Source organism: Gossypium arboreum, chromosome 5 (assembly GCF_025698485.1).
Source record: "Gossypium arboreum isolate Shixiya-1 chromosome 5, ASM2569848v2, whole genome shotgun sequence".
NCBI classification, from domain to species: Eukaryota; Viridiplantae; Streptophyta; class Magnoliopsida; order Malvales; family Malvaceae; genus Gossypium; species Gossypium arboreum.
In genome coordinates, this window is record NC_069074.1 from 14,303,234 (window position 1) to 14,372,107 (window position 68,874).

At 32.6% G+C, this 68,874-nt stretch overlaps 7 protein-coding genes, 3 long non-coding RNA genes and 1 pseudogene across 13 annotated transcripts; 8 read left to right on the plus strand and 3 right to left on the minus strand.

Moving 5' to 3' along the window:
• Positions 1 to 3,189: 3,189 nt before the first annotated feature.
• On the plus strand, positions 3,190 to 5,895 carry LOC108450462 (uncharacterized). 3 transcript variants are annotated; one of them, XM_053027977.1, is made up of 7 exons: positions 3,190 to 3,367; positions 3,879 to 4,169; positions 4,360 to 4,539; positions 4,812 to 4,893; positions 4,976 to 5,083; positions 5,181 to 5,339; positions 5,524 to 5,895. In XM_053027977.1, exons 1-7 carry the CDS (start codon positions 3,365 to 3,367, stop codon positions 5,718 to 5,720), a joined length of 1,020 nt encoding a protein of 339 aa, XP_052883937.1. In that variant the 5' UTR covers positions 3,190 to 3,364; the 3' UTR covers positions 5,721 to 5,895. The 3 variants fall into 3 exon arrangements, with proteins under 3 accessions (XP_052883937.1, XP_052883938.1, XP_017603591.1); XM_053027978.1 differs by having other exon boundaries at positions 3,349 to 3,478; XM_017748102.2 differs by lacking the exon at positions 3,190 to 3,367 and adding an exon at positions 3,540 to 3,805.
• Positions 5,896 to 6,030: 135 nt separating this feature from the next.
• LOC108450098 (uncharacterized) lies at positions 6,031 to 7,911 on the plus strand. Its single transcript, XM_017747559.2, has 6 exons — positions 6,031 to 6,435; positions 6,538 to 6,717; positions 6,812 to 6,893; positions 6,993 to 7,100; positions 7,185 to 7,343; positions 7,443 to 7,911. Exons 1-6 carry the CDS (start codon positions 6,184 to 6,186, stop codon positions 7,637 to 7,639), a joined length of 978 nt encoding a protein of 325 aa, XP_017603048.1. The 5' UTR covers positions 6,031 to 6,183; the 3' UTR covers positions 7,640 to 7,911.
• Positions 7,912 to 8,380: 469 nt separating this feature from the next.
• On the plus strand, positions 8,381 to 10,194 carry LOC108450099 (uncharacterized). The gene is made up of 4 exons (XM_017747560.2): positions 8,381 to 8,644; positions 8,763 to 8,885; positions 8,981 to 9,271; positions 9,985 to 10,194. The coding sequence occupies exons 1-4, from the start codon at positions 8,381 to 8,383 to the stop codon at positions 10,192 to 10,194; spliced, it is 888 nt and encodes a 295-aa protein (XP_017603049.1).
• A 5-nt stretch (positions 10,195 to 10,199) lies between these two features.
• Positions 10,200 to 15,468, plus strand: LOC108450972 (ADP-ribosylation factor GTPase-activating protein AGD5-like; annotated as a pseudogene).
• A 7,620-nt stretch (positions 15,469 to 23,088) lies between these two features.
• Positions 23,089 to 24,821, plus strand: LOC108449947 (uncharacterized). 2 transcript variants are annotated; one of them, XM_017747344.2, is made up of 2 exons: positions 23,089 to 23,846; positions 24,167 to 24,821. In XM_017747344.2, exons 1-2 carry the CDS (start codon positions 23,249 to 23,251, stop codon positions 24,571 to 24,573), a joined length of 1,005 nt encoding a protein of 334 aa, XP_017602833.1. In that variant the 5' UTR covers positions 23,089 to 23,248; the 3' UTR covers positions 24,574 to 24,821. The 2 variants fall into 2 exon arrangements, with proteins under 2 accessions (XP_017602833.1, XP_017602834.1); XM_017747345.2 differs by having other exon boundaries at positions 24,176 to 24,821.
• Positions 24,822 to 26,117: 1,296 nt separating this feature from the next.
• LOC108453130 (uncharacterized) lies at positions 26,118 to 30,901 on the minus strand. Its single transcript, XM_017751066.2, has 5 exons — positions 29,078 to 30,901; positions 28,644 to 28,828; positions 28,117 to 28,287; positions 27,096 to 27,548; positions 26,118 to 26,716 (listed from the first exon to the last, which is right to left on the minus strand). The coding sequence occupies exons 1-5, from the start codon at positions 30,570 to 30,572 to the stop codon at positions 26,273 to 26,275; spliced, it is 2,748 nt and encodes a 915-aa protein (XP_017606555.1). The 5' UTR covers positions 30,573 to 30,901; the 3' UTR covers positions 26,118 to 26,272.
• A 1,505-nt stretch (positions 30,902 to 32,406) lies between these two features.
• LOC128292960 (uncharacterized) lies at positions 32,407 to 37,543 on the plus strand. Its single transcript, XR_008282959.1, has 3 exons — positions 32,407 to 32,541; positions 33,014 to 33,099; positions 37,274 to 37,543. It is a non-coding gene; the product is annotated as an uncharacterized LOC128292960 (long non-coding RNA).
• A 2,107-nt stretch (positions 37,544 to 39,650) lies between these two features.
• On the plus strand, positions 39,651 to 41,376 carry LOC108453060 (vacuolar protein sorting-associated protein 28 homolog 1-like). Its single transcript, XM_017750955.2, has 2 exons — positions 39,651 to 40,143; positions 40,462 to 41,376. Exon 2 carries the CDS (start codon positions 40,575 to 40,577, stop codon positions 41,070 to 41,072), a length of 498 nt encoding a protein of 165 aa, XP_017606444.1. The 5' UTR covers positions 39,651 to 40,143; positions 40,462 to 40,574; the 3' UTR covers positions 41,073 to 41,376.
• Positions 41,377 to 41,412: 36 nt separating this feature from the next.
• On the minus strand, positions 41,413 to 48,288 carry LOC108453059 (B3 domain-containing protein Os07g0563300-like). The gene is made up of 14 exons (XM_017750954.2): positions 47,659 to 48,288; positions 47,285 to 47,366; positions 47,042 to 47,140; positions 46,427 to 46,766; positions 45,904 to 46,237; positions 45,507 to 45,603; positions 44,996 to 45,170; positions 44,552 to 44,631; positions 44,323 to 44,367; positions 43,960 to 44,223; positions 43,403 to 43,452; positions 43,085 to 43,198; positions 42,791 to 42,861; positions 41,413 to 42,640 (listed from the first exon to the last, which is right to left on the minus strand). The coding sequence occupies exons 1-14, from the start codon at positions 47,793 to 47,795 to the stop codon at positions 41,871 to 41,873; spliced, it is 2,658 nt and encodes an 885-aa protein (XP_017606443.1). The 5' UTR covers positions 47,796 to 48,288; the 3' UTR covers positions 41,413 to 41,870.
• On the plus strand, positions 42,444 to 43,341 carry LOC128292961 (uncharacterized). The gene is made up of 2 exons (XR_008282960.1): positions 42,444 to 42,675; positions 43,004 to 43,341. It is a non-coding gene; the product is annotated as an uncharacterized LOC128292961 (long non-coding RNA).
• Positions 48,289 to 60,794: 12,506 nt separating the features above from the next.
• On the minus strand, positions 60,795 to 61,715 carry LOC128292962 (uncharacterized). Its single transcript, XR_008282961.1, has 2 exons — positions 61,585 to 61,715; positions 60,795 to 61,052 (listed from the first exon to the last, which is right to left on the minus strand). It is a non-coding gene; the product is annotated as an uncharacterized LOC128292962 (long non-coding RNA).
• Between the last annotated feature and the right edge of the window lie 7,159 nt (positions 61,716 to 68,874).

A 68,874-nucleotide genomic window follows, 5' to 3' on the forward strand; every position in this document is an offset into this window, starting at 1 on the left:
AATTGCAGAAATACCAAGATTTAGGGGCATATTGGTAATTTACCATTTTCCCAAATTTCACCCAATCTTAAATTGATAATTTCATTTAATTTATTAATTTAGATAATAAAACAATTTATTCCCTTCAATTTAGTCATTTTTGACATTTTTACAAAATTGCCCCCTAAAATTTTACTTTTATTCAATTTAGTCCATGAGCTTAAAACATGCAAATTAGCCATGCTAACTGAATATTCATATATATATTTTTCCTCCTCCTCCTCTCCATTCCACATCCTTAATGTATATAACATTCTTGTAAGTACGATTTCACAATTTACTTATTAATGCTCACATCAATCTGTTCACACGAGTCATAGTCACTCAATTATTTATAATTCGAGCTACAGAGCTCGAAATTAAGATCCGTAAATTTTACCTAAAACTAGACTCACATATCATTCCACCATAAAATTTTGAGAATTTTTGGTTTAGCCAAATAGTACAGTTTATTCATTTAAGTTTCCCCTATTTCACTATCTAACAGTTCTGACCTCTCTTCACTAAAAATTAATTATATCATAGTAAAAAACTTGGATAATGTTCCCATTGATTTATATTGAAAATAGACTCATTAATGATTCTAAGCATATAAATTTGAGACTCTAATTAATTTTCTCCAATTTTTGGTGATTTTCCAAAGTCAAAACAGGGGAACCCGAATTCATTCTAACATTGTCTCACAAAATTCATTATATCTCATAATTTACAAATCTATTGTTTACACCGTTTCTTCTATGAAAAACTAGACTCAATAAGCTTTAATTTTATATTTTATTAATCTTCTAATTCGATTTTTACAATTTATGGTGATTTTTCAAAGTTAGTCTACTTCTACTGTCCAATATTGTTTTAGTTCAAGATGTTTATTACCATTTTTCCTCTAAATTTCAAAGGTCATATAATTCAGTCCTTGCTCAATTAGCCCATCTATTAAGCTAATTTTTCTCAATTAACATTTTATTCCATCATTATAAACTATTACACAACCTTTGAAAATCATCATTTTAACACTAAACCTTAATTCACAACTTTTTCACAATTAGGTCCTAAAATCAATTTCTATTGAAATTACTTGATAAAATCATCAAACAACAAAATCAAAGCTTCAAATTCATTTTATTTCATCATAAACAGCCAAAACTTATCATTGATATCTTTTAATTTTGTTCATAAAATAAAAAACTAATGAATTAAATACTTGGACCTAATTGTAAAAGTCACAAAAGCATAAAAATCTCAAAGAAAAGGGTAAGAATTGAACTCACATATATCAAAGTAAGAAAAACCAGCAGCTTTCAGACCTCCCATGGCGTTTTGCTGAAGAAAATGATGATATCTCTAGATTTTTCAAATTTGTCTTGTTTTATATGTTTAATTTGCAAAATTTCCCATTTTGCCCTTGTTTCTCCTTGTCTTTTTGCTGATTTTCTTGCCCAACCGTCCAGCCCATACAATTTGGGTCCAATTCCTTTTAAATCCTCCTTTTAATCACTTAAACTATTTAATCACAATTTAATAAATTTCGCACTATTTTCAATTTAGTTCTTTTAATTAATTGAATAACCAAACGTTAAAATTTTCTAACGAAACTTTAATACTAACTTAATAACACTCCATAAGTATTTATAAAAATATTTATGTCTCGGTTTATGAATCCGAAGTCTCGATACCTCGTTTTCAACCAAATTTACCTGATTAATTCTTTTAAAATCGCAAAATTCACTAATTAAAAACAATTCTTTTAAGTTTGCACTTGGCTATAATTATTATTTGTTAAAATTTCTAAACATACTCGTCGAATTTAGTGATCTCGAATCACTGTTTCCGACACCACTGAAAAATTTGGCTGTTACAGTAAATATGATCGAGCATATGTGTACATTCAACTTTTAAATATTTAATACTTGAATGCTTATAATGAAAATACTCTAAAAATTAAATGAAAAATTGTAAGAATTTTTAATGACTAAAATAAAAACACATTAAAAACTAGGTGACTAAATAAAAAGTTTACCCTTAATATATTGTTGGAAATATGACTGAATGAGTTTGATTATTATTTTAAAGTAGTATTTATATTTAGTAACATTTAATTTGACTTCTAGTATATTTGATAAAATTTATAATTAATTAATTATACTAAATTTAAAAACAAACTAATAATATAAAATTATGATACGTGGGTAAAAAATATAATTATTTAATAAATATATTTATGAAAATTAATATTAAAAACAAATAATACTTTAGTTAATATGACCAAAAAAAATATAAGCTCGTCACTTGTATATTTTTTCTATTTTTATATTACAGATAAAAAGATAAAAATAAATAATATTTTAGTGATTATCATTATTGTGTATATCTAGTTGTTTTCATTCACCGCAATCTCAGTAGCTTTTTCTAAGGCTTAGTTTGGATAAGCAGTGTGTTATCTCCAGTGAGATTAAAAATAACGGTGGCGGTGAGATTAGTTAATGTAGTTGTGAGATTGGATATTGTAATAGTGAGATTCAAAACAACGATGGGGTGTATGTTTGGATTTAAAAGCAGCTGTAACGATGAGGTTAGAATAGAAAATGACTATTAAGGACATTAGATTAGAAATAATATATAATAGAAGTTTTTAAATTATTTTACTTTAATGAAATTACTAAAAATATGTGAATTTATAAATTCATTTAATAAAATATTAAAATGTATGTTCCGATATTTTATTATATAAAATAAAAAATTAACATTTTAAATCAAAATAATTAAAATTTAAAATTTAAAATAAATAATTTAAAAGTAGTTAATTCAAAGAATGGTAAATTAATTTTTTATAATAACCTATATTAATTTGTTATAAAATAATGGGGAAAATGTTTATTATTTTAAATTAATAAAATTATCTCACAAATGAAAATACAAAATTATTGAAGTAGAAGGTAAAATAAAGAAAAAAACAAAAAAAGTAAAATGGAGAAAAAAATAAGAGAAAAGGTGTAAAAAGAAAAATGACCATTAATGAGATGTTAGAACATTTGATTAGAGCATAAAATTCCAGTAGAAAAATTGGTGTCCAAGTGTGTTGAGTGATATTTCAATCGTTTTATTTAAATAAATTGATACGGTACGATTCAGCTAAAAAATACTCCGAACGCATTAAAATGAGATTAAACGGGCAAGCAAAAGAAGCCTAAGCCTTCCTTGCTCTGGGTGTAGGGTGTTGACTCGACTTACAGGTGCACCTACCATATTGAAACTCTGTTTAGCACTCCATAGAGGTCACTGACCAAAGGAAGATATATCCACTGAAAGTTTGGTTGACTCTGAGCAAATGGTACTGATGATTCTGATTCTCCCCAAAAATTGGCAGCTTTCTTGAGTTAGGACTGCGAAAACAATAAAATGGAAGATAGGATTTTTCTTTTTCCTTTTAATAAAAGTAGAGGTATCAATTCTCTGCTAAAACTTGAATACAAAATAATCCATTTTCACAATACTGAAGATTGAAATGATATAATTACGAAATTGATATGAAAAACATAATCTTTGTTAATGTAAAATATAAGGCTAGTAATAAAATGAAAATTTTATTGTGTGCTTAGTGCTTACTAATCACGACAATTTTGGAATAGAGGAATGGTTTTGGTCTCGCTTTTTTTTTTTTTCAATTCAAAACAATTCGATAAAAACAAGTAATCAATGCCGTGAGTAACTTCGACACCACTTTTTGGGATTTTTCAAATGAAGTGATGATCGAGGAACTTTTATTACCGTAAGGAGGACGTATTTCTGAATCATATTATTCATTTTTATCCAAAGGATATAATCTGTTTTTGCTTTATCAGACTGCAGACTGTAGAGCCAAAAGATATAAACAAAGAAAAATGAAGGCAATAGTTATAACTACAGGAGGAGGCCCAGAGGTGTTGCAATTGCAACAAGTAGAAGACCCAGAACTCAAAGATGATGACGTTCTCATCAAGGTAGAAGCTACCGCTCTAAACCGGGCCGATACTCTACAGAGAAAAGGTTCCTACCCTCCTCCAAAGGGTGCTAGCCCTTACCCTGGTCTTGAATGTTCCGGTACTATCCAAGCCGTTGGCAAGAATGTTCTGGGCTGGAGAGTTGGTGATCAGGTAATTCATAATTCATATGGGTATGATTGAAAATGTTTGATCTTTTTTGTCTTATGGATGATCCATTAGTTTTCATAATCTCAGGTCTAAAGATCAGATTTTTTCTCTTTTTTTTAGGGTTTTGGAACGTGGGTATTGCTGTATATGGGGCTGCAACTTGAATGAGTAGATTGTTTCTCTGTTTATGTAGGTGTGTGCTCTTCTTAGTGGAGGTGGATATGCTGAGAAAGTGGCAGTCCCAGCTGGTCAAGTTCTTCCAATCCCACTTGGGGTTTCCCTCAAAGAAGCTGCTGGTTTACCTGAAGTTGCTTGTACTGTTTGGTCCACTGTTTTTATGATGAGTCGATTATCTGCTGGGGAGACATTCTTGGTATCTTCTACATCCACTATGTTTTCTACATATCTTTCAATTTTGTTTTGGCCTAGTTTGATGCTGCATAATCTTTGGGTTACTAGGGTAACTCAGTTTAGCAGAAATGATTGATGGGTTAGCTTTAGTTTGAAGTTTCTTGATCATGTTAGGACAAAATAGATCAAGCTTTTTGTGCCAATTTCCTCCTCTAATATCTACTAGTTTGTTGGTTGCTCTTTTGATGGGAGGCTAACATGGCTAACATAACTAACATTATATTAAAATTTCAGGTCCATGGTGGTTCAAGTGGGATTGGCACTTTTGCAATTCAGATAGCTAAGAGCAAAGGAGCAACAGTGTTTGTTACAGCAGGTCTACCTGTAACAATGATTGTACTGTGAATTCCGTGTTTTCATTTGTTCTTATATTTAGACGTAGTAGTGTTGATCTCCAGGGAATGAAGAAAAGTTAGCTTTCTGCAAGAGACTTGGAGCTGATTTGTGCATCAATTATAAGACAGAGGACTTTGTTGCGCACGTTAAGGAAGAAACTGGAGGGAAGGGTATGCTCTGTAGTTTTGAATCATTGCTTTTGTATTAGTACCCACAGTTTCTCAGCAATCAAACAACCATTCTAAATTCACAAATTTTTAATGGCAGGAGTCGATGTGATTCTGGATTGCATCGGGGCAGCGTACCTTCAGCGAAACCTGGACAGTTTAAATTTTGATGGAAGGCTTTGTATCATTGGCTTGCAGGGTGGAGCTGTCACCGAAATTAAACTTAATACTTTATTTCCAAAGCGCCTCACAGTGCAAGGTAGTAGCCACATACATCTCCACAGATGCACCCACTTCTCACCTAGCCTTTGCTTTCCCTAAATTGAAACGTTTACATATCTTGAAAACTGCTGCTAAAAATGCTTACAGCTTTAGTGGGTGTAGCGGAAATCATAGATCGATATAGGATTATAATTTGATAATTTTTCTTCTTTTGTATTTAGGGGCTGCGTTGCGACCAAGAAATCCAGAAAACAAAGCAATGGTTGTTAATGAAGTGGAGAAGAATGTCTGGCCAGAAATCGTGGCGGGCAAGGTGAAGCCTATCATCTACAAATCATTTCCCTTATCTGAGGCTGTGGAGGCTCATAAGCTAATGGAAAGTAATGAACATATTGGGAAGATACTGCTTGTTCCATGATGCTGCTAATGGTTTTATCTTATATTGTGACAATGGTGTGTCTTTTGATTATACAATGGAGCCACTTGTTACCGTGTACCGATTTGAAATCATGCAGAACTGATGTGAAAGATTTCTAATACTTGCCAATGGCATTGTCTGATAAATCTAATAAGAACAAGTTGATTACCACCAACAGCTTAATACTTGCTAATGGCATTGGATATTTTGTTTAAAAGGCCTAAGGCTTATATATCAGAATCAGGCAAGTTAATAAAATATGAGACCAGACTCACCAGAAATTGTACAAATATTATAATATATAATGTTTAAGCAGCTATTCTTTTGGAAGCGCATGGTAGGAGAATCATCTTGAACAATCATAAGAACAAAAACCATATAAAATTTAGATGTTCAAATATCCACAATCAGTAAGTTGCAACACAGGCAAGTGGTAGCTGTTCGAAAGACTTGAAATCCAGTGATGAAGGCTGTAGTGATAACAAGTCCAGGTGATCCAGAAGTATTGCAGCTACAAGAAGTAGAAGAACCCGAAATCAAAGATGATGAAGTCCTCATCAAAACTGAGGCAGCAGCCCTGAACCGTGGTGACATCTATCAAAGACAAGGCTTTTACCCTCCACCTGAAGGTGCTAGCACCTTTCCAGGTCTTGAATGCTCAGGCATCATTGAAGCTGTTGGAGAGAATGTTTCTCGATGGAAAGTAGGAGATAAGGTGAATTCTGAATTCATCTGTAGGAGACATAAAAGTCAACTGTCCTAAAATGAGCTTGTCTTAAATGGTTTTTTGTTTTAATTTTCTGTTGCTTTGTTAAAGGTGTGTGCTCTCCTAAGTGGAGGAGGATATGCGGAGAAAGTGGCTGTTCCAGCAGGACAAGTTCTGCCTGTTCCATCAGGAGTTTCATTGTCGGATGCTGCCTCTCTTCCAGAGGTTGCCTGCACAGTCTGGTCCACTGTTTTTACGACGAGTCGGCTATGTCCTGGTGAAACGCTTTTGGTAACAAATTATCCTTAGTTCACTTTATTTTTATTTTCTTTTTCATGATGTATGATAATCTATACTGATAATTCTAATCATTGATTGGATATAGATCCACGGGGGCTCTAGTGGAATTGGGACATTTGCCATTCAGATTGCAAAGTTCAAAGGAGCAAAAGTTTTTGTCACAGTAGGTTAATTACTTACACCAATAATCTTTCAACAGATAAAATTTTACTTTCAATGGTCATCCATTAATCTACGTCTTGGAACTCTTTGAGTCTTACTACCAGGGGATGAGCGAAAATTAGCCTTTTGCAATGATCTTGGAGCCGATCTCTGCATCAATTACAAGACCGAGGACTTTGTAGTACGTGTCAAAGAGGAAACAGAAGGCAAAGGTATAAACTTTTATGATATCAACTTTGTTAGAGCTCTTTAGCATTGAAAATAAGTGAACTTTTGTTTTCCACCATTAATGGCAGGAGTTGATGTTATTCTGGATTGCGTTGGAGCAGCCTACCTCCAAAGAAACCTTGACTGCTTAAACGTCGATGGCAGACTTTTCATCATTGGCTCCATAAGTGGATTTGTCGCAGAACTAAACATCGCAGCTATGTTCGCAAAACGACTTTCAATCCAAGGTATTAATCATGTTCTAAACAACAGCAGACCAGACCCTTTACTGTAAAATAATATGTTGCAAGAGAATTGAAAGTGGGAAGCTTTAAATATGAATGCAGCGGCTGCCTTGCGGACAAGAAGTGTAGAAGAAAAGGCATCAATTGTAAAGGAAGTGGAGAATAATGTTTGGCCTGCAATTATGTCGGGTAAGGTGAAGCCAGTGGTTCACCAACGATTCCCACTTAGAGAAGCAGCCGAAGCTCACCGGCTTATGGAAAGTGGCAACCATATCGGGAAAATACTTCTTATTGCATAATATTTTGCAATTATATTGTGAGAATAATTTAGAACCATCATAAGCTTTATTTAATGTGTTATTATTTACCTCATTCATATCTGTAGAGAGAATTTCCATTGAAAAGCTTTCACTTCTCGTTTTGTTTTGTAGCTCATTGTTTAGCGAGTTTTTACCTCATTGATCATGATTTCCGATTATAACCATCGATAATTTTGTATTCCACAATGCTGTTAATTACTTATTTACTGAATTACTACCTTTTATCTTTAAAGAAAATTAAATCAACTAAATTTGTATATTTTAAAAACGATCGATATCGGATCCGCCGAGGATAAATAATCAAAGTCAAAGTAACCTGCTCCACGCTTACGTGGCAAAATCAGAACCCTTCATCTGTTATTCACGTTGGAGGTAAATAAATAAATAAATAATAAGAAAGCTTGGCATTTTATTAATATATCTCTGTCAAGATCAGCGAACAGCGGATTCATTCAACCTCTATCCCAGACTTCTTGTACTTCTACTGCATCTTTAGACTTCGAAATTGCTATTTCTCAACTTCCCCTCAGAGATTTCACTCATCAGGTTCATTCTCAGGATCTTTGCCTTCAATCTCTGTTATTGCGAACTGGGTAGCTCTTAAAATTTGTTTGACGTTTGATGAATTTGCTGTTCATCTAAATTTGTTGATCATATTCGGTGTTGTTCAATCTTTTGCAGATTTGTGCTTGGGGTTTTCCTCATCTCTTAGTTAAAACCATGGATTTTAGCCATTTAAATCGTGGGCAGATGACTCTGATGGGATCTGCGTTTTGTGTGGTGCTTTCGTTGCATTTCACACTGCAGCTTGTGTCACAGCATCTTTTTTACTGGAAAAACCCCAAGGAGCAGAAAGCTATACTTATTATTATTCTTATGGCTCCTATATATGCTGCTGTCTCCTTTGTGGGTTTATTGGATATTAGAGGAAGCAAAGCCTTCTTCATGTTTCTGGAATCTGTCAAGGAATGTTACGAGGCTTTTGTGAGTGCCCCTTTTGCTCAATCTTTGGATTTGGCTTTGGCTCTGCTGCATTCGTTTTTTTTTTTTTTTGTTAAAATTATTATTATTCACTGCTGCTTTTTGATGTTATTGGTTCTAGGTGATCGCTAAGTTCATGGCTTTGATGTATAGTTACTTGAATATATCTATTAGTAAAAATATTGTACCTGATGAAATTAAAGGTAGAGAGATTCACCATTCATTTCCTATGACTCTTTTTCAGGTATGCTACTTTAAATTAATATATATCACTTAAATAAGTTAGAAGTTACACTCTTAATCAGATCTCTTGACACATTGCTGTTGCTCAAACTACAGCCTCGAACAGTTAGGCTGAACCACCATACACTAAAGCTTCTCAAGTATTGGACATGGCAATTCGTTGTCATCCGCCCAGTGTGTTCTGTCTTGATGATAACCCTGCAACTTCTTCAGTTTTATCCATCTTGGTTGAGCTGGACATTCACAATCATCCTCAATGTGTCTGTTTCATTAGCATTATACTCTTTGGTAGCCTTTTACCATGTCTTTGCCAAAGAGTTGGAACCTCATAAGCCACTTGCGAAGTTCTTGTGCATCAAGGGAATTGTTTTCTTCTGCTTTTGGCAGGTAAATAGAACTTTTTTCTTTAGTCTTTTTTTGGAGGGCTCATTAGTTTTTACACTTATTAGAAGCATGAAGAATAGACATTTGTTTTCTCTAAACCCCTAATGATAAATAGTGAAGGTCCAGAGTAAAACTAACCAAGCCTTATTTCATAGGCTCTTAACTCATGTGAAGGTTGGCTAACAGATACTGACGTTCATAACTTGTAACTAGAAAATCATTGTGCCCCCTTCAAGGGAAATATTGCTCTCTCTGGATATGAGGAGATATTTTATGATTGAACCTAATCTTAGGTAATTCAGCATACAATCAAATGCTTATACGTCAATCAGGTTGGAACTCAATAATAGTAAATTATAGCTTATCTGATGATTATTCAAACTTAACAAATCATATAATTTCATCTGAATTTTCTGCCCTCTGCTGCCTGGTTATCTTTTGTTTCTTCCTTCTAAGAAGTTTGCTGGATTACTGTTTCAGAGTGGAACTTTCTGCTCTGAGCACTATGAAATTTTCAATGATTTTTTCTGTGGTTAATGCATGGAGTTTAGACTGTTTTGGTGTATTAGATATGAATGTGTTGCAAGTTGCGGCTCACATCCTCCAGTACTACCAACTTTATGCTTTCTTGTCCTTGTTTTGTCAGTGGTTTGTTCTTGAACCATATAATATTTTGCTTTTATCTTGTGTTAATGACATCAATTGACCACGTGCAGGGAGTGGTGCTTGACATACTTGTTGCTGTGGGCATCATTCGAGCAAATCATTTCTGGTTGGATGTGGAGCACCTTGAGGAAGCTCTTCAGAACGTATTGGTGTGTCTAGAGATGGTTGTATTTGCTGTTCTCCAGCAGTATGCATACCATGTTTATCCATATAGTGGAGAAACTGAAGCTAAGTTGAAGCTAGGCAAGAAACTTGAATGATTTTGGGATTCCGGAGCTCTAATTTAGAAAAGAGAAATACCTGTTTCTGTGGGATTTGAACATAATTTTTATGAATGCTTGTGATCTGTTTTGTAATTGCCTTCGTATATCAAACATAAAATATATTTATTAAAATATATTTATTTATGCGCAAGAACGACATTTACGCGATACTAAACTACACAGAGAAGATTCAATATTTTGCAATATATATTGAACTTATAAACAAATCTGATGAAATAAAGAATCCTGATTAACTGAAAATGCAGGTGACTTAAACATGATATCTTATTAATAAGTGCCTTCGAATATGGATAAACTAGCAGCTAGAATTGGAGTTTCTTCCATGTTGGATTACCTTTTTCGAAACCATTGATTACCCCATAATCACATTGAGATTCTAAAACAGAATTTATTCCATCTATTGTAATCAGAAATTTAAGACGACGAAATAAGATATGATAATCTCTTAATCCGAGTTTAAAAGAATTTCATTATAATCGAAAGTTTATAAATGGAACTCTTCAAATTATCAAATTTAATGGATAAGAGGATCAAGCTTATACTTTTATGTAGATGGTAGGCCAGCACAGACTACATGGGCAATCCAAAGCAAGAAGGCAAAGGTGGCATGCTATAGAAGTAAGTTCTAAAATAATAGGCCCAGCAAAAGCTGGATCCCCACTTTGACTATTGTGCGTACACACGCCAGCTTCCAACCAAAGGTAACCATTCAATTTGTAAAAGAGAGAAAGAAAGTCGGGCCAAACAAGAAAGCAAGAACCAAAGAGACACCCACTTTGCCATTTTTAATTTACTTTCTCATTCTCCTTTCTCCTTCTCCCTTGTTTCTTTCTTTGTTTCATATTTTGGGTTTTCCTCTGTTTTTTTGGTACAAAGAAGATAAAGCTTTTTGCCCAGAAAGAGAGAAAAAAAAAACCGAGACTGAGGGTGCTATCTTTTCGAGCAAAGGAAGAGATATTTTGGAGTCATCATGAACAAGAAGGCTAACGTTTCTCAAGAACTTAACGCTAAACACATAAAGGTTTTCCCTTTATATTTTCATTTCTTTGTTTCTTTGTTTATCACTCATTTAAGCTTTAGTGTTTGTTATGTTCAAGACTCTTTCTTTTTTCTAGGCGCTGATGTTTGAATTTGATATGTTTGATGAAAATTTACATTTTAGCTCTATTTAAACGGTTACGTATATATATATATTATCCTTTATGTTGATGAACTTTCTACAGCAAAGCTATAGTAACGAATCTTATTTCTTGATTGTTCTGAACTTGCTGTAATTTTGTAATAGCTTTTCTCCCGGACTAAAATTATGCTATCCACCAATTTGGGTTGCCGTATTTTTTTTTTGTTGTTGAATTACTCGTGAACTTCACTGATCAATTTGGAATAGTTTCCAGTTGTTTTCCAATACAGTGAGTTGCATTGCCCTTTATATTTTAGCTGTCAACTATGGTTGCTGATCCCAAGGTGTCTTAAACTAAGGCTCACGTAGATACATTTGTATATAGCTAATCAAGAAGCTGGTGCAGCCACTATGAGGTTTCTTTACTATTTGATGTTGCAATATTTTGTCTTTAAAATGTTCCAATTCGTTTGTCTTAGGCAATGTACTATCCAATCAGTAAGTTTTATTTGGATCAAATAAAACAGGCAAGACAACCATGCGGTTTTTTTATCATCCGTTAGTGCTGTTTTTATGTGATTCAAGTTGTCTGCTATATAGTTTCTGCTCCATCCTCAGGCACGTTCGTATGTGTGTCTGGAATAATAATGTTGTCTCAGTTAGAGATAAAGATATAGCTTGCAATTTCACCTTCATCTGAACTTTCTTTGACAGCCAATTTCCAACGGTATCTTGTATTGAATGAATATAGCTAATCACTTGATCTATATTATGTATGATAATACCTTTCTGGTTCCATCTTCTGCAGATATTGGATGGCCTTCTTAAGTTACCCGAGAATAGAGAGTGTGCAGACTGCAAAAGCAAGTAGGTATCCGTTATCAATTTAGCTCTTATTAATACTTCACCATGCGTCTTTATGTAGTAAGGTTGCCAGCAAAATGGAAATTTTAAACTAGGTGCCTGAGTTACTGTAAAGGACTTGGACTCCAATTTATAATGGCTTGTTTTCAATGCAGGGGACCAAGATGGGCTAGTGTCAGTCTAGGAATATTCATTTGCATTCAATGTTCAGGGATTCACCGAAGTCTTGGAGTGCACATATCAAAGGTTTGTTTTTGTTTTTCGTTTCATTATAATTTATGTTTCTCTTTTCCCTTGATTCTGAATAACAGTACAAGTCATTCAATGTTCAGAGATTATGTTTTTATCTCCTGCAGGTGAGATCTGCAACTTTAGATACATGGCTTCCGGAACAGGTTTCTTTTATTCAATGTAAGGATGTCTTCGATTACCATCCCAAATGAGATGAGGTGGTGATAGTAATCTGTTTTATTGTTGTTTTTGCAGTCATGGGGAATGAGAAATCGAACAATTAGTGGGAAGCAGAGTTGCCTCCTAATTATAACAGGGCTGGCATCGAGAATTTCATTTGTGCTAAGTATAACTTCATAAAACTATCCATCTAAAACTTTTATTTTGATTTCTGATTTTCTTCTATTGCTGTATGAAACTAGTTTTAATACCAAACATTTTGCTTAAGGATGCTTATTTTCTTCATTAGGTATAAAGAAAAGAGATGGATTCCACGAGAGGGAAAGGCTAGATCACCAACAAGTGTGAGCGATCACTTCATAAACTAGGAGCCAAAGATGGTGGGTATAAGTATATGAATAGTGCAAATCATGGTTTTGAGGAGAAAAAAACTTCTTGTCCGCCTTTTACGAATAACAGCACTCCAACTCCTAAAAATTGCCTGCAAGTGCATTTAAATGTTCCTCAGAAGGTAAGAACAGCCGTTCTTTGGTCTTAAAGACTGATTTTTTGTAAAAGGATTTCCTGCTCATGCAGCGAGAACCTGTATGGTTTGCTTTATCTTCCATGCATTGAAATGTTGAATATCAAAGTTCTAAAGCAGTGTAGCAATGATTCTTTGATCCGATGTTGTTGGAAGTTATTACATATAAAGTAATAAATGCACTTAATCCATAGGTTGAGCATGATATTAGACCGCAAGAACCTCTACAGAATTCTGAACCATCAGTTTCAAATGCTGATACCGTAAATCAGGAGGTTACTAATACTCCATCAGTCTCGAATGTTGAATCAATAAAGCAGGACGTCAATACTACTGCATCAGTAGCACTGGCCAAAGTCGATTATGCTACTGAACTTTTCAATTTGCTCTTCATGGAAGATTCTAGAGAAAATCACTCTGATATTTCTGCTCATGAGAATTCCTGGACTGGTTTTTCATGTGTGCTTCTTGCCATTATAATCTTGTCAATAAAACTATTAGTTCTACTTTTAATGCTTTTTTTTTTTCTTTCTATTGCTTATCACTTCATTAATTTCTCACTGAGTGTTGCTAGATATAGTACTTTAAATTTGGTAATCACTTTTATTGCTCGACATATCAATTTGCAGCTGCTGAAGCTAAATCCTTGAGGGATGGAAGTGATTCATCAAACTTAAGTCAAACCAAGGTGCAACCTAAGAATGAAAGCGATGATCTATTTAGAGATTCAACATCAGTGAAGCAAACATTTTCAGAGACAGCAGAGGACGATGCTAAGACTATGAAACTCTTTGAGAAGGTAAATGCCCTTGTTCAGTGGGTGCTTACAATAGAATAGCTTCATTTCTCTTACAAGGATGATTATTAATTGTAACAATTATCTGGAATTCAGCTTGATATCTTCATTTCTTGAGCACCTAAGTTAATGTTCATCACCCTGGTAGTTTGAAAGTAGAGATTTAAAATTTTAATTATTTATTTGTCTTTGCTATGAGTAGCATGAACATGAAGTTTGATATTCTTTGCTTCGGTTTTTTTCCCTAAATTTCTGTTTTCACCTTTTAGTAGTGAATTGTCTGCAGCCAAATACAGTGATGACATCTCCATTTTCTCTCCATCAACAACAATTTGTTACAACTGCAAAGCCTAATGGTGGATCCCAAGCCTTTCCTGTTAATTCCCATCAGTTCAACTCCAATGGCTTGCACTTTCCTGCTCTGAGTTCTGGAAGTGTTGGCCATCAAGTTCCTCGAATGGCAATGCCAGTCACTGGTCAACATATGCAGGTTTGCATGCATCATTCTTCCACGATTCTTCTTTTTCCAGATTGTAACTTCATTTCTCATCCTAAATCATGATGTTATTATCTTCCTCTACCAGAACAGAAGCAACCAACGGATGCACCCGGCAGGGAGTTCGGTTAATTTTCCAATTTCCAGGTTCATGCATGAAGTATTTCATTTTGAACCAACTGAAAGCTGCATATATCTAAATTTATGCAGCTGATCAGTTTTATACTTTTACTTGATTTAGTTTATAAGAATTTATGAATCTAAAAGTTCACTCGTCCTTCTAGTTAGAAGGAAACTAAGTCTGGTGACCAGATTCATTGTTTATCAAGGCTGGATATATTTCAGAATACTGAATCTGCTATTCTGTTAATTTGGTATAGGCATTAGAAATGAGGGTTCATTGAAAAGTTTATAAAATTTGGTGGACCAATACATTACCTTCATCGACCGTAGTATGAACTTTGAAGAGTTGTATGTGAAATCAGTAGTTATCAGATTAGCTTAACACAAGCAGACAGAGTCATAAATGCTAGACCGGGGTGTGGAAGCATGCGGATCGATAGACGACGATTAAGTTTCACAGTCACTTATTTGATTAACGTGCAATCACTTTCCATATACCCCATTCCTCAAATATTTACTACTAATTTGATTGCCCTTGCAGCTTGTACACACCAGGGCAGGTAGTTTGACCAACCATTGGCATGAAAAGCATTGGAGGTCTGCCGATCTCAGCATCTCCAATTTGTTTGACGACACCAATTCAATGGGAAAAAGATTACGATTTCTCATCGTTAACATAAGGGATGTTTACAAAGCGGTAACTCATTGGCAGAAATCATGGGTCAACAGAGTGATTTCCATTGCATTACTCTTAATAATACAAAAAAAAAAAGTATATTCTTAAAAGAAAATGAAATTGCATTCTCTTTTTAGATTTGTAAATCCATTTCTTCATATTGAAAATGATTCAATCATTTTAGATTTATTGGACACTTATTTCATCTCCATAATAACAAGTTCTATCTTATTTTCTATAACATGGTGAATGCATGTTTTGTCTGGGTTATTCATTCTCTCTTCTCAAACGTTATAATACAATGTGTTCGTACATATACGCGTATGTATATATACATTATAGTATTGGTGTAAAACTAAAGTTACAAAACAGGCATATATTTCAAATTAGTACATCGGTTACTTGTTAGGCTAACTTTTGCCTTAAGTTTGACTAGATTTAGCAGACGAATCAATTAAAATCGGTTGTAATTTTTGTCAATGATAGTTCAATAAACCTAAATCCTTTCATATCCTAACTATTTACAAGATGCACGCAAAGTATAAAATAAAATATGCATATAGCCACCAACCTAGACACGACGCAAAAGCTGATTAGTTACTAAGCTTAATTTTCAATGACAATATCCATTTAGGCAACCTAACGTGAACATTAAAATCACAGTTAAAGTTAACTAATCCATATAGTAAGAACCGCATTAAGAAGCAAGACTGTTGATATACTTCCAATATGGAAACTGTGTATAGATTTCTACGAGTTTAGAAATGTTTGTAAAAACAAAACATGTTAGGGAAAATTGAAGATTCTAAGTAAATAAATACTTGAGTAAACACACATACATAGTGCATGTATAAAGACATGGCTGGTGTTGGATGCTTGGATAAATATGAAACCATCAAATGTTTTTTAACATAGAATAGTCCAACTTGATGAGGTATAAAGGTGAGTCCAGAACAAACAACCTCGGACATTTTCCAATGAAGGAATGAAACCTGTCATCCATCCAACAAAAGGACGGCACCAGAACAGTAAATAGACTTGAAAAAGTGCGTCATCTTTTCTTTAGTCTTGACCAGTTAATTCAAGTTGCTCTTAAACAAAACATTCTACGGTTAAGTTAAATACTGGCTCTACTTCGACCCAACCAATCAGGAAATTTCCAACTTGTTTGACTTATCCAAATCCCACCACCGCCCACATTTTTCAACCGTTAAAACGGTTATCCAGAATTACAGATAAAAAGGAAACCTTATCATTTAAAGCTGTAAAACATTACCAGGATGTTTTGGCGATTTAGGGTTCAGACAAACCCTACGTCTCAACCTGGGTTTCTGTTTCGTTTCCAGTCAAATCCATTGCACTTTTTTTTTTTTTTGGACCAAAACTAAACAAGATAGCGTGAAACAACTCCTCAAGCAATCACACGACAGAACGGTGGTTAGCTTAAATGAGAAAGGTTAACTTCTGATATTAGTTTATGGACATTGTGGGACATATATATTTATTTTGTATAATATGTATTTTGTAATATTATAAATATCCATAATATTATCTTGTTATCACCAACCCAACCATGGACAATTTAATATGCTTACTTTTGAGACTTTAGGTTTCATTGTTTTACCTAGAATGATGTTTCCAGAGTAGTTATTTTTTATTTTTTTATTTTTTTTTGGGGGGGTGAATTAATAAGCAAAAAAAATAAAGTAACATCTGTCATCACTTACATTAATAGAGTACTGATTTGCTTCCCCTCATATTAGAGGTATAATTAGTTGGAGAAATATCGATCATAATATAACTAATAAGTGAAGTGAAAAAAAAAAAGCCTCGGAATCTGAGCATATAATAACAAAAGCATCCCTCCAAAGTGAACAAAGACATAGAGCAATGTTCATAAACCATATAGATCATGCCACGATCTCCTTCTGCTCTTTTAACAAATGGGTAATCAATCAAATTTGGTACCTAAATATATTAATCTACATATAAATATTGATACCTAAATAAGGGGATTTATGGTAACTATTCTCTCTTGTTCTTTTATTTAAAAAGAAAAAAGAAAAAACCCTAACTACTACCATAATTTGTGATGCATACGCATACCACATGTGCAGCATACTTGTTTATTATCCACAATAATACATAGTCAAAATAATCTTTCTTTAGTGACGTCGTCAATAATTTTGCAATTTTTTAAGTAAAATTTTAAAATGCAACTTCCATGCACTTTCTTCGTCTTCTTCTATCTCTAGACTTTGATTGATGGACTAAGCTCTATCTTCGACTTGTTGTCTTAATCCTAAAACGTTTTGAATACAAGTTGGATCGACATTTTTGTCCCCTTCTCCGACACATGTTTTACCCGATCGAAAGCAATCGTTTTTTTCTGTCTTCATTTTTACTCGCTTAGCAACAACATTAATCCAAAATATATATGTTATTATATATGCACTATAAGTATATAATTTTAGGGTAAACTATTAAAATAATTATTTTTGTTTCTTTCAGATTACATTTTAGTCATTTATGTTTGAAATTTTATGTTTTAGTCACTTACGTTAACATGTTGTAACATTTTAGTCACTAAGCAGTTAATTACCGTTAACAATGTAACGGTAAGTTGACATGTCATGTTAAATAATCATTTTAAACAAAAATTTTAGGTTAAATTATACAATTAGTCTCTATTTTTTAAGCAATTTTTTTCTTTTATGTTCTTTTAACTTTCTTTTTATTCTTTATTTAAAATCCACTTTTCTTTTGCCTCTATTTTATTCCCTTCTCTATTTCTTTTAATGTAAAATAAAAAATTAAATTACTCAAAATGAAAAAATAGGGACTAATTGTATAATTTAACCTAAAATTTTCGTTTGAAATGATGATTTAACGTGCCATGTCAACTTATTATTACATCATTAATGGCATTTAATGCTCAATGACTAAAATATTACAACACAATAACGTAAATGAATAAATATAACATTTCAAACATAAATGACTAAAATGTAAATTAAAGGAAACAAAAGTGACTATTTTGATCATTGACCCATAAATTTATATACTTGCCACATTTTAAAAATAATTATTACATTCATATTTAGTGATTTTAAAAATAACTTATTTTATTATTAATGATATATAAGTCATAATATGATTTATGCGCGAGGTATAAATTACTACATTAACAATGCATCAAGTCCAAAATTACTAATTACATCCGAAAAAGACCAAAGATTTTTCCATGTACTTATCTCTAAACTGCAAATTGCATGCAAATAGATGGCAGGAGACACGTACGGCCAAAAGGCAAAGGGCAGCCTCCTCAAGTCTCAACAACTCTAATCTCTTAATTATTAACACCTTGAAAATAACGCGTGGGGCAAGAATTACTTTTAACTATTTTATTAATTTAATTTAATTAAAATAATCTTAATTAAATTTTTATTCAATTAGTATTGTTATTTTTATAGTAATTAGAAGGATACGAATTGAAGTGATTAGGAAAAATGTATGGATAAATGTAAATAAGCATGGTATAAAAAAAATTAATTAACGCGTTACTAGTCATGTAGTAATATTTGCATGTGAAAGAGTAATTTACGTGGGGCCACATGCAATCTCGCCCGTAAAAATTCAACAAAGAAAAATTACGCAATTAAATAGTATTTTCGTCGTTGACTTTCAAAATTCTGGACCAATGAGACTTGTCCACCTAGATCGTTATAGTAGAGAAATCAAAAGAAAATGGGATATCTAAGATTGTACTTTTGTGATCTGCCCTTTTATATTTGAAATCCATCTCGCATTATGCATATTCGTCAATAAGTGTAAGACAAGTTTGATGCATAAAATTCATATAATATAAAACTAATGATACATGTAAAATGGTTTAAATACATGAGTTGGGGATTCTTCTATTATTATAATTTAAGATTCAAGAATAATGGTTGTTTAATTATTTTAAAATAGGAAAAATCGAATTCCAGAAAATTTTAAAATGATACGATTCTCATAATATATACATACACCGTCGAATCATTATATTCATGCATTTTGCATAAAGGGTGTCTTGTAGCCAACAAACAAAATTATGGATAAAACGTCATGAAAAATGAAATAATTAAACAAATTAATTATATATATATATATATTATGGTGTTGAAAACTACCTACTGAACCAAGTGCTTAAAGCTCCCATAGACCAAACCGGCAGGTGGAAAGAGAGATTCATCACGTTTCAATTCTATGTTTCTTATTTATGTTATTGATCATAATGTACAATTATGTATGGTGTCTAATGCTGCCTTCATACACGGTTTCGACCATATTATAAATTATTCGTCCATAATAGATCAAGAGTCTTCCTTAATTTCAATTACTTCATTTAGATGCATGATAAGAATTGTTTCCATCATATCATAATTACGTTTTAATGTCAAATCTAACATTAAAATTATATTGCCACAACAAAGCACATACATTTATTATCATTCGTCAATTATTAATTTATTGCTGAAGAGTGAAAAACATAAATTATGTAAGGTGAAAAAATGATGGTTTGAGTGAGTGGAAAATAATATTTATATATACTTCATCATAGTTCTATATCCATATGAGTGGAGTCCAGTGACACACTTGCTCGAAACTTTTGTGCTTATTGAGATTGATCTTATTTGATTCGTAAATTTTTATTATTGTTCGTTAAATATTGAAAAAAAAATAATTATTTTCACAATAATATTATGTTTTTTTAATGTTTTTAATTATTAAATAAATAAATCCGACCTGATCAGATAAACCTAAACTAAACAAACTTTGTGCGACACTTGGACATAGCCTGTTTTTAAAAAATACTCTGAAATGTTTAGTCATGTCTCTATCTTATCCCATAAAGATGCGAAAGATTCACGAACTTGTATTATTGTTCTCCCCCACCCTAAAAGCATCGGTGGCTCGGACCAAGTATGTGCAATTTTGATCTTTCATATAGTATAGCTTAATTTATATTTTTTTTCATGTTATATAAAATAAATTAATTTGAATTTAAAAAAGTTATTAATAATTTAGTGTGAAATAAATTATGAAGACAGCAGTTGCAAATAAACTTTCTGCATACTTTTTCATTACACTTTATGTTTTATATATTTTGGTTGTCAAATCTAGACTTTTTACTATTAAAACAGTAATTTATTTTATTAACATATGGCACTATTATTCTATGTGAATTAAATAAAGGATATATACTAATAATAAAGAAAAGAGAAAGATAATAGCATGATGGGTTATTATATGTTTTGGGGTCCAATACAGTTCATATAAGCTTTAGGATCCAAACCCTTTTAATAACTGGAAATTGATAGGACATAATGCCATTAGCCATTTAATTACTTTCTAACTTTTTCAGAAAAAATAAAATAAAAACTGCTGCTCTTTTACATAAAATTCATCAATTGTTTCATTTGTGCAAATTTTATTTTTAATTTAACTTATTATTTAATAATAACATTTTATAAAAAATAAATAAAATGAATTTATTCGAATTGAATTTGAATGAAGATGTTGGTCAGTGCCAGTGATGCACCACTAAGTTGTAAGGGCTCAAACCCAAAGGTTGAACCACTCCGTCCTCCGCACCCACTGAATCAACGCTTCGGGAGCTCGCAATAAACTTGTGTAACGGTCAATAATATGGCCGTTGCGTTGGAAATATGCTTCTATTCCCATTTAAATAACGCCAAAAGTGAAAGTTCCTAAACTGCATTTTTGTAATTTCCTAATTCAGAAAGAAATTTAATTTATATATTTTTAAAACACAAAATAAAAATTAATTTATAAAATTATTTTCTTGGAAAAAATTATTACATATGTTTTTAAATAATATTTTTAGAATATGTATTTAATATTAAACTTCTTGAAACCTCTGTCACCATTATTACTTGTTTGGCCCTACACTTTTAATTAATTAGCTCCCATAAAGAGAATTAAATTGTTGAGGAAATGTTAAACTTCTTGAAAGTTGAAACCTCTGCCTCTGTAATCCGTACTAAAATTTTGTCTAAAAAGGAAAGGAAATATTTCATATTAATCAAATAAATACTATACAAATTAAAGGTCTTAAAAGAAATGGGATTGTTGAGGGGAATCGTGTTTTATTTTTTATGGAAAGGAGTTTATTCAAATGTTGAACCTCAGAGTATTTATATTTGATTTTAGTCTTAAGGTTTTGTTTTTCAACTTTGAAGAGAGTTTAAAGGAGTTCATAAAATTTATCAAAAATATCTAGGGTCTACAATAGAAATGTTTTATCATTTTAGCCTTGATAGAGTTCTATCCAAGCCCTTAATGGGTCTTAAAGAGTAAGAACACTACCACTTGGTGGACACTAGACGCTCTTAATAAATTTCATGAATCACTTTAAACTCTCCTTAAAATTAAGAGATAAAATATCAGGACTAAAACTAAACATAAATATTTCAAAAATAATACCCAACTGTTTAAGATCAAATTGATTGCTCGAAAATAATATTTTAAAAATTTATCGTAATAAAATATCATATTCATGAACAAAATAATTTTTTTTTAGTTTAAATAATCGAAAAAAGCGAAAAGAACATAAATTTGTAAAATTATTTAAGAAAAAGGACATGATTGATTGAAAACATAACTTAAATTGTCTGAAAACATTATTATGATGGCAAAGTTCCGGATGCATCAACTGTTTTCTTGTCGACTTACACCGAAACAAAGAAGGCTTCATTTTAACCTTATCACCTCATCTTTTAACAATTTTAAAAAAAAAAAAAAGAAAAGAAAAAAACTTTTTTATCTAAGGATACAAGTAGAACCCGAATTATTACAAATAAAATTATGCATTACAAACACAACTCCAATATAACTTATATCGGATCAGAATTGATATTTAATAAAAAAAGTTTATTATAATTAGCTTTCACATAATTGTCGAGTCTATTTCTTAGTCGGTCTAACTAAATTCGAGAACTCAAACTTACTATTAATTTAATGTTAAAAATTTAAAAAAATTCTTATCAACATTTATATATTTTATCAATTTAAATAAAATATTTCAATCAATGGTAAATTTGATCAATCAACTCAAGATTAATTTCTCTTCTTTAGTTTCAAATCAAATCAAGTAGTTGAACTCTTAAACAAATTTATTAAAGAGTTTTCATTGCATTATCAAAAGAATGAATTTTTAAAAAATATTTTTTAAAGTCTTATATTATATATAGAAGTTTTGATTGAATCGATATTATTTATAATCAAATTTTAACACAATTATTAAATTATTAAATGATTATTATTTTAATAAAATAATAAATATTAATTTAAGGATATAATTTTTTAGTCTTTATGAAACAAATTGAATCTAAAACTTAAGACAAATATGCTATATTAATTTTACCAGTTCAACCAAATTAATATTTACTATCTAGTACAATTTTTAATAAATATATTATATAATTATTTTCACACACACATCGTAAATATATCATAACCTAGTAAAATTTTATCATGATTAAAAATAATATTATATTTAAAAACAATAATACAAAAAATAAATGAGTAATTTTCAGTTAAATTTTAAATAAAAAATTATTTTTATAAAACAAAAAAGTAAGAAACCTTAAATTTAATTTAGGAATATAATTTTGATTTAATTTTTATAATTATTTTTTCCGTGAAAATTTTATAAAGTATTTGGCCATGACCTTTATCTTTGCCCCTATTGATATTAAGGAAAAAACGAATCTCAACCGTAAAACTCTATTTCCACTTAAATCAAGGGTCAGGATCAATTATAAACACTAAAAAGTATCCCCACTCTTCTCGTCTATATATTTTCCTTCACCTCACTCATCACTCTGACCAAACCACGCTAACCCAAAACACAAGAAAAAGAAAGAAAGAAAGAAAAAAAAGGAATACCCCTTACCTTCATAGAGAGAACAAAAGAAACAAAGCAAGGTATTTCTTTTCTTTTCTTCACCTGTAAAATGGCGACGGCGAGTACTTGGATATTGTCGCTAAAGGTATTTTTAATTTCTACCGGTATATTGGGTATAGTTTTAGGACTTAAAATCTCTGTTCCATTGGTTTTGGAATTCTCTGTTTCTCAAGCTCCGTTATGGTGGAGTGGTTTCCGTTCTTGGCTCAAGCCTCCATATCTTTACGTCGTCATCAACGGAATCATCATCACAATAGCAGCATCGTCGCGGTTTAACCAAAACAACGGCGAGAAAGATCAGATGGAGCAGATGCAACCGCGGCCGAAGATCTCGGAGGATCAACAACCAATGGTGGAGTATGAGACAAAGAGCGGGTGGGACTCTGATGCAGTGGAATCCAGTGATTTCGTGTACGAGGAAAATCAGAGAGGAGAAGAGGTGGAAACCAGGGTTTCCGAGGAGGAGAGCAATGTGGCGGTTGAAGATGACAGAGATGGAAACGAGTTTGTTATCTCTAAGTCGGAGTGGATTCCTCCAAGTAGAACGGATTCCTCGGAGATTCCGTTGGATGCTCTACTTATACAGGAGAAACCTGCGCCTTCTTCTAGATTCGGTCACCGGAAACCTGTTAAAGCCAATCCCGAAGGTATATAACTCTATATTGTTCAGCCTCTCTATCGAATCTCTTTAAGAAAATATTATCTGTTTTTTTTTTTAAATGTAACGGTTACTCGGTTATATTTTTTTTTTGTCAATATCTAAAATGTCGAATTTCAAAAAATAAAAATCTTTATTGGTGGAAGCTCCTCTCTGGCGGCGTTTCGGTTCTTTTATCCTCGTGTTCCGTGTTCAGCAATGGCGTCCACCTGACGCGCCGCTGAAGAAAGTCGAAGATAATCCCTTTTTTTTATTTTATTTTATTTTTTTTTTTTGTGTGTGTGTGTGTAATTAACTAATCCAGTGCAGCTAATGCAGGTGGGCGAGCGTTGACAGTGGCGAAGCCAAAACGGCATGAGACGCTGGAAAACACTTGGAAGATGATAACGGAAGGGAAATCAATGCCGTTGTCCAGACACTTGAAGAAGTCAGACACGTGGGAGAATCACGGCCGTGATATCAACATGGATGCGTTGACCAGCTCCCCTCTGATGAAAAAATCGGAAACGTTCAGAGACCGGACCAATTACCAGCTGCCACCCGAACAAGTAAGCTCTTTCCCGGCTTCAGGAAAGCTGAGAAAAGAACCGTCGCTGAGTCAGGACGAGTTAAATCGTCGAGTGGAAGCTTTTATAAAGAAGTTTAATGACGAGATGAGGTTACAGAGACAAGAATCACTTAATCAGTACATGGAAATGGTTAACCGTGGAAGTTAGCCACTAAACACAATAGACCAATATCTTCTGCCATAACCCTCAAGAGAAGAAAAAAATATATATTAGATTAATTTTTGGGAATATGCTTTGCTCCAATAAATTTAAAAAGGTTGGAGATTTGAAAGGAAAAAAAATTATGCAGGGTTTTATGTTTTTGGTGGTTTGAGTGTTAATAGGAAGATTTCATAGGAATTTACTGAAGTCTTGTAAATGAAGAAGGGTTTCAATGAATGACTGCTTCTACTAAATCATCATTTTCATTGTTCAATTACTTCATTTTAAAATCGAAGCTTGGTGATGAAGATAATGAACAGTAAATGTAGTCGGTGTCAAATTCCTTTCATTTTCAATAATAAAGGAGAGCTACCACTCAAATATATGTCAATTTAATGCATCATTTAATTTTTTTATTAATTTTCATTTAAGTTTTTTTATAAAACTTTTAGAATATTTTTCTAAAATTTTTAAAATTGTTTATGATTGGGTTTAGATTGAACTTTATATAAGGTACGAATATAACGTGATTCGGAATATGAGTTATAAATTTTATCAAAACTTGTTTACATTTAATACGAGTCTTCGTAGTTGGTTACCCAACCCTTACAAGTTCTAGTTTCGCGTAAAAATAATAACACAGATGTAAGGTTGGCTTACAGTCTTCTCTGCCTGTCAAGTGTCAACCTATAAAGGTAATTAAGGATAGGGCCCTTGAGCTGCAAATTTCGATCCAAGCCGAGTTAGATTCATTGGGACCCATAACACATGTGATCTGTCTGCTGTGTTTCTTTTTTTTCTTTCTTTTAATTATATATTAATAAATAAATAAACCAACCTTTCAGCCTCAAAATAAAAACAAAATAAAATTGAATAAATAATCGAATAGGGTTTGATTTTATTACTAATCAATGATTTTTATGTAGGATTCTTTTGTTAATTTAGATGGTGCTGAGGGTGAGCTGAGAACAATCCAAATTTGATTTTTCATAAACTCAATTGTATGTATAAGCAACGCTTAGATATATTGACAAGATGATTAGGAAACTGTAGGAGAAAGTAGGGTAGGGAATTAGCTTATAATCATTTGATCCATAAAACCACTTGCAATAATAGCAGTAAGCCATTAACTCATCTTTACAGGTCAAGCTTTACGGCAAAAGTATTGCTGTAACTTGAAGCTTGACACTAGTACCAAATATAAGCGACAATAATTGATACACGCACATTCATATACATGATGATAGGCCCCATTTTCAGTTCAGAGAAAAAGATAAATAAATCCATTTCTAAATTCATCCACTTTGCGACATGGAGTGGAGCCGTTTGATTGATGGTCAGGTCAGGCCTGGTCGTGCAAAATGAAGCAACAATTTTCCACCTTTATCATACAAATGGTAATGTCAACTTCATCTCATAATCATCAATTCTTCAATTTCACCACTTTCAGTACTTTATTACTACCTTTCGGCATTGGTAATTGATGAGTGTGAAAATTGACATATTCTATCATCTGGGTGATTTATTACTTGGAAAAAGAAAATTAAGAATTCCAAAACTTGAAATGGATATGATTTTGATCCAAATATACAAAATGATCCAATACACGACACTCAAATTTCGCTTATAGTGTACACATTACACAGCTAGTTCATAGAATTGTCAAAGATATATCTCAGTAGTAGGAGTTGGATGTGTAATATTTCTAGGCTTGTTTCTGCCTTTTAATTCGCTCAAGTGCACCCAGTAGGCTCTTACCGCCTTTTTCTTTGGCAGCCGAGGCATCATCTCCATCCTGAATGTCATTGCCATCTTCCCTCTTCCGAATACCTCCAAACACGGCAGACGGGACATCCTTTTGTGCAATTTCAACTTTTTCTTCATCCGAATCACTTTCATCTGGCAAATCAATGTCTTCGAGATTTGCTGTTGTTTTCAACCCACCATCGGCTTGTGACTCAACTCCAGCACTCACAAACCCTACTTTCCTAGAGTTGTCTTTGGCAATAGCATTATCAGCCGCAGGTAGTATCTGCCTTTCAAGAGCAGCCATTTCATCCTCAGAGATACCAGCCTGTTTCATTTTGTCCTTAGCTTCATCGATGTTCTGATCCTTCTGCATCAGATACTCAGGGAGAATGAAGTGTGTCTGGAAGAACAAGAACAATGAGAATTAGGATCTGGTGAACAGAAATTGAAAACATTATGCAGAAGTATAAAACACATACATGTGTATATATATTAACACGTGCAATTGATAGGACGGTGCATATTAACTCAGAGACATCCATCAATTTAAGCAATATCATGACCACTCATACAATTAGCAACAAATGTATTCCTTTCAAGATAGACAGCAGCAGTAGAATAAAATGAACTAAAATCAAGTCCTTAGTTGGTGGTCGATTTGCAAAACAATAAATATTGATGCAGATATTAAGAGAGTTTACTCTGGGGACATATCAGATGACAATAAGAAAATAGTTCCTAGTGTTGCGTGCAAGGAAATAAAAGAACAATAAGCTTACCTGGCTATAACTTGCAGAGACACTCCGTTTAATACGCAACATTTCTCTGAAGGTATCTTCATTACCATGTTGCACCTCAAACTCCCTCCATTTATCCCAAAAATCTGCATCAGAGCGTGGATCAGCAAACTGAGATGCAAATACATATATTGCTCGAGCACGATCAATTTCTCCTAAGCTTTTTTCTAACTCTGCATATTTTAAACACATTGTCTTCACATCTTTATCTGGAAGGCCAGACTGTATTGCCTGCTCATAAATTTCTCTTGTTTTTGGAACACCAAAGATCTCAGCTGCACGGGCAATGTAAATCTCATACATGCCAAGCTTCTCATGATTTGAAACAGCCTTAGTCGCTTGATCGTAGACCTTCATAGCTCGTTTTGCTAGCCCATAATCCTCCTCCAGCTTTGCATATTGAAGATACAGGGGTTTTACTAAATCAGCAGGTGCCTGATAAATTTGAGGAAAATTGACGTCAAAATAAGTATCATAGGACATTGATAATTCAGCATCATTCAAGTCTCCAATATAAAGTTAAGGTAGAAAAATAAAGGAGTGGAAAGAACTAAAGCAGACCATAGGCTTTAAAAAGGAGGTTTTGCAAACAGTCAAATTCATGTTTCCATGTCATCAAGTTACTCTACAACTTAAAAAATCTGAGTTATTAATAGCATGCCAATCATCTGAAAAATATTATTTCTTGCAGCTAAAAGCAGACTGATAGTAAAACCATCAAACTAATTTTAAAGTTCTTTTTTAAGCATTTTAACAAGAATCTTCCCATCTTTCTGTCTAGTGACAAAGCAGCAATTTTGGAATCAACCATAAAAATAGATATATATGAAACTGTATAATTTTGACCAGAGATTCTTCAATTGATTACAATTTAACATGTGACCTTAAACCTACTTCGGTTTCAGAAAATGCAAGTCAAGCCAATTGTAAACAAGCATGCAGATAATACTTCAACAATAATGATGTTTAGCCTAAAGGTCTGAAAGGATAAAAATATGTATACTGTTTCAACAGCATGCTCAAACAGCTCCCTTGCTCGTTCCAGTTTTGATTTCCCATATCTCTTTACAAACTTCGACAGATAAGTGACCCATATATCCTTCACATGTGGATACTTGAATATCTTGACCCCTCTTTCGTACACTTTGAAAGCATCTTCAAAATATTTGTTCTCCTGCAAAATTTGAATTCTTGTTAGTCCTCAAAACATTCAGGAGGTTTGGTACAGGATGATTATCCAAAAAACCATCCAAAAATTCATTTCTTTTAGTTTTTTGTAAGGTTATTTTGGAAATCTTGTACTCAGAGACCTTTTTCTTCTTATGGTACTAAATGTTGTGATCTGACATCACTAGTATTTCTAAAGTTATAACAAACATTTAAATATAAACTCACTAGCAATCAAATCACCTCGGTAATTTTATCACCGTGGTAATTAGATAACCACAGTGATCTTGCAAGTAAACAAAAATGCTACCTTAAGGAAAATTTTAAAGAAATTGTTGTTGCATAAGTACAGAAATGTTTTACCTCTAATAAAAATGCATAGTTTATTATAATTTGTGGCGTAGCAATTCTTAAATCAAGTATTCTCTCATAGACCGCTCGAGTTGACTCCAGTGTACCCAGACTCTCTTCCAAGTCCACATAGAATGTCCAGAGCCTCAAGGATTTATGTAGCTTCATCTGAACAGGTTCATTCCCATCAGCAGCCACTGCAAACAAAAAAATACACCAATGCGGGAGTATGTTTTAGCTCCATAAATAAGCCATGGTTGCTAAATCTCCTCAAGCTTGATCCGGTACTAACTATAGATGATGCCAGTCTCATTTTTTTAAAGAAAAAGAAAGGTTTTAAGACAGATGGAAAAGAAAAGGATAAGAAGCAATGCATGTCAAAAGGAATGTAATAACCTAACATCAAAATAGATGTCATTTACTCAATAAACAGTAACAGTGATTACCTCTTCGTTTGACTTCAACAGAAGGCTCAGCTGTAGCACGTCTCATCAGCTCCAATGCACCTTTGAAATTCTTGTGCCTCAGCTCCATCTCTGCCCACTCAGCCCATATACTTGCCAGGTGATCAACAGTCTTGTAATTTACTTGGACAGCTTTATCAAAAATGACACGAGCATTCGCCAGATCTTTATATGTCTCATAAAGCTTTGCAAAAGCCACCCATAGAGTATGGGGCTTTCCAACAGCTTTCATTGGGTCAATCGTCCTAACTGCCTCTGTGTATGTCAATATTTGCTTGGTGGGATTTCCCTCAAATAACTTGACCCTACGGTGCCATTGCTCCACATTATGTGGATTCTGCCGTAAAAGGACACTGTTAGCCAATTCCGGCCTTCTATTCATTAAATGCTCTAACCGAGCCAACCTCAAATCAACATCCTTATCATCATGCAACCAAAACCCCTTAAATATCTTCTTCTCAAACTTGGATTTTGATTTGCACAGAGCAATGTCCAAACGGATGTCTTCTTCGTCCTCCTCTTCCTCTTCCTCTTCTTCTTCCTCATCACTCAAATCCATGTTCTCCATTTTAAGGGCAACCATACTCTCTTCAAATTGTGAATAAGCGTCAAATATGACACTGAAATCCCTCACAGTAACCACAGTTGTCATTCCCTCCTCAAAAATATCCCTCGCCTTCTCGAACAGATTTCTTCTGATATAATAATCAGCAAGTGAAGTCCAAAGTCTCCCAACTTCATCCGTAAATTTTCTAATTCCACCTCTGATTATCGCATCCACATTAAGCCCTGAAACCTCTGTCGCATGTGTTGTGAGCAAATCACACAACTCTAACCACAACCGATGCTTAGTTTTACCCTTTATCGAATAAAACTGACCGTCATTCAAAACAGACGCTAACCTCTCTGCTGCTTCTTGCCACAGATTTGAATTCACCAAAAACTCAATGAAATCCTCAATATGACTAGGATCATACTTCAAATATCTCCTATAAACCCTAAGCGATGTCTCAATGGGGATACCCCTTTGACTCACAAAAACCAAATAAGGTTCCCAAATCCTATCATGTTGAGTCACAGGCAACGCACACAGTGCTCTATCGAACGCCCTACGTGTCTTAGTAATCAATTTCTGTTCAGTTAACGTCGACAAGTACATTATCCAAATCCTAGGCATCTTATGCATTGTAACAAGCGCCCTCTCAAAAGTATTGTTAAGGGTTTCATATTGAGGGTGAGTAACAGGTAAATTGCGAACAATCTCGAGACGTTCACGTAAATAAGCATGCCAAAGCTTGTAACTACCAGGCAAAGCTTTCAAGGCTCGCTCGTAGATTATAAATCTTTTCTTGAAAGGGGCATCTGATCTAGCTATTAAATACCTCCACCAGAGTTTCAAACTAAAGGGGTTTCTTAACAGTTCTTCTTCGTAAAGAAGGTCATCTTGAGATGGGTATAGTTCCTTTGGCAGCGACATTCAACAAAAGATCCAGAAGATAAACAAATCCCAGAAATAAAAAGAAGGAAATATTAAACCTAAACCTAACAAAAAAACTGGTTGACTGACCTGAGTGGAGAGCTCTGGAAATGTTTATACAGCTGAGAGAAACCCTTTGGTAATTGTAACAAGCAAGGACTTTAGGGAAAAACCCACGATTCTGGAGTATGAAAAAAGGGGAAGGGATGTGACGGGGAATGGATTTGGATGGGATGGGGATGGGGATGGGGATGGCGCCCAAAAGAAGAAGAGTTAAGCAGTGGTAGCGTCGTGCTGGATCAAGCAGGTTTTGCCAGGAAATGGGTTTTAACGAAAGGGCCTAATGACTATGAAATATACTCCATTGGACTAGTTAACGAAACACACAAAAGCCCTATCTGAATTTGACTGGGCCTATTAACTCTTAAGTACTGCAAATTTATATAAATTATTAAAAAAAAAAACCTAAAGAAAATGCACGTCAATCTTGTTCTTCTAAAACTTGGATTTTATTTTAAATTTAGGAATGTTTATTTACATGTAAAAGATTTTAAAGAAAATATTTTTATTTTTTTTGTTTGTTTCAAAAAAACAGCTTGGTCAACAGAAAATAATTTACAGGTCAACGTAAAATAAGTTATTTTTTTATAAAATGACTTAACCTTTAAAAAAGAGCAAGTTATTTTTCTAAAAGAGTTCCTCTATAACTAATTTTATTTTATATAAGAATTAGTTTAAATCAAGCTTAATATTATTATATTGATAAATTTTATTTTTACTTTTTAAATATTTAAAATTATTAAAATATTATATTTTTAATATTATTAAACATACATATTTAATTATTTATTTTAGTCATATGATAAATTATTAATATAATAAATATAATTTATTATTTTAATAAACTATTTAATATTTCAATTCTATTTTAATAATAAATTTTAAAAATAATAATTTTAAATAATATTATTCACATATTATTAAAAATATTCCATATTAATATTTTAATAATAAATATTCATTACTGATTACATATATTAATAATATATGTTTTGTAGTATTAAGGTTAAAATATGTCATAAGTCTATGTACACTTCGCAGATTTGCAATTTAGTTTTTGTACTTTTATTTTCAAATTTGAAAATCAAGTCCAATTGTTGACATCATTAAATTTTTTATCAATTTTGTTGATGTCACATTTTAAAATAAAATATACTCACTTGGTAGTCATGTAATTAAAAATGACATTGTAATGAACTTGAATTTAACATAATATTTTTAATATATGCAAAAATAATGTAAAATATAAAATTATAGATCTGAATAAATTCAATTAAACAATGGAAAAAAATCTCAAATGTATGTTTGTTTCATTAAAATGACTTTTATGAAATATTTTTAAGAAATCATTTTCCAAAAATCATTTCCAAAAGTCATTTTCAGAGAAACAAACGGAGCCTATTGAAAACACATATTCGCTTAACAAATGAATGTCTAGATTGTAACAGCCCGATTTTGGGCCTAGTCGAAACAGTAATTTCGGGACCACTATTCCGAGGCCAGAGAAAATTATTTTAGTATTATTTTGTGTTATAATACAATTTTATAAGTGCATGTAAATTTTGGTAAGTTAATTTTAGCGATTTCTAGTCCAATTTCGAAAAAAGACTAAATCGCGTAAAAGATAAAAGTTGAGTTTTAATACAAAAGGTGTTAAATTATCTTGTATTTTAAATTGGGGGTCTTTAAAGTAAAATTAGGCCATTTAAAGAGTGATGGCCGGCCATGAGACAAGGAATGAAATGGTCAAACATGTTAGGTAAGTGTTGGGTGATTTATTTGACAAATAAGTAATAAAAATAAAGAAAAGAAAATATCATCTTTTCTTCATCTTCTCTCCACCGGAAAAAATGGCAGCAAAGAAAGGGTTTAGAAGTTAGAAACTTTCAGCAAAGAAACTCCCTTTATAGTAAGTGATTTTAATGCTTTTTCTTGATGATTTTTACATTTTTGGAACCCCTAAAGCACGAGCTTTCATATGAGGGGTCTATTTTGCAATATGATGAAGAGTCTAGGGTTTTGCCACGAGATTAAATGTGTTGTTTGCTGTGTTTTTATGGAAGATTATGAGTCCTAGTTGTCTAATAAACAACTTTTGTGAAAGAAATTGCATGAAAACACCTTAAAAAGGGCTAGATTGCTAAGTTGTAAAATGAGTTGTAAATGTGTGAAATAGTTGAAATTATGAGTTGCTATAGTTATGAAAATGGTTCATCTAGACTCAAGGAGTAAAGAAATGTGATAAAAATTATTTTACGAGCCTAGGGATAATTTGATAATTTTAGCAAAATATAGGGGCAAAATTGAAAAAATTGCCCAAGTGTGTCAATGGACTAATTTGATCAGTACATTGTTTTAATAAGTTGAATGTGATATTTTAGATGATGAAAATCGAGATTTGGACCTAGAACGGAAAGAAATCGATTAAGGGATAATTACGTTTTTTTTTCACCTTTGTGGTATCGAGGTAAGTTCACGTGTAAATAATGTAGCATAATTGTTATTTTAAGTTATTGATGTTAAATATATGATATGCTGATTTTTATCATGAAATATATGCTTTGTGGTTATTTTCGAATAAAATGCAAGTTATGTGTATTATCTGTTAAATATAAAGTGCTACCGAGTATTGGTTTCGATATTTTACGGAAGATGGCAAGGATATGTGTTTGAGGAAAATCCCGTTTGAACCTTAGGAATAGATTAGGATACAAGTGACATGCCACTAGGATGGTTGAGCATCCCAACTCGTTGAGTTGAGTCCGAGTTCACTTATGGATGCGAATGTTCGAACTCGTTGGGTTGAGTCTGAGTTCGTGAGATGTAACTAGGCATCCGAGCTCGTTGAGTTGAGTCTGAGTTCACTTATGGATGCGAACGCCCGAGCTAACGCCCCCACGCCCGAAACCATCACCGGAGTCAAGCTTGAGGTGTTACTAAACTTATCTTACCTTTTAAACAACTCTAAATCACTTATTTTAATTTTCAGAATAAACTTTTTTTCTGCGTCATGGTTACTTAAAAATTCATTTCTCGAGTTTCAAAACTCGAAATTAAGATCCGTAAATTTTTCATGAAACTAGACTCATATATATATCTACTAATTTTTTTCTAGAATTTTTGACTTAGCCAATTAGTACAGTTTATTAGTTAAAGTTTCCCCTGTTTCAAAACTTGACTGCACTAACCTCTTGTTACTACGAACCATGTTTCTTCCTGTAAAAAATTCATATCACTAAGCCGTTTGTTTCTGTTAAAACTAGACTCAACAAGGATTATAACCATATAAATTATACCTTCTAATTAGTTTTGTACAATTTATGGTGAATTTCCAAAGTTGAAACAGGGGTTCTAGAAATCGCTCTGACCTTGTTTCACTAAAACTCAGATATATCATGAAATATAATACCTTTACCTATTTTTCTTATTCCATAAAAAATAGACATAATAAGCTTTAATTTCATATATTATTCATCTTCAAACTATGTTTATACAATTTTAGTGATTTTTCAAAGTTACGTCATTGCTGTTACTTGAATCTGTTTTAGGTTACTTTCATATTTTCATAATTTTCATGTGATAATCACCATTCAATCATACATATTAATAAACATGCATATCATCGGCCATTTTATTAGCTAATCACTAGCAAGTATTTACACATCATTCATTGTTCATATTATACCAAAAGTGGCTAAGTTTCTATACATGCCATACACAAAACAAAACGTCTAATTATACCGAGTTATTTCTTTGATAGTGTGATCGGCCTCCGACATTTCCTTCGATCCCGAGTGACTAGATAAGTACTATAAGAAGAAGAAAATAAAGAGATTAAGCACTAGGCTTAGTAAGCTTACAAGCAAATAAATCACAACATTCAACATAATGGATAATTATGCATAATATCATCTAACATCATAAATTTCTTTACTTCTCAATTTCTATCTTCTTCTTTATTCCTTACCTTCTTTCTTACGACCTTTCCTTTTCATAAGTATAATCTACTTTTCCTTTGCTGTTAATTCACTGTAATTTAACTCGTATCCTGACCCGTTGAACCACTCGGAATACTAAGGATACTAGGTCGCTTCTGTCTATCAATATCTCGCCAATGCCATGTCTTTGACATGGACTTACATGAATTATTCTGCTCCAATGCCATATATAATATGGACTTACATGGCTCAATCTCTGTCTCCAAAGCCATATTTCTAATATGGACTTACATGGCTCATTTCGTTCATCTCACAACCCTAATATCCTAACATTCCTAGGGTTCAACCGGGCTTTCTAACACTTTTCCTCCTCACTTCACCTTAAATTCGACTTTAAATATTTTCATAACATAAATATATAAATGCTGGAAATTGAAAATAATAATGTAAAATAAAAGAATATTGCATTTATTTACTGTAAACTTACCTCGATACAAAATGTGACTAAACTTTACAATTTAGTCCTTTACTTTTTCTTTTCCCCGATCTACTCTCGAATTTCGCTCTTCTTGATCTATAATAGCAAATTTAGCTTATTTAATATCAACATTTATCAAAACAACCCTTTACTCAAACTTTGGAAAAATTACATTTTGCCCTAAACTTTCACATATTTGCACTTTTGCCCCAAGGCTCGTAAATTAAACTTCATCCTATTTTCTTATGTTTTATGACATGCTGATCATTTTTCCTTCTATGGCAACATCAAATTCACACACTAACATGTACTTATGACTATTAGGTATTTTTACCGATTAAGCATTTTACTGTTTTCACTTAAAACCAAGTAGCACAAGTTGTCTAACATAATTTAAAACCTCATATTCCATCATAAAACATCAAAATACACAAATTTCACCTATGGGTATTTTTCCAAATTTGATTCCTAACTTAAATTATTGCTAGCATAAGCTTTATCGAGCTAGGGACTTCAAAACGTAAAGATCATTAAAAGCGGGCTTGGAATCACTTACTATGAAGCTTGAAAGTTGAATAAACCCCAGCTATGGAGAGAGGTAAGGTTCTGCTGGTAACTTGAAGAAGATGATACAATTTTATCATCTTTTTACCTTTTATTAATGTTAATAACCAAATGACCAAAATGCCCTCCTTACTAAACTTTCAAAATTCCTTCCATGTCCTAATTTTGTCCATGAACTTAAAATTGGTCAAATTACCATTTAAGATCTCCTAATTAATATTCCAAAATAATTTCATACTAAAACTTCTAGAATGCAAGTTTTGCAAATTATTCGATTTAGTCCCTAACCTCAATTTAAGCACTTTATGCATAGAATTTTATCACGAAATTTTCACACAATCATGTAATCATACCATGAACCTCAAAATAATAATAAAATATTTTTTATTTTATTTTTTTTACCCTGAATTTGTGGTTTCGCAACCACTGTTCCTTTTGGGCCCTATTTCGGAATGTTACACGTTGAGTTGAGTCCGAGTTCACTTATGGGCGGGTTACATGGTAGCTTGGCTACATATGTGGCACTTATGTGCAAACTTTCCATGTATCCGAATTATATTCAGATGTGTTCAACGGGTAAAATTCTACTCAAATAGAGGAATACTCGAGATGAAAGGGACGTATTGGTAAATGTTGTGAAATGGATACTTTGAACAGATATGTACTTAACCCTCGGGTTGAAAACTCGACATAACAACAATATGGTAAGATGGTAAATGAAAATGTGATATGAATGTCTCGGTGATGATTATACAAACGATGTTGTATTAATTTTGTGAACAATGATCATGAATGAGTAATTTAGCCTTGACAGATTTGAGTTACTGCAGTAGTGTAACTTTGAAAATACACTAAAAATAGTGGAAAATAAGTTAGAGGCAGAATAAAATATACGATTAAAGCTTAATGAGTCTATTTTCACATGAAAGAAACAGGGGAAGAAAAAGAATTCCATATTGTGTGATATTTGAATTCTTGTGAAACAGGGTCTGAATGAATTCGAGATCCCCTGTTCTGACTTTAGAAATTCACCAAAAATTTTACAAAAATTATTAAGAGTCATACCTTACATGCATGGATTCCTTATTGAGTCTATTTTTAGGGGAAATAAACGCCATGGTCGTTGGAATTTTGTACAGGGAGAAATTCGGTTTGTAGTGCATAGGGGTCAAAGTGGTCATACCCTGAAATAAGGGAGAATTTAACTAATAAACTGTACTAATTGGCCCAACCAAAAATTCTAGAAAAAAATTAGTAAGTAGACATATGAGTCTAGTTTCAAGAAAAATAGACAAGAACATTATTCGAGTCTTGTACTATGAGATAATTGAACTTTAGTACAGAAGGGTTGAAACTGTCAGACAGTGAATCAGGGGTAACTTTGAGGAATAAACTGTACTATTTGGCTTAACCAAAAATTCTGAAAATTTTATGGAAGAAAGGAAAATAAGTCTAGGTTCAGAGAAAATTAACGGAACTTAATTCAGAGTTTCGTAGCTCCAGATATAAATAATTTAATGACCGTTGCTCAGAAAGACAGCTTGTAGTGAACTTGAGAATATGTTGTAAACATTGATAAAACAAGTTAATGAGTGCTTATTGTTTTCATATGAAATTATTAAGCGAAAGCTTACCCCCCTCTTCTTTCCCATGTTTTCTAGAGTTTCCAGGTTAGCTCGGGTTGGAGGCCGTCAGAGATATTATCACACTGTCAAGCTAACGCTATTGGTGTAGTGATTTCAAGTACTTTGAGCCTATGGAATGTATAGGAGTTTAAATATTAGAGTATGTGATATGGCTTTAACCATATGTGTTGGCCTATTTGGATTATGGGGTTGTAAATCTATTTTAATTATGCATGCATGTGCTATGGTATTATGTGATGAGTTTATAATGATTATAGTATGAATGTGGTAAAGATGTGAGTAAAATCTATGATATCTATTGCATGTTAAATTGCCATAATCATGACATGTTAGGAATGTTTAAGTACCTAATTTTGCCATGTTGTATGTTATTGTATAAGTATGCGTGTATCTATTGTGAGTGTGACAAAATGGCTTGGAAAATAGCCTTGTATTTGTCTAGGTTTTTGGACACGGGCGTGTGCTCTATACCCACACGGGCATATGAAGCCTTGATGCAAGAGATTTTCTAAGTTTTTCATGAGTTCTCGGTTGGGTCCCGAACCACTCCTGATGTATGTTTTGGGTCTCGTAAGCCCGTATATGGGACAGATTGTATGTGAAAATAAAAGTTTTTAATTATTTGAGATTTCATGGCCCTGTTTAGTATGGAAGTGTTAGTAAAAGTCAAGTAGCACCTCGAACCCCGTCCCGGCGTCGGATGCGGGCGAGGGGTGTTACATAGATGTCTATTTGCCCAATTTCTTTTCAGATATACATTTTAAATCATTTTCATAATTCCAAATAATTAATAATATAGAAACTTTATATGTCAAGAAAAATTTGCAAGTATTTTTATTTTTAAAATTTTATATTTTTAATTTTCTAATATTTTAAAGACATTGACATGTGGCATCAATTTATTAATTGAGTAAATAGATAGAATGGTAGCAGGGTAAATGTGGCAATAAAATTTTTAAGGTATCAAATTGAGAATTTGTATAAACTACAAAAGCTAAAATAGGTACCAAGCCAATTTTATATACAATATAACACCAACTTTAGTTTAATATATAATATGATGCAGCCAACAATTTCTTGGTTTAGTAGTAGAAGTATGATATTATAAGCATGAGAGTTTAACTTCGGTATTAAACAACTCCACTCACCCCTCTAACTATTAAAAAATTTAATATAATGCACAAATTTTATTTTATGCAGTTATATATATATATATATATATTTTATCTAATTTTATAAATTACAAACATTGTTTCCGAATGTGATATAATAATTTATTATTAAGTTTATTTAAATTTATATGATATCATTTATCAAAAATTCATTAATATTATGAGTTAATAAAAATCAGATAAATTCGAAAATGATAAAAGTATTGTTATTTTATAAAGTAATAAATACTAATTTGAAAGTGTTTTTATCCATTTACATAAAATCTATGAAATATATAAATATAAGGAGATTTAAACTCAAACACCATAATTACAATTTCAATCAAAATATCATTAGTTTTACAAAATTATAAGTATAAAAATTTCATCATGTACATATTCATATGAAAATTACGTATTTAGAATATAAGTATGCGTTTAAAAATAACATAAAGTAAATAATGAAATGCTGGAAACTAATTATAGTAACACACACAATATGTACAAATTTAAAATAAACAAATTAGTTTAAATTATGAGTAAAATTATATTTAAATAGGTAAATACATTAGATTAAGAATATTAAATATACCCTAATTGTTTATAATGATATTGTCATTTTTTTAAATACTATCGAATTAATCCATGACACCGATCTAGTCAAACTATTCAATAATAGTAAGACAACCGAAACAGTTTGTGTAATAAATTAAAATGCATAAATATATTAGAATAAAGCTTTGGTTGAGGTTGTATTTTTTTTTATAAATGTTGGTGATGTTGGTTTTAATCTCAATAATTATATTTTTTCATTTGTTTATTTTAAATAAGAAAAGATAATAACTACCTCATAATAATATAATTTATTTAAAATATGTAAAATTATTTTAATAATTTTATTAATTAACTCGTGCCACTAATTTATATAATAGATATATAAATAATATAGGTGAAACAAATTGTATAATAGAATTAAAATATATAAAATATTAAAATTAAATGTTAGTTGAAATAGTATATTTTTATAAATGTTCGTGGTATATTTTCAAATATTAATATTAATATTTTTATTTTTATTTATTTAAAAACAAGAGTATTATAATAATATAATTTATTTAAAATATATAAAATTATTTTATTAAATAAATTAAATTCGAGTTAATTCGTACTGTTATAATAAAAAAAAATCACCCGTTGAGTGCGATAATAATTTAAAACAGCAAAGCACCCATCCTATGGTCTATTGGTTACGAATGAATTAATAAATGGGTTACGGAAGAAAGAAAAAAGAAGGAAAAAAAGGGCGTAAACTGCAAAGCCTATGCTATGAAAGGCTCGAGAGTTGAAAGAGAGCTATTGCAATAATACAAGGGGGAAGGGATTGGATTTGGAAGGGAGCGAGCGTTTTTAACTTTTCAGGTCATCCAACTGCTACACGTAGATGCCGTAAGCACCTAATAATATATTTCAACCCACACGCAATCCCCCTCGCCCCCTCCCTCCGTTCTCTCTCTCCGCTGCAACCCCAAACAAATACAACACCGTTGCACGACATTCAAAGCCCTTCTTTCTAACCCATCTCTCCACTTCCCTCCACTCCATTATATTATTCTTTTATTTGTTATTTTTATCATATAAATAAATAAAAAGAAAGTTAATCCTTTTTTTTCTTCCTTTCTACTTAATTTTTGCTTAGTGAACATTGAAGGCTTTACTCATTTGGGATGAACTAAGGTAAGAAGTTTTCATGGGTACCTTCAGTTTTTTGTTATTGTTCTTGATCGTTTCTTTGTTATGTTGTTTAGTTTATTTTCTTTGTTGCCTAGGAAAATCAGATAGAACTATAAGGTGTTAAAAATTTGCTCCTTCCCATGTTTGATGATTAAGAACGAATTCATAAAGATAAAGTTCATTTTTTTTCTTTCTGGGTATCTTTTTTTTTATGCTGAAAAGTAAAACCTTTTTGTTTTATTATTAATGATGAACTGATAGTAATCTGTTTTTTTTTTCTTCTGCCTCTGCTTCTGTTTTGTCGATTCAATTGTTTCGCAGTAACTAAAGTTCAGTTCTCTTTGCGCGTGTCCTGTTTTCTTCTCCAATCCTCCAAGCTCATGCTCGAAAACCCATTCCATTTGATCTCAAGTTGACCCTTTTATTCAATCTTAATGATATATATAAAGTCTTTTACCCAAATGGACGTTAAGCTCTGGCACGACAAGTGGGAGGGAGAAATGTATAAAACTGTCGTGGAGTTGTATGCCATTATCAAAACAACTGAGAAGCTTGGGAAGAAGGCTTATGTGAGGGATATTATTTTCTCATCATCTGAATATGAAACTGAGTGCCAAAAGCTTATTTCCCATGTCCCTAGCATTAAATGTTCTGCAGTTACATATAAAATAAATCGTCTGGAGACCTATGGGGTGCCTGCCATTGCTGCATCTGCTACTTCCTCTGCTGCCGTTGTGGCCGAATGCGTGCTGAATTTCGTTACTGCCATCATCGATTCTCTGAAACTCAATATGGCGGCAGTTGATCAAGTGTATCCTCTGTTGCCTGATCTCGCAGCATCACTTGATAAGCTTGGTATTTTGCCACCTGATTTCAAAGGGAAGATGAAGGAATGGGTTTCAAGGTTGTCGAACATGGAGGCCGCTCCATGACTTGGAACCTTCATATGATACATTATAGCTGCTTTGCCCATTGCTAGTGCTCGGAAGCGATCCAAACATACAGTTTTTTTATTTTTTTCAAGTGTTGCTAACTGCTGGAGTCTTCTCAGTGATATCCGTAAAGCTGATAACGGCATATAAATCTTGGCAATTATATGGTTAAGTTTCTGCTGATCACGGAGAAAATATTTATGGGGTCACTTGTGAAAACCAAATCCTGCTTTGATTTTGTTTTGTATTGTAATTGCTGGGAATTTTCAATTAAAGTCAATGTGGTTCATGTCGTTTAATATAAGATGTTTCGGACTTGTAGCTTAGATATGGTCAAAGATTTAACCTTTCCAGAATTCTTGACACTTTCAAAAATCAAACCTACATAATTTTCAGTTCACTAGCAAATAGCAATCCTCCGCCATCAAATCATTGGAGGTTTCGAAGATTACACTCCAAACTCCGTTACTCCTACGCACATTTTTTCAAGCATGAAATATGGTAGGCAAGCCAGGACAACAAAACAATATGAAATCCACCAGAATGCAATGCAATTCATTGGCAGGCACTTGATTTACATCTTCAAAATTCTTCTAGATCTGTAGCAGGGGAGAGCTCCTGAAATGAACTACCTTAGCGTCAGCCTCAATATAGAGAGGACATTAGCTTTTATACCTCTCTTCTTTTATGTACAGTCTGTAATGAACAATGCCGATGCAGATGTGTGAAACCAAAAACTGTACCACCATCGATAGTTCATTCCTTGATAATGGTCAAATGCAACTTAATGCATTGATCTTAACCAGTGGCTGACGTGGATGCAGATGTTTTAATGGAGAAAACTGGATGGTCCCTGTCAATATCTTGATGACTGTCTCCGAGATTGACACTGTTGCTAATTTTTTCTCCTTCTGGGCCACCACCTGGTTGTGTCTGGCTGACTTCTGAATTACTGTTACCACCTGAGGTCAACGTGCTTTGCTGTCTAAGGTATTTGTCTGTATCATCTTGAAGCAATCTCATCATGCTGCCAGAATCAGAACCAGGTGACAACTCTTCTTCCCGCTCTGGCTGGATGTTCAAGTCAATTTGGCCTTTAAAGGGTGAAATTGAGGATTTTACTCTATTAGGATCATCTTCTGAACCCTCGCTGGCAATCTTTATCTGCTTTGGACTGCTATTTTCTGCATTAGTGCAAGGCGGAGGGTCATCATCCGGTACTTTATCAGGCAACGAAGTTTGCTGCTTCTTGCTAGTGGTTTCAGCTTCTTTTTGTGACTGTTTCTTCTCACGCCGCATCATGAGGGTGCGGAAGCGTCTCTTCACTGTTTCACAGACATTACAAGTACATGTCTGCTTGTGTTTGGGGCCCTTCCCACTCGGGGGTTGAATGCATACGATGCATGAGCAGCCAGGTCTGTGTCGGGGGTGCTTTGTGGTGGCCTGAGATGATGTAGGGAGAGACTCACCCTCTCCCAAGATAGCTAAGTTCGCAAGGGTGTCAAGCCCCTCTAAAGCATCAACGTTCTCCGTATCCTGTTTAGCAGCCTTAATTTTCTTTGAAGCAGCTGTCAACCACAACCAATTTGCTAAGTTCATAATGGTAATAAACTACAAGAACAATCTTTTTACCCAAAAATCAATCAAATTCATGCATAATTTACTCCAAGCCAGTCATACAAAACCTACGTATTTTGTTTTCTTCAAGCAGCAAATACCTGGATTACATTGTGGCAGCAGATTTTCCAGCTGTTCGGCAGTCAATTCTTGAATGACTGAACAAGAAGATCTGCCAACATGGTAGAAAAAGAAAGTGTTGATGCCATGCCCACACAAAAAAACTAAATTTTGAGCTTTTCATTTTTTTTTCCATGGTTCTTTTTCCTTCAATTTTGTTTTTGACAAGTTGGGATTAATTCATTTGGTTGCAGAGTTAAACAGTACATTCATGATAATGCAGAAATGAAAATGTACGACTGTTGATAGAGAACAACAATCAAATGTGTGCTTACCTTTCTGGATCCCATGAGTTACTGGAACAGGTCCATTTGGAAGGAAGAAGAACATTGGAAGGCAATCTACGCCACTTAAAACAATCTTCGCATTGAGCCCATTGAATCTTTTCCCTGACATAAAAAACACAGGGATTGGTATTTGCTTTCATTTAAGACATCTATTCCTTCCTATATAATAAGCTAGCAATGTAAATATTTCAATATTTGCATAAACCCACCAATATTTCAACATTATTCAGGAAGTTTACAGCCAAGTATTAAGTTAATCAACTGTTCTTTAATATAGGCCTGAGCATCTAAAAGAAAGTGAGTTACCCCATATTATCAGTAGCAAATATTGTTGGCTTCCCAAGAATCGGTGCATCCTGTTATTAACAAACACAACAAAATTGAGAAACTTTGGAATGATTACAGAGAAGGAAAGAGAGGATCCGAGGATCCCCCAGAAAGGATAGAATTTGCAGAATATACAAGTATCAAAATACTACTAATAGGCAACCTAAAAATAATAAATTGATTAATTAATAAACATCACATTATAGCAAAAGAACAGTGAACAGTGAATGAAGGAAAAAAGCTTGACGAAGGCCAGAATGAGAAAGAATGAAATTGTTCTTCTGGTTCTGTGATGGCATCCATAAATAGCTAATAGTATAAAAAGTTCTTCAGCTATAAGTCTTCATCAAGGGAGTATCAACCATGGAACTTCTAAGATAACCACGTTAAAGTTCAATTTTCCACAAACGAGTAACAGACACTACAATGACAATATAAGAGGCTTATACTGCTGCCAGTAATAACCAAAAGCAATTTCAATCACAACAGATTAAATGTGCTCAGGAAAGAAACAGAATAATGAAGATATACCGTACCTCGTATTCTTCAAACTCAAAACCTTCAATGACTACAACACTAGCTACATGATTAGGAGGCGGACGAAGCAGCCCTTGAGCTTCTTCCCATGTTAGTTTCAGCTCTATAAGGTCTTCATTATCAATTCTAAGGCGCTTACTCTTTGAACCTAGCATGCTATTCTTCCTCTTTCTGGAAACTGCAACTTTCGCTCCTAATGCTTCCTTTGCTATGTACCCTGACTTATCAACTTTTGACCATGAGGTAGGATCTGCCATTTCAGCCTGGTTCATGGATAAAAGGCTAGGTGAACCTGAGCTATTTTTTATTTTAAATAATTAATACTCAAGTATATAACAAGTTTTATGTTTGGAGGCACTAACATCTCCATGCATAGAAACTCCATTGCTATTTTTGGCTTCATTGTCCTGCCAATAAAAACACACATAAATGCATGTACCAAAGAATATGTTTTACCATAACTAAAGTATAATTGTAGCCTGAGAAAAAAATTAAGAACAAAAGGAACAAAAGCACTCATATGAACCAGTTGCGTTGCATGTCATCTTAGTTCCAGAGCATACAGATGCACAGTCAGAATAGATGCACAACCTGATCGGATGCTGAAGCAGTTGAAGCCTTTCTGAAACCCATGACCAACTTCCCTCCAGGCTCTAACCGACTAAATGTGACTGAGGAAACAACAAAACTATGAGTTTTAAAATAGATGCAAGTACCGAATAACAATGAATGATCACAAAAAATAGCCACAGGCTGGTAGAAATATAAGGCAAATGTAAGGGTGTTAAACACACAATTTCTGGGTAACTAAAATTTCTAGAGCAATAGGCAGCAAAATTTGAACCTGTCTTTTTCATATATGAACTGGTAAATTCAAGGAGCAACTAAAAGAAACCAGAAATGCTCCAAAGAATATAACTGACAGAGGGAAGGCACAGAATGGGCTATAAATTGAACATAGCATATTTTGGGCCTCAGAACTCAGAAGATTGAAATCTCTAAATCAATGTTATTCCAGTGATATCAATTTGTTACCTACGTCACCCGCCTGCACTTGCATGTTCTGTATGCAAGGAGTAACCCCCTCTAAAACATACATTCTGCTATTGTTGTTGGGCCAGAAGCGGAATTGAAATATCCATTCCTTTCCTTTTGAATCCTGGACTTTAAGAGGTAAACCTTCTGGCTGAGATATTGGCGGGAAATGAGCCTGTCTCATAATAAGTGCATTTTAGTATGTGAAAATTTTCTAGGAAACAATTCATGAAAATCTAATATATACTACACAAGGCTCATATCCAACTTCAGAAAAAGAATCATTGAATTAATAACAGTATAAAACTAGATCAAAATGTTTCCCATAAATAAAGGTGAGCAAAAATGCATAAAGTCAAAAACCTGCTACCTTGCCACAATAGCAATCCAGATATAGATGTAAACAATATATATGTTTATTGCCAAGCTTTTTATCAGAAAGCCATTAAAACAAAAAATGCTGATCAAATCAAAAACTTCTAAGTAGATTAGACTAAGAGCAAGGACTCACCTCCGCACATTTTTTTGGTAGCACCAGACGTCCAATTCGCCCAGCATCACTAGCACTCAACATTTTCTCAAACAAAGGAGTGATTACAGAATTTGAACTTACATATGGTTAAGTTTAACTGAAAAACACTGTAATTAAAGAACTGACAACATCAGCATATTGGTATTAATTGTTACATATTCAACAAATACGTTAGACAATAATCCACTTTGAGAGTTAATATTACTGGAGGTTTTTTTACAAAATTGTAAATATACCTCTCACAAAAGAAAAATACCTTTTCTTAGAAGTTTTTAAAGTTAACTAGTTGTGCAGAATGATTAATTATTGATAAATGACCTAGTATCTTCTGTGCAATCACAAATTATCAAGAATGCCTTATAGAACCAAAGGATACTCTCCAGTTATTTGCTGCAGGTCTTGGTCAGTAAACCTAGGCCAATAACGAGGAAATAAATTGTTTTTTCCACGGCCATCTGGTCGAGGCCTCCCATTTCGAATCTGAGTTTCACCTGATGAGTCAGTCCCATTTTGAAGATTACTATGAAATTGCTTGGCAAGTGGAGGTTGAGGGTTTGGTCGCAAATGAGTGCCAGAAACTCCATTTTGACCATTTGCCTCATCTGGAGATGTATAAGGTACAGCTAAACCAAATTGTGGATTAGATTCCTCCTTTAGAGAAGACTGAAATTTAGTCAAACATGGATTATGCTGTTCCTCGCAATTGATTCCTGGACAACAAATGGTTCACATGAGTTCAGTAGCCACCAATAAGTTGTTTTCACAAACAATTTATGCAGAACAAAGTGTATGTCCAAGCATCAGAGGTGACATCCACATATTACATATGCAAGCATTAATGTTCCTACATATATGTTTCTTAAGACTACCATGATTGATACAAGGAAAATTTTATGAACCTGCACTTCCCTTCTCATGTATATCCCGAGTTCCAGGCTTCAAGGTTCCATTCATTAACCTTTCAGAGAAGTCCTCGACTTTCTTCTTTTCCAGGGAAGGAGTGGATAATCTGTCGCAGACATTTAATCTGTCAATGCCAGTGGATAAGTCAACTTCATAGGGCATTCTAGAGTGCAACTCAGGCTGAGGAACTGGAGAATTGAACAAACTCGGTGCTTGACGCCAAGGTACAGGGCCTGAACCAGCTAACTGAGTCCAGCCTTTTGCAGAATACTCTTTAAATCTCTCAGACAAGGATGAATGGAAAATCAAAGACGGTGACCAGGAAGAACTTGATCCCTGAGATAGAATGTCAAACAACAGGGTTTATAGCATACAACACAGCCAAGGAATGCTATTTACTAGGAAATACAGGTCAAAGTCGCAAACCATAAGTTGGAAGTAAGAAAACATCAGCTAGGAAAAAGATATCTTTTGCTCAAATATGATAAAAAGGTAATTAGAAATGACAGATTACGGCCCTTTTCTTAAAAGTAACAACTCCAATATTAAGTCTAAAAAGGGATTCTGGAATAGGTACATCAGAATAGCATAGTAATGTTATCCAAGCTCACCATAACAACATTTTTCCTCGCACACGCTACGCATTCTATTCCTCCAGCATCCAACAAAGTAAACGCATGAACTGAAACAATGCATCCGCAATGAACCCGCTGCAGAGACATAACGATATTAAACAAAGGTAAATTCAACAAATAAATCTAAAACCGAAACTAGAGAAGATCAAAGAACACATTCAGCATCACAGCACCAAACTATAGCAAATAAATCAACATTTATAAATGTTTCTAACTAACCTTCCCACATGACTCACAGGTCCTCCAACCAGAAGCATTCAAGTGAAAAGTATCACAAAATCTTCCCTCCTCAAAAGCAAAACTAAAGCCACAATGAGCTTAATTCAGATTACAACATGGAAAACAATTAAGCAATCTTGATTCACTTTTAAGACTCCGCATTAAAAAAAATCTCGATTAAGTCAATCATTTTGAAAATCTAAATCAAGTGAACAAAATTTCCTAAATTAACCTACGGGATAACCGTAAATGGACAATAGTTCTGCAAACTTAATTTCAAATTAAATTACAGCAAATAAATTGAAAAAAAAAATAAACAAAAAAAAACGGCTAAAAACGAAGTCAACAGAATCTCAAGAAAAAGTGAAACCCACGCGCATCGATCACAGAGCTCAGCGAACTCTCCCGTTCGCAACCGCCAGCCTTTCCTCGGTATTTCCGATTTCAAGTCCTTGCAGTCCGAATTGAAGCAAATCTTTGAAGACGAAGCTGCTCCTGGAGTTGACGTCATCTTATTATTACCTTTTTTTTTTCCTTTCAAAATTTCAAAAACCCGCACACTTGGATTCTAAAGCTTCTTATCTTCATGAAAAAACACCGAAAAAGAAGAAGAAAAACTTGAACAAAAAACCGTAAAAAAACGGATGGTTAGAGGCTGATCTGCATAATCATGAGAAACAAAAGAGAAAGGAAAGGGGTTAAAAGAAAGGGATTTTAGAGAGAGGAAGAGTAAAATTTAAGTGAGAGAGAGAGATGAAAATCAGAGAATAAAAAGATAGTAAATGGATTTTTATATATTCAGTATTTATTATTTATAAAGTATATATAGTGCCGTGAGGTCAGAGACACTTACAAAATTGATTAAAAAAATAAATATTTAGAAGTACACATATCTACTCGCTTAAATAAATTTCCACTTAAAAATAATATTTTTTTTAAATATATTTTTCATCTATTCTCGAAAAAATATGTTTATATATATATAATGTCGTGTTTCTAAAATCTGAAATTCAATAAATATTGAGGCTTATACTCAAAAGACACGTCGAGTCCGTGGCCTTTCCTATCTTTGGCGTCGTCGTGTTTTTTTATGGTTTTGCTTATATGTTGTCAAATTTTGGATAAAACTTGATATTCTTTTTTCACATTTAGTTTTGAGGGGTTTTGACTTGTCTTGGGCGTGTAAGTTGTTTTACAAAATTACCCCTCCGAATATGAGGAAATGGAAAACCAAGATTCCTCACCATTTATTGCAAGCTTTTACTTATATATTCGATGGGAGTGGACAGTAAAGAGTAAAATAGCCGAAAAGTTGAATATTGATTTATTATTATCTGGATATCATTTTATTAATATTTATTATTTTTAAAATGTATAGTTTTTATTTTAATTGTATTGAATATTTAAATTTATTATCTTAATCTGCGTTATATAAAGGAATAAATAATTAACTTTATTATAAAATAAATATTTAAATTTAATTAATTTAAATGATGCAGTGACATTTCTAATTAAATCATAATGTTGCTGGAATTAGGCTAATTAAATTAAGAATCGGCTAGTAAATTAATTTCAAAATTTTTTTGAATTAGTTTTTAAGCGAATCACTCAAACAAATATAAAATTAGAAGTCAAGGTAAAATCAACGGTTAAATGATTTATAACTTTTTTATTGATTATTATGAATTTTTAATTGTTATTGGACAAATATTCAAATTAATCAAACTTAAATCCGTGATTTAAATAGTTAGACCATCATCAATCGATAATATTAATTAGTTGAATAAAATTTAAATAGTAAATAAATAATAAATTTTTTTATACAAAATTGTGGTGGAATAACAAGGTTTTTTATTTAACTCTTTTTCTAAGATTAATTGTTTTAGTTACTACGATTAGCTATGTAACCATAAATTTTGTTAAGTGAATCAAACACCGATTTGAATGGGTTTGAAGAGGGGTTTTTTGGTCACTGCAAGGGATTTTATATGGCAATGGGGGAAATCATGCATGGCCCGCCGCCAGGGTCATGCATTGTTCACGTAACACATGCTTTATTTTCTCTAAACTAACACGCGCTTTTCCGGCATTTATTTTTCTACTCTTGTTTTGATTTATTACTTCTTGTAATATCGGTCCAAAATTTCTTGTTTTATACGTTTTAGTACCTGCAATTTTACTATATTTATCTACATTCATTGAAAAGGTGTATATGGATTGGGTGGAATGCAAGCCATCTCTAAAGTTGGTTTTAATATTCAAAATACTATTAAAATTTTGTAGTATTAAAAAATTATAATTAAATTTAAATATTTTTTTATTACTCATAAATGATTTCGAGTTTTGTCACACTTATAAATTTGTCTAATCCAAAACATTTTTTCTTTTAATAACTAAATTTAGATTTGTATTTTGTGAGCCTTAGCTTAGGTGACATTGTTGCTATTACATTCATTAAGAGAATGTGTATTAGAGTGTGCTTAAGTACATAGTTAAATGCAATGTCTATATTTCTTTCCCTCGTTTTAATGAAAATTCTCGCAAGATTTCGTGTAAAATTTTTTAGAACATGATTGTTTTTCTCCTTCATCATTGTAACACCAAAAGTTACCATATTCTCAAATATTGGCGATAAGGATGATCCAATGTATAATGTTACTATAGTATTAATTGAAATTTTTACAAAATTTAAAGGAGGTTAAATAGTACTTTTTTTTTTTTGAAACCAAGGCTCTTATTTATTTTCTTATTTCAATTATGTGCTCAAATATCGATAAAGATCTACCTTTAAAGCAACTACCATTGTAACACCCCTATACCCGGTTCGACCCAATGAACCTGATATAGGAATATTATATTTGGTGCCAAAATATTTTGGCTAATCACTAATATATTTGAACATTAAAAAAATAAAGGTTTCATAACTTATATTTTAGTCCCTACTACTTAGAACACACTTGATCTTCCTAAGTACATGTCATTCTATTCAAAATTTTGAAACATACCCTCTTAGCACTTGGAGATGTGATGAAATGGTTGTCCACGACATCAACTACGACTCTTCAAAATTACTTTACCTACGCGTTGAAAATAAACACGTTAAGTCAGTGAATACTTAGTAAGTACCAATGATATTTAAATTCTATTAAATTTCTTAATTTCTAATATCTCGTTTCTTTGTTTATGTTAGAATTAAATGACCTAAATCCTTATTTAAATAAAATACAATGGTAAAATAAAATAAAAGTAAAATCAATATAAAACTACACTTCTTTTATTTTATTTTAGAACAAGGTTTTTTAAACCTTATTAAAATTCATCTATTTTATATTGATTAGAATAAGGTGTTTCAATCTTACTAGAATATGACTTTACAAGCCTATAAATAGACATGCTCTATTCCTCTTGTAATTATTCGAATTCGACATAATGAATTTTCTTCTCCTCTGCCCGTAGTTTTTTTCCCGAAAATGTTTCCACTTAAAATCTATGTGTGTTCTTTATTTTATTTTTTTATTTTTATTTTATTTTATTTTCAAAAATTGGTATCCGAGCTTCTGGGTAGTTCATCTCGATCATGGTAATGGCGTCTTTGAAGTATGAAATTTTGTTGTTGGATTGCAACACCAAATTTGCGTTGTGGCAAATTAAGATGCAAGCAGTTCTTGCGCAGATGGATCTGAAGGATGCCTTACTAGGGATAGACAAGATGCCTTCAACATCAACAGATGAAGAGAAGAAGCGTAAGGATCGAAAGGCGTTAACATAATTACATCTGCATTTGTCCAACGAAATTTTACAGGATGTGATGAAGGAGAAGACCGTCGCTGCATTATGGAAGAGGCTGGAACAAATATATATGTCGAAAACTCTAACAAGCAAGTTGCATATGAAACAATGTCTTTATGCTCATCGTTTGGAAGAAAGTGCGTCTATACACGAACACTTAACAGTGTTTAAAGAAATTCTCTTATACTTGGATGCCATGAAGGTTCAGTATGATAAGGAAGATCTAGGGTTGATTCTACTTTGTTCGTTGCCCCCGTCTTATTCAACCTTTAGAGACACGATTTTATATAGTCGCGAGTGTCTCATAGTTGATGAGGTTTATGATTCTTTGACCTCGTATGATAAGATGAAACATCTTGTGGTTAAACTCGACTCTCAGGGAGAAGGTCTCATTATTTGTGGGAGACAATATCGGAATGCTGATGATGATCGTGGAAGGATACAAGAACGGAATCCTCGCGGTAAATCTAAGGGTAGATCGAAGTTTTCAAACAGAGGTAAAACTTGTAACTTTTGTAAGAAGAAAGGGCACATTAAATCTGAGTGTTATAAGCTATAGAACAATATTAAAAGGGAGGCTGCGAATCAAAAGGGAAAACAACTAGAAAATTCCAGTGAAGCTAATGTTGTAGAAGATTACAACGATGGTGAACTTCTAGTCGCTTCTGTCAACAATTCTAAAGTGAGCGATGAGTGGATACTTGATTCAGGCTACACCTTTCACACGAGTCTCAATCGGGATTGGTTTACAACTTACAAAATAATGTCTGAAGGTCTTGTTTTGATGAGAAATAATGCTTCATGTAAAATCACAGGTGTTGGAACAATTATAGTTAATATGTTTGATGAAGTTGCCAGAACACTTAGTGACGTACAACATGTTCCAGAATTGAAAAGAAATTTAATTTGTTAAGTATTATTGATTCAAAAGGTACAGATACATACTGAAAGTAGAGTTTTAAATATTTTCAAAGGTTCCCTTGTTGTGATGAAAGGCCAGAGAAAGACTACCAAGTTATATGTTTTGCAGGGTTCTACTGTTACTGGTGATGCAGTTGTCGCTTCCTCTTCATTGTTAAATGATGATATTACTAAACTTTGGCCTATGCGCCTAGGGCATATGAGTGAGAATGACATAGTAGAATTGAGCAAAAGAGGACTTCTTGATGGGCAAGGAATTTGCAAACTGAAGTTCTGTAAACACTGCGTTTTTAGGAAGCAAAAGAGAGTTCGATTCACCAGAGGAATCCATAACACGAAGGGAACGTTGGAGTATATTCATTCTGATCTGTAGGGGTCATCTAGAGTGCCTTCGAGACGTGGAGCTAATTATATGCTAACTTTTATTAATTATTTTTCCAGGAAAGTTTGGGCGTTCTTCCTGAAGCAGAAAGGCGATATGTTTTTCGTATTTAAGTCTTGGAAAATTATGATTAAAAAATAGACAAAAAAATAAATTACCTCTGCACAGATAATGACTTAGAGTTCTGTTCTGACGAGTTTAATAAACTGTGCAAGTCAGAAGAGATCATGAGACACTTGACAGTTCGTCATACTCCACAACAAAACGGCGTTACATAACGAATGAACTGAACGATCATGGAGAAGGTTCGATGTATGTTGTCAAATGCCAACTTACCAAAGTCGTTTTGGGCAGAAGTAGCCTCTACTGCATGCTTTTTTATTAACCGATCTCCATCCATTCCCATTGAGAAAAAGACTCCACAAGAGGTATGGTCTGATAATCCTGCTAATTATTCTGACTTAAAGATCTTTGGGTGTCCTGCGTATGCTCATGTTGATAATGGAAATTGAAACCAAGATCCATTAAATGTGTTTTTCTTGGTTATAAAGTTGGTGTAAAAGGGTATAAGTTATGGTGTCCTGAAAATAAAAAAGTTATGATTAGCAGATGTAACACCCCCTTTACCCGAGACCGTCGCCGGAGTCGAGCACGAGGCATTACTAAACTTATTTGAGCACTTAAACAAATTCAAACAATTTATATCACACTTTCCAGACAAGCTGTCCAACTGTGTCATAGTTGCTAAATAATTCATATCTCGAGTTATAAAACTCGAAATCCAAATCCGTAAATTTTCTATGAATTTATACTCATATATCTACTTACCAATTTTTTTCTAGAATTTTTGGTCAAGCCAATTAGTACAGTTTATTATTTAAAATCTCCCCTGTTTCAGGGTTTGACTACTCTGACCTTTGTGTATTACGAATCAGATATCTCTCTGTACAGAGCTTCAATGACTATGCCGTTTGTCTCTAATAAAACTAGACTCAATAAGGAATCTGTACATATAAAGTATGACTTCTAATTATCTTTGTAAAATTTATGGTGAATTTCCAAATTCAGAACAGGGGATCCAGAAATTGCTCTGGCCCTGTTTCACAAAAATTTAAACATCTCATAAAATATAGCTCATATACCTGTTTTGCTCCTTCCATATGAGAATAGACTCATCGAGATTCGATTCCATAATTTATTCATTATTTAATTCCATTTCTACTATTTTTAGTGATTTTCAAAGTCAAACTACTGCTACTTACGAAAACTATTTTAGTACAAATATTGTTAACTAGTTTATAACATCTTTACTTCAATTCATTCAAACTCTATACATGCCATATAAATCTTCAAACATAAAACAAAAGCTACCGAATTGATCTGGATAGTGTGCTTTGTTGTGTTGATCCGATCTATCCACTTCACTTCAAGTCAATCTACATAAAAATATTAAACACACACAAGTAAGCTTATTGAAGCTTAGTAAGTTCATAGGTTAAAAGTAATGCTTACCAAACATAATATTTCCAAACAATACCAAAACATTTACTAAAGTTTCCTGCGATTCACAACCATTGTTATAATAATTCACATAGTTGAGCTCAACAAGAACAACTACTCAATCTCTTCCATTTGGATCACTTCTCTTTATTTCTTATAATCAAATTAGGAAACGGCTTACGAAATTGAGTACGTCGTTGCTCAATGCCACGATTCACAACTCAGTATGGATGATACCATACCTACATTTCACACTTTTCCATGGAACAACCATGGTCTTATCCGTCAATTCATCACACGTCCACGATCTGAACGTACTCAATCCTGCGTTTTCCTAATTTGCATTTCCACATTTATTCTTTCATTAACAAAATCTACACAATCCCACAACAAATTCGTATATAATAACACATTATATACTTCAATCATTCACAAATAAACATCTAATTTCAACCATATGAACTTACCCGCTAATTTGTAGAAGATATTGAAATTTTGGGACTATTCCGCAACTTTTTCTTTTCCTCGTTCTTCTTTGGATTCTTGATCTATAATATAAAATATTTCTACTCATTAGCATTTATTTGATTTCTATTTCACTTCACAATTTATGCTGTTCAAATTTCGAAATTGCACTTTTACCCCAAAATTTACAGTTTTCACAATTTAGTCCCTACTCAATTCACCCATCAATTGAACTAATTTTTCTCAATTAACACTTTATTTTATCATTATAAACTATTTTAAAATCTTTTATATTCTGAATTTCAAAGCAACCTTCAATTCACAACTTTTTCACAATTAGGTCCTAAATATCATTTCCTATCAAAATCACTTAATAAAACCACCTTAATATGAAATTAAAACTTAAATTTCATAATAATTCATCATAAAATTCCTTATCCATCCAGGGTAACTTCCAATTTCACCCATAAAATCAAAAACTAATGAATTCTACAAGTGGACCTAATTGTAAAAGTCATAAAAACATAAAATTATCAAGAAAAAGCAAGAATTAGACTCACATGATGTAAAAATATGAAAACCAGCTTTCTCCAGACCTTCTATGGCGTTTTGGCTGAGAAATTATGAAGAAAATGTCTAGATTTTTCAATTACATCATTATTTAACTATTAACTTTTATCTATTTCCAATTTTGCCCTTGTTCACATTGTTTTCTTGCTTATTTCATACCCAAACCGTCCAGCCATTAACCTTTGGGTCTAATTGCTCTTTAAATCCATCTTTTTAAATACTTAAGCTATTTACTCACAATTTAACAAATTTTGTGCTATTTTCAATTTAATCCTTTTCAATTAATTAGCCATCCAAACGTTAAAATTTTCTAACGAAACTTTAATACTAACTCAATGACACTCCATAAATATTTATAAAAATATTTATAGCTCGATTTTCAACTTTGAGGTCTCGATACCTCATTTTTGACCCGTTTGACCTAATAAATTCTTTTAATTCACTAATTTCACCATTTCACAAATTCTTCTAAATTCTTACTTGACTCATAAATATTAAATTACTATCTTGTTCAATCTTATTTGTCGAATTTAGTGATCTCAAATCACCATTTCCGACACCAATTGAAAATTAGTAGTTACAACTCTCCCCTTTAAAAATTTCGTCCTCGAAATTTGTTACCAAAATAGATTTGGATATTGTGATCTTATTGACTCCTCTGTTTCCCAGGTTGCCTCCTCCATACCATGTCGATGCCATAATACTTTAACCAATGGTACTCTTTTGTTCCGCAATTCCTTAACTTCACGAGCCAAAATCTTCACCGGTTCTTCCGAATAAGTCATATCCGGTTGAAGCTCAATTTCAGTATGGGAATTAAGTGTGAAGGATCGACCTATACCGCCTTAGCATAGACACATGAAACACATTATGAATCTTCTCAAGTTAGGAGGTAAAGCCAAACGATAAGCCACAGGACCAACCCTTTCCACAATTTCATATGGCCCTATGAATCTCGGGCTTAATTTTCCCTTTTACCAAATCGTAACACCCTTTTCCATGGTGAAACTTTTAAAATACTCGATCACCCACTGCATATTCTATGTCTCTTCGTTTTAAATCCGCATATGACTTCTGACGATCTGAAGCAGCTTTTAGACTATCTCGAATAATCCGGACTTTCTCTTCGGTTTCTCGAATCAAATCAACCCCAACTATTTTTGATTCACTCAATTCGCACCAACACAATGGAGTCTTGCATTTTCTACCATAAAGAGCCTCAAATGGTGTCATTTTTATACTAGACTGATAGCTATTGTTGTAAGCAAACTCAGCCAACGGTAAATACCTTTCCCAACTGTCACCAAACTCGAGTATACAACATCTTAACATATCTTCTAAAATTTGAATCGCTTCGATCATTGTCCATCTGTTTGAGGATGAAATGTCAGTACTAAAATTCAATCTGGTGCCTAAGGCTTCTTGCAATTTATTCCAAAATCTTGAAGTAAACCTCGGATCCCGATGCGAAATGATAGATATTGGAACTCCATGTAGTCTCACAATCTCGACACATACAATTCGCTAACTTATTAAATGAAAAATCTATTCGATTGGAATAAAGTGTCTTGACTTTGTCAATCTATCAACAATCACCCATATCGAATCTTTCTTTCTGAGTCACGAGCAATCCTCGACACAAAATCCATTGAAATATGCTCCCACTTCCATTCGGAATCATAATGGGTTGTAATAAACCCGTTGGCACTTGATGCTCTGCTTTAACTTGTGGCAAATCAAACATTTTGTAATAAATTCGAAATTTCTCTTTTCATACCGTGCCACCAATATGTCTTTTCAGATCACCATACATTTTGTACTACCGGATGAATAGAATACATACTATTATGTGCTTCGAAAGAATATCATTCTTTAAATCGAATTATTGGGAACACAAATCCTATTATGATAGCGTAATATACCTTCATCATCAATCTTGAACTCGAATCTAAATTATCCCGAACCATTTGTCGTTTCAAAGACCAATTTTGGATCTTCATTCTGCAGCTTCGAATTTGTTGAAGAAACATTGGTTTTACCTTCAATTCTACTAATACAACACCTTCTTCATTAAGAGCCAAATGAGCATTCATTGCCGAAGTGCAAACAAGGATGACTTTCGACTCAAGGCATCAAGAACTACATTAGCTTTCCACGGATGATAGTCAATAACCAAATCATAGTCTTTCAAAGAACTCTAACCACCGTCTCTGTCTTAAGTTCGGTTCCTTCGAGTCATTAAGTATTTCAAACTTTTGTGATCCGTATACATATAACACTTCTCACCATATAAATAGTGTCTCCAAATTTTAAGGCAAAAACAATTGCAGCTAACTCAAGATTATGTGTAGGGTAATTCTTTTCATGTGGTTTTAATTGCCGTGAAGCATAAGCCACTACCTTTCCATTGCATTAACACACAACCCAAACCACTTAAAGATGCATCACTGTACACAACATACAAGATATACGATTCGGTTGAGTTAAGACCGGAGCTTCATTAACATTTTCTTTAATCGATCAAAGCTCACGACATTCATCGACCACATAAACTCAACATTCTTCGTAATAAACGAGTCATTGGTGAAGCAATCATGGAAAAATTCTTTACAAAACGGCGATAGTATCCTGCTAATCCCGAAAACTTCGCGACTTCATTTACATTCTTGGTGTTTTCCAATTCACCACCGCCAAACTTTACTTGGATCCACACGAATTCCTTCACTGATATAATATGACCCGAAATCCAACCTCATGAAGCCAAAACTCACATTTACTAAATTTCGCATATAACTGTTTTTCTCTCAAAGTCAGAGTACAATTCTCAAGTCTTGTGCATGTTCGGATTCGTCTTTGAATAGACCAATATGTCATCAATAAATACCACCACAAATCTATCCAAATAAGACTAAAAATTCGATTCATTAAATCCATAAATGCAGCAGGGCATTCGTTAAACCAAAAGGCATTACCAAAAATTCGTAGTGACCATACCGAGTTCAAAAGCGCCTTTGGCACATCACACTCTTTAACCTTCATTGATAATACCCGGATCTAAGGTCTATTTTTGAGAACAACTGCAGCACCTTTCAGTTGATCAAACAAATCATCAATACGAGGTAATGGATATTTATTTTAATTGTTACCTTATTCAACTGCTCGTAATCAATACACAATCGCAACGAACCATCTTTCTTTTCACAAATAAGACAAAGCGCCCCAAGGTGATGTACTCGGTCGATGAACCCTTTATCCAATAACTCTTGCAACTGTGTCTTCAACTCTTTAACTCACCGGTGCCATTCTATACGGTGTTATTGATATTGGAGCTGCATCTAATTACATCAATTGTGAATTCAACCTCACGATCCGGGGTAAACCGTAATTCCTCGAAACACATCAAGAAACTCATTAACAATCGACAATTGTTCCATCTTCAATTTAGAACCCCGAGTATCAAGAATATAAGCTAGAAATGCTTTATTACCTTTCCGAATCAATTTTCGAAATAGAAAGGTGAAATAATCTCGACATCATTCTTTTTATCCCCAAACTCAATTTGAAACTATTTCCGTCTCGACATTTTAAATCAATCCGTTTTTCTCTACAATTCACTATGGCATCGTGTTCAATCAACCAATCCATTCCAAGAATAACATCAAATTCTCGGAAAGGTAACAACATTAAATCAAAGAGAATTCACGACCTTGTATTTTCAAAGGACAATTCCGACATATTAAATTAACCAACACACTTTGCCCTAGTGGATTAGTGACTTGCAATTCAAGGTCAGTGGACTCAACAGTCATTTTCTTTTCTGACACTAATGCAGTGCAAATATATGAATGTGTAGATCCGGGATCAATTAAAGCATACACAGAATCATCAAAAAGATAGAAATTACCAGCTATCACATCTGGAGCAGAAGCTTCTTCCCTCGCCTGGGATAGCAAATGTACGTCAGGTACTCTTGTCTCGATCGGTCGCAGATATCTCGTTCCCGAATGAACAGTCCCAGTAGCACTACTTTGACCTGAACGTTTACCTTTCTGAGGAGTATTTGCTTGCTTCTCCCCTTGTTCTCTATCTTCTTTTAATAATTGAGGACATTCCCGAATAAAATGATCAGTTCCACCACATTTATAGCAAGCTCGGCTCTTCCCCAACACTCACCAATATGAAATCTACCACAATTTTTACATCTAAGTCTCGGAATATTTTGCACACTACTAACACTAGTGCTGGTTTCTTAGTTACTCCGACATCTTGTTGAGTCGTTTCTTGTTATTCGATCGTTCGGGATTATAACAGTCGACGTAATCATTTCGAACTTTTTGGCGAAAAAGTCGAAGTTGGTCTAGAGAAACTTCTTTTGTATACCTCTTTACCTCTTCTTTCTCTTTGCATCTTTCATATACACTTCTTCCATCTTTTGAGCTCGATCGACGTAATCACAAATTCGAATCTCTGTACCTCCAATCATCATTCGATTTCATCATTAAGCCCTTCTTCAAATCTAATGCACATTTCTTCCTCTCGTCGGTACAACATCCCGAGCATATCTCTTGAGATACACAAATTCTCTTTCATATTCGCCACTGTTTTATTCCCTTGTCGAAGATCAAGAAATTCTCTTCTTCTTATCTAAATATCTCTTTCCCACATACTTCTTCTTAAATTCGTTTTGGAAGAATTCCTGTAAGTTTATCTGCAGTACCATCGCCTCAATGGTTTCCCACCAATTATACGCTTCTTCTTTCAATAGCGAAACGCACATCCCAAATAGTCCTCCGGAGAACACATCATCTGCTTAAAAACTCTCTCCAAACTCTTTAACCAATACTCGCTTTAACCGGATCATCGTCCGATCTCCTCGAAATTCTTCACTCCAAACTTTCGAGTTTTTCAATTGGTGTTCTTTGCTAGATTCATCTATTAAAGGAGGAGCAACCGGGTTGTAACGGTGGTACAAAGGGGGGAGGAGGAGGTTGTTGTGCCCGACTTCTTCCTTGTATTGTTTCATGATACCACCGATTCATTAATCCGTAAATCATATTTTTAAGTTCTTCCTCTCTCATCAAAGAAATCGGGACATTACCACTTGTTCTCTCGCCGAAGTCTGTATTCTACTATTAACTTCCTCTTCCGACTAGCACCATCGGTCTATCGACATCTTTACAATCTATAACAAAAATTAGTAATTAGATCGGATCATTCACATCACACTATCACAGATTTATATGGCATGTATTTTAAACACTTTACACATCAAATTCGTTCGAGAATCGACTAAACCAGGCTCGATACCAATAAATGTAACACCCCTTTACCCGAGACCGTCATGGAGTCGAGCACGAGGCATTACTAAACTTATTTGAGCACTTAAACAAATTCAAACAATTTATATCACACTTTCCAGACAAGCTGTCCAACTGTGTCATAGTTGCTAAATAATTCATATCTCGAGTTATAAAACTCGAAATCCAAATCCGTAAATTTTCTATGAATTTATACTCATATATCTACTTACCAATTTTTTTCTAGAATTTTTGGTCAAGCCAATTAGTACAGTTTATTATTTAAAATCTCCCCTGTTTCAGGGTTTGACTACTCTGACCTTTGTGTATTACGAATCAGATATCTCTCTGTACAGAGCTTCAATGACTATGCCGTTTGTCTCTAATAAAACTAGACTCAATAAGGAATCTGTACATATAAAGTATGACTTCTAATTATCTTTGTAAAATTTATGGTGAATTTACAAAGTCAGAACAGGGGATCCAGAAATTGCTCTGGCCCTGTTTCACAAAAATTTAAACATCTCATAAAATATAGCTCATATACCTGTTTTGCTTCTTCCATATGATAATAGACTCATCGAGATTCGATTCCATAATTTATTCATTATTTAATTCCATTTCTACTATTTTTAGTGATTTTTCAAAGTCAAACTACTGCTACTTACCGAAAACTATTTTAGTACAAATATTGTTAACTAGTTTATAACATCTTTACTTCAATTCATTCAAACTCTATACATGCCATATAAATCTTCAAACATAAAACAAAAGCTACCGGAATTGATCTGGATAGTGTGCTTTGTTGTGTTGATCCGATCTACCCACTTCACTTCAAGTCAATCTACATAAAAATATTAAACACACACAAGTAAGCTTATTGAAGCTTAGTAAGTTCATAGGTTAAAAGTAATGCTTACCAAACATAATATTTCCAAACAATACCAAAACATTTACTAAAGTTTCCTGCGATTCACAACCATTGTTATAATAATTCACATAGTTGAGCTCAACAGTAACAACTACTCAATCTCTTCCATTTGGATCACTTCTCTTTTATTTCTTATAATCAAATTAGGAAACGGCTTACGAAATTGAGTACGTCGTTGCTCAATGCCACGATTCACAACTCAGTATGGATGATACCATACCTACATTTCACACTTTTCCATGGAACAACCATGGTCTTATCCGTCAATTCATCACACGTCACGATACGAACGTACTCAATCCTGCGTTTTTCCTAATTTGCATTTCCACATTTATTCTTTCATTAACAAAATCTACACAATCCCACAACAAATTCGTATATAATAACACATTATATACTTCAATCATTCACAAATAAACATCTAATTTCAACCATATGAACTTACCCGGCTAATTTGTAGAAGATATTGAAATTTTGGGACTATTCCGCAACTTTTTCTTTTCCTCGTTCTTCTTTGGATTCTTGATCTATAATATAAAATATTTCTACTCATTAGCATTTATTTGATTTCTATTTCACTTCACAATTTATGCTGTTCAAATTTCGAAATTGCACTTTTACCCCAAAATTTACAGTTTTCACAATTTAGTCCCTACTCAATTCACCCATCAATTGAACTAATTTTTCTCAATTAACACTTTATTTTATCATTATAAACTATTTTAAAATCTTTTATATTCTGAATTTCAAAGCAACCTTCAATTCACAACTTTTTCACAATTAGGTCCTAAATATCATTTCCTATCAAAATCACTTAATAAAACCACCTTAATATGAAATTAAAACTTAAATTTCATAATAATTCATCATAAAATTCCTTATCCATCCAGGGTAACTTCCAATTTCACCCATAAAATCAAAAACTAATGAATTCTACAAGTGGACCTAATTGTAAAAGTCATAAAAACATAAAAATTATCAAGAAAAAGCAAGAATTAGACTCACATGATGTAAAAATATGAAAACCAGCTTTCTCCAGACCTTCTATGGCGTTTTGGCTGAGAAATTATGAAGAAAATGTCTAGATTTTTCAATTACATCATTATTTAACTATTAACTTTTATCTATTTCCAATTTTGCCCTTGTTCACATTGTTTTCTTGCTTATTTCATACCCAAACCGTCCAGCCATTAACCTTTGGGTCTAATTGCTCTTTAAATCCATCTTTTAAATACTTAAGCTATTTACTCACAATTTAACAAATTTTGTGCTATTTTCAATTTAATCCTTTTCAATTAATTAGCCATCCAAACGTTAAAATTTTCTAACTAAACTTTAATACTAACTCAATGACACTCCATAAATATTTATAAAAATATTTATAGCTCGATTTTCAACTTTGAGGTCTCGATACCTCATTTTTGACCCGTTGACCTAATAAATTCTTTTAATTCACTAATTTCACCATTTCACAAATTCTTCTAAATTCTTACTTGACTCATAAATATTAAATTACTATCTTGTTCAATCTTATTTGTCGAATTTAGTGATCTCAAATCACCATTTCCGACACCACTGAAAATTAGGCCGTTACAGCAGATATGTCGTTTTTGATGAAACTACTATGCTACCTAACCTATCTCTTAAAGACTCTTCCAGTAAAGAAAATCAAAAGTAGGTGGAGCATCAGATTAATACAGAGTCTACTTCTCAAGCCAGTACAAAAATTGAGAATAGAGTTGCTTCTTCACCACAATACTTTATTGTCAAAAACAAAACTAGAAAATAAATTAAACCACCAAAGAAGTATGTCGAGGCTGATCTAGTTGTTTATGCTTTAAATGTGGCTGAAGATATAGATGCAAACCGAGAGACATCTAATTATTCTGAGGTAGTTAGCTGTGAAGACTCAGAAAAGTGGATGTTTGCTATGCAAGAGGAGATGAAATCACTCCATAAAAACAGAACATAGAATCTTGTGAAATTTCCTAAAGGTAAAAAGGTTGTTCATTGTAAATGAGTATTTAAAAAGAAAGAAGGGACTCTAGGAGTTGAAGAACCCAGATATAAAGCAAGGTTTGTTGCAAAGGGTTACAGTCAAATTTTAGTAGTGGACTTCACAGAAGTGTTCTCCCCAGTTGTGAAGCATAGTCCGATTCAAGCTTGCTTGGTATTATGGCAATGCATGATTTGGAGCTTGAGCAGTTAGATGTAAAAACTGTATTTCTGCATGAAGAACTTGAGGAGGACATCTACATGCAACAACTAGAGAGTTTTACAGTCTCAGAAAAATAGGACTATATTTGCTTGCTGAAAAAGTCCTTTTACGGTTTGAAACAGTCACCAAGACAGTGGTACAAGAGGTTTGATTCCTTTATGGCTTCTCATTATTTCAAAAGAAATAGTTTTGACAGTTGTGTTTACTTTAAGAAAAACTGTGATGGTTCTTTCGTATATCTACTTCTTTATGTTGATGACATATTGATAGCAGCAAAAGATAAAGGAGAGATAAGAAATGTCAAAGCCCAACTAAGCGAAGAATTTGAGATGAAAGATTTGGGACCAGCAAAGAAGATACTCGGTATGGATATTCTCAGAGATAAAAAAAAGCAAGTAAATTGTACCTAAGTCAGAAAGGGTACATTGAGAAAGTTCTTTGCAGGTTCAATATGCAGAGTGCTAAGCCTATTAGTACTTCTTTAGCAGCCCATTTCAGACTTTCATCGGCTTTGTCTCCACAATCAGATGATGAGATTGAGTACATATCACATGTTTCATACTCTAGTGTAGTGGGATCTCTCATGTATGCAATGGATTGTTCACGTCTAGATTTATTATATGCAGTCAGTACAGTTAGCAGATACATGACAAATCCCGGTAAAGAATACTAGAAAGCAGTTAAGTGGATTTTAAGATACTTACGAGGTACTACTGATGTCTACTTACAGTTTGGAAGAACTAGAGATGGAGTCATTGGATATGTTGATGCTGATTTTGCTGGAGACCTTGATAGAAGAAGATCTCTCACAGGTTATATCTTTACAATCGGAGGTTGTGCAATCAATTGGAAAGTAACTTTGCAAACTACAGTCACTTTGTATACCACTGAAGCTGAGTACATGGCGATTACTGAGGCTTGTAAAGAAGCTATTTGGTTAAAGGGACTCTTTAGTGAACTCAATGAAGACCTTCAAATCAGTACAGTATTTTGTGACAGTCAGAGTGCAATCTTCCTTACAAAAGATCAAATGTTTCATGAGAAAACAAAACACATTGATGTTCGGTATCATTTTGTTCGTAATATTATTGCTCGTGGTGATATTGTTGTGAGCAAAATTAGTACTCATGAAAATCCTGCAGATATGATGACTAAGTCACTTCCTATAACCAAGTTTGAGCATTGCTCAAACTTGGTTGGTGTTCATTGTTGAAGTTAAACCCTTAAGGGGTTTTATGGAAGAGGTGGATAACTTGTTTGTTGAGAGTTTGCGATAAAGAACTTGTTCATTGATAATTCGCGTCAAGGTGGAGATTGTTAGAATTAAATGACCCGAATCCTTATTTAAATAAAATATAGTGGTAAAATAAAATAAAAGTAAAATCCATATAGAACTACACTTATTTTATTTTATTTTAGAATAAGGTTTTTTAAACCTTATTAAACTTCATCTATTTTATATTGATTAGAATAAGGTGTTTCAATCTTACTAGAATATGGCTTTACAAGCCTATAAATAGACATAGTCTAATCCTCTTGTAATTATTCGAATTCGACATAGTGAATTTTCTTCTCCTCTGCTCGTGGTTTTTTTCTCGAAAAAGTTTCCACGTAAAATCTGTATGTTCTTTATTTTATTTTATTTTATTTTATTTTCACAGTTTATTTATCATATTCACTTGTCACTTTTTACTTATTTCACAATTTAGTCCTTAAGTTCTCAAATCAACTTATAAAAATTACTACTCTTTTTATACATGTATCGTATTTCACCATTTAGAGTAAATTTTCATGATTTTTCACTATTTCTTTCACAATTTATTTTTACATATTTAACTTACTAGTCATTATCTTTCTTATACTTCCTCAAATACATTCAAATTACTTACATCTTCGCTTTACTAATTCAATATTTCAAATATGAATCAGAGATAAACCTTTACCTTGTAACGAAAATTGTTTACCTTTTTAGCAGAGGCATAGTAGACTAAATAGAACACTTAGGATATACGGAACTGATACAGAGGTGCATTATTATGCACTATTAAACAGAGAGCACTAATATGCTAATAATCAAATAGCACGTTAGGGTCACTTAATGGCATGCCACTAATATCCTAATAGTTCTAATCTTGTCTACTTGGGCAAATTATATCATGCACACATATCACTTTTAAACTTTTCGCATAATGTTTTTACATACTTTACAATTTAATCCTTGTACCAATAATCCATATACTTATATCTTCACTATCTTTAATACATGTAATATATTTCTAAATTCATTGTTCATCATAATTCACTAATAATCCTTATCTTGTATTTCACATATCACTTTTATATATTTTGTAATTTAGTCATTAGCACAATATTTCATGTATCAATGTAATTTACTTCTAATACCACATATAACATAATTCAATACTTATTAATATTCCAAAATTCACTACAACATCAATTTTTCTCATTCTAAGTGTTATGCACTTCACTTTTCTATTTCTAATATAAATTTTCTCAAATTTACGATTTAACCCTTAATTTCCACAACCTAGGAAATAATTATAGTTTGGATTACAAAATTCATATATTCTTTTACTTTTCACTATGTGCTTTATTATCAATATTTCCTTGTAAAATTTTATAACTTTCCAATTTAATCACATTTTTTCATAAAAGTTCTCTATTCATTATTATAAAAATTTTCTTTAACATCTCACTTAGTTCACGTAATTAATTCCACTATCTCATTTTCCACGTCAAATTTCTATGTATTTCACTTGTATTATTTCCACCACAAATATTTCTCAAGTCTTTCAATTTAGTCATTGTTTCCATAAAATTTCACATTTTCCCATCATTTCACTTATCTAGGACTTTGTATATTTTTCGCTAGCACATAACCCAACTATTATACTTTTATTATAAATTCATACTTCACATGATAAATTATTTCACACTAATTTTTCATTTTACTTAGTTACCACTTACTTTACAAAGATCACATTTTAATCCTTAAATAACAAGGAAGTTCATGGGTACTTACCTATTTTTTATCAAAATCTCTTGTTTTTCTCTTCTCCTACCACTTGATTCACTTACTCAACTTCTCTCTTCATCAACATGTCAAAAACACAATATTTCCTCATGAGAAATCTGTTCTATAACACCATTTTTATGATTTTCTATCATTACTAAACTTAAAAATAACATAAAACCTTAACATCCATACCTTATTCTCTTGAAACCAAACTTTAACTTGACTTTCTCTCTCCTCCAACTTCTATTTTCTTGAATCTAACTTGATATTCTAGCTCCCCATAGTCTCCTTGTTATTTTTCTCTCTTGGTGATTATGGAAATTCTTTTGATTTCTAAGTGAAAATGGTGGATTTTTGTGAAAGGACCAAATTGTAAAGAAAAGAAAATTTTCTTTCTTTCTTCTTCTTTTCAAGTTGTGAACATGTCTTTCCTTATATACTAAATAAAATATAATTAAATGTCAAATCAAAATGTTAATAAACATATATTTATTTAATTAATCTAAAATATCACTAACATCATCATTACTCTTCAAAATTATTTTTCTTCTTAAATGACCATTTTGCCCCTTATGATCCTTCAACATTATTCCATTGAATCATCACTCATTTTAGTAAAATTGTATTTACCCCCTCATATTTTCTCCACTTATTCAATTTGGTCATAATTCATCCATTTTCCTTAGTTTCTAGATCCTTCCATCCTTAAAATATATGCACTATTTGTCCTTTCAAATTTTCTATATTTACACTTCAACCCCTTAAATTTTGAGTATTTAATCTTAGGCCACAAAACTTTTCTCACTTTTGCAATTTAATCATTTCTTGAATTAATATATCATAATATACTTCCTAAATAGATTTTGTTGACATAACTCAAAATTTCTCCTTTTTTTCATTTTATTTTCTTATTTTACTTATCAAAGATAATATCGCACTTTATTACTGTAGCAACTTTCAAGGTGTTACAATCACACAAAATGGTAGAATCACCATATTGTTTCCTTATGAATACTTGACACTTCGCATGTATTATACATGAACAAACACAAAGCCAATGTGTGGGAGTTTTTTAGGAAGTTTAATGTTCATTTATCACATTTAGATACATAGGTAAGACACCTCTTATAATTTAGCATTATTTAAAAAAAATGAATTAGTCGGTTAGATAGATTAACTTGTAAATCGACTAAATCGGTTGGTCAAATTAATTCAATTGAATTAAAAAATTAATTGAATTAATTTTTAATAATTTATTTAATTAAACTAAATAAATCAATTGAATAAAAAATTATTGATGTAACCGATTTAATTTTGAAAACCAAAATTAGCCTACTTTATCTAAAACTTGACACCTTTATAAAACTCTCCTCAAGAATTTGATCTATGCAAAAAAAAAAAAAAAAAAACTGCTAAATTTCCCTCAGTATCTTCCATCTCTTCCTAAATCTTAAACACCTTTTACTCTTGACACCATCGTATGACCTCAACATTGTATTAGCATGTACTCTTTCTATGTTTTATGGCATTTAATTTGATTTTAAATATTCATATTTTGAACATATATATTTTTAGCAAACATATTTGAATTTGCATGACTTGAATAAAAAATTTAATATATCCGTTATAAACATGTACTATTTTGACTCCAATTGTCTAGGTAACCACCTTTAAAGTCAAAACCTGTCTTAAAATAGAAAATAAAGATAAAAACATTAATTGCATATGTAAAACACAGATTTGAGTTTAAATTGTAATATACAATAAATAAAGAAAGGTAAAATTTGAAACTAATAATAATAACATATATACTATGAAATTAAAATAAAAATAGTTAAAATTGTTAGTAAAAGAATATTTAAATAGGTATAAATACATCAGTTTAAGAATATCAAATGCACTTCAATTATTTATTATGGTATTTTATTATTCTTAAGTTCGTATTAAGTTGATTTGTGACACCAATTCAATAAACAATATTATCAATAAATGTAAAAATGATAATAACATTGAAAAATATAAAAATATTAAAATAAAACTTTGGTTAAAGTGGTAAAAAAGATTTTATAGATGATGCTAATGGCATGAATTTAAATCTTAATATAACCAAATTTTATATTTATTTTATTAAACATATAAAAGGATAAGAGTATCATTATAAGAATATAGCTTATTTCAAACACGTAAAATATTTTAATAATTTCTTTAATTGAATTAATCTTGAGTTAACTTATAACATTAATTCAATCGAATAATAATATGATTACATGGTTGTTCCTTAATTTTCCTTAAACATATACATATATGTACATATAAACACGTTCCAAAACCAATATTTCAATGACCTGACATTCTTGTCCATGCATATTTTTGTCAACTTCCTCTTGACAAGTGTTGGACAAGTTTAGATGCTCCATTCAAAGACCTCGGACATGTATATATATATAAAATAATATCATATTTATATAACGATAAAAGGA

What these genes read in the sequence shown, in the direction of transcription:
- LOC108450462 (XM_053027977.1), top strand. An exon ending in CTGCTGGGGAGACATTCTTG is followed by an intron (nt 4,540 to 4,811) that starts GTATCTTCTACA and finishes TTAAAATTTCAG; the next exon opens with GTCCATGGTGGTTCAAGTGG. An exon ending in AACAGTGTTTGTTACAGCAG is followed by an intron (nt 4,894 to 4,975) that starts GTCTACCTGTAA and finishes GTTGATCTCCAG; the next exon opens with GGAATGAAGAAAAGTTAGCT.
- LOC108450098 (XM_017747559.2), top strand. Translation starts at nt 6,184, where the DNA reads ATGAAGGCTGTAGTGATAACAAGTCCAGGTGATCCAGAAGTATTGCAG. An exon ending in AAAAGTTTTTGTCACAGTAG is followed by an intron (nt 6,894 to 6,992) that starts GTTAATTACTTA and finishes TCTTACTACCAG; the next exon opens with GGGATGAGCGAAAATTAGCC. An exon ending in AGAGGAAACAGAAGGCAAAG is followed by an intron (nt 7,101 to 7,184) that starts GTATAAACTTTT and finishes CATTAATGGCAG; the next exon opens with GAGTTGATGTTATTCTGGAT.
- LOC108450099 (XM_017747560.2), top strand. Translation starts at nt 8,381, where the DNA reads ATGGATTTTAGCCATTTAAATCGTGGGCAGATGACTCTGATGGGATCT. An exon ending in AGGAATGTTACGAGGCTTTT is followed by an intron (nt 8,645 to 8,762) that starts GTGAGTGCCCCT and finishes TATTGGTTCTAG; the next exon opens with GTGATCGCTAAGTTCATGGC. An exon ending in TTCCTATGACTCTTTTTCAG is followed by an intron (nt 8,886 to 8,980) that starts GTATGCTACTTT and finishes CTCAAACTACAG; the next exon opens with CCTCGAACAGTTAGGCTGAA.
- LOC108449947 (XM_017747344.2), top strand. Translation starts at nt 23,249, where the DNA reads ATGGCGACGGCGAGTACTTGGATATTGTCGCTAAAGGTATTTTTAATT. An exon ending in TGTTAAAGCCAATCCCGAAG is followed by an intron (nt 23,847 to 24,166) that starts GTATATAACTCT and finishes AATCCAGTGCAG; the next exon opens with CTAATGCAGGTGGGCGAGCG.
- LOC108453130 (XM_017751066.2), bottom strand. Translation starts at nt 30,572, where the DNA reads ATGTCGCTGCCAAAGGAACTATACCCATCTCAAGATGACCTTCTTTAC. An exon ending in ACTATGCATTTTTATTAGAG is followed by an intron (nt 28,288 to 28,643) that starts GTAAAACATTTC and finishes CAAATTTTGCAG; the next exon opens with GAGAACAAATATTTTGAAGA. An exon ending in TCTCTGCAAGTTATAGCCAG is followed by an intron (nt 26,717 to 27,095) that starts GTAAGCTTATTG and finishes TTGTTCTTCCAG; the next exon opens with ACACACTTCATTCTCCCTGA.
- LOC108453060 (XM_017750955.2), top strand. Translation starts at nt 40,575, where the DNA reads ATGATATATATAAAGTCTTTTACCCAAATGGACGTTAAGCTCTGGCAC.
- LOC108453059 (XM_017750954.2), bottom strand. Translation starts at nt 47,795, where the DNA reads ATGACGTCAACTCCAGGAGCAGCTTCGTCTTCAAAGATTTGCTTCAAT. An exon ending in CCTGTGAGTCATGTGGGAAG is followed by an intron (nt 47,141 to 47,284) that starts GTTAGTTAGAAA and finishes ATGTCTCTGCAG; the next exon opens with CGGGTTCATTGCGGATGCAT. An exon ending in AGTGCAGGCGGGTGACGTAG is followed by an intron (nt 44,632 to 44,995) that starts GTAACAAATTGA and finishes TTGTTTCCTCAG; the next exon opens with TCACATTTAGTCGGTTAGAG.